The sequence below is a fragment of the Nycticebus coucang genome, chromosome 7 (assembly GCF_027406575.1).
Source record: "Nycticebus coucang isolate mNycCou1 chromosome 7, mNycCou1.pri, whole genome shotgun sequence".
Classification (NCBI taxonomy): Eukaryota; Metazoa; Chordata; class Mammalia; order Primates; family Lorisidae; genus Nycticebus; species Nycticebus coucang.
Window position 1 is genome coordinate 82186093 of NC_069786.1, and position 72089 is coordinate 82258181.

Consider the following 72089-nt stretch of genomic DNA (forward strand, 5'->3'; position numbering starts at 1 on the left):
CAGCTTATGTGGAACATGCTGACAATGAAGTGAGCCAGTTTAAGAAGGCTTTGTCCATCTGAATAATAATAAATTATGGTAAGACTTTTCTTAAGGGGAAAAAAAGTATATTTCACGATTTAAATTTCCAGTGTGATTAAGGAACACAATGGTTTATTTTACCATTCAGTTCTAGTCTAATGATGAATTGATAAATACTGAGAAGACAAACTTGACCATGCCTGCCAACCATGCTGAATCAGTAGAAATAAGATTTATCCACGAACAAGGTCTATATGGGAGGCTGACTTCTTTCTACTGTAAAAGGATTCAGCATACAGACAATTTGGATGTTTTTATGATGCATTTTATACTATTAAAATGTTCATAACTACCATAAGTACTATAGGCAACAAAGAATGGCTAAAAAAAAATGGTAGGGTAACAAACTGGTTATTTCATAGTATATTTAACAGCGTATTAGAGGAGATAAGAGATCAAGCCAGGACTTGGCCTTGTTAACCATCAACCTTGGCCTCTTAGGTAATCACATTATGTGAATGTTTTCTCAGATGCAAAGTGATAGGGAAAACAAGATAACATTTTATGATTGCTTTCATTTATTCAATAAGTATTTTTTAATGAGTTGTTTCTATCAGGAAGAACTTATGTGTTTCTAACACAAATTTTTAAAATAAATGCTATATATTCCTTTCTTGTGTGCAAAATTATGCTAATTATGTTCCTATTAGCATAGGAACACTGTGCTAATGTTCCTTATATTTGTGTTATTTGTAACCTCAAAAAAAGTGTATCTTTGATTTGTTTTAGTGTTTTTGATTCAAAGTAGCAATCTCACCAACATATATAAGAGCTCCTTTCTCTCCCCAACCATGTACCCTGTCAGCTTCTGTTGATTTGGGATTTCTAATATTGGTCATTCTCAGTGGAGTTAGGTGATATCTCACTGTGATTTATTTTTATTTTATTTTTATTGTTTGGGATTTATTGAGGGTACAAAGAAGTAGTTTACACTGATTGCATTTGTTAGATAAAGTCCCTCTTATAACTGTGTCCCACCCCCAAGAGGTGTACACCGTGACTCCCAAGGACCTTCTTCCTCCCTTCTCTTCACTTGCTCATTCGCACCCCCCAACCCTGTATTAGCTCATCTACTGCCTTCATATTAGAGTATATTGGATCCTTGCTTCTCTATTCCTGTGGTGCCTTACTAAGAAGAATGCGTTCCACCTCCATCCAGGTTAATAGAAAAGATAAAGTCTCTATCTTTTTTCGTGGCTGAATAGTAACATACCATAGTGTACATATACCATAGCTTGTTAATATTCTGTGTGTACATATACCATAGCTTGTTAATCCATTCCTGGGTTGATGGTCATTTAGACTGTTTCCATATTTTGGCAATTGTAAATTGAGCTGTGATAAACAGTCTAGTGCAAATGTCCTAATGATAAAATTACTTTTGTTCTTCTGGGTAGATGCCCAGTAATGGGATTGCAGTATCAAATGGGAGGTCTAATTTGAGTTCTTTTAGGATTCTCCATTTTATAAGTTTGCAGTCTCACCAGCAGTGTAAAAGTGTTCCCTTTGCTCTATATCCACACCAGTAACTGTAGCTTTGAGACTTTGTGATGTGGGACATTCTCACAGGGGTCAGGTGATATCTCAGGGTAGTTTTGATTTGCTTTCTCTGATGATCAGTATGATGAGCATTTTTTATATGTGTGTTAACCATCCATCTGCCTTCATTAGAAAAGGTTTTATTCATCTCTCTTGTGATACATGGGATTGTTGTGTCCATTTTTGTTGATTAATTTGAGTTCCCTGTAGATCCTAGATATCAAGATTTTGTCCGATTCATAATATGCAAATATTTTTTCCCATTCTGAAGGTTGCCTGTTTGCTTTGGTTGTTGTTTCCTTTTTTTTGTGGTTTTTGGCCGGGGCTGGGTTTGAACCCGCCACCTCCAGCATATGGGACAAGCGCCCTACTCCTTGAGTCACAGGCACCACCCTGGTTGTTGTTTCCTTAGCTGTACAGAAGCTTTTTGGTTTAATTAAGTCCCATTTGTTTATTTTTGTTGCTGTTGTAATTGCCTTAAAGTCTTCATAAAATCTTTTCTCAGGCTGATGTCTTCAAGTGTTTTCCCAACATTTTCTTCAAGAATTTTTTATTGTTTTATGCCTTAGATTTAAATCTTTTATTCATCTTGAATTAATTATTGTAAGTGGTGAGAGGTGCAGGTCCAGTTTCAGTCTTTTATATGTGGATATCCAGTTATCCCAACACCATTTAGTGAATACAAGTTCTTTCCCTCAGTGTGTGTTCTTGTTTGGTTTATCAAAGATCAGGTGGCTGTACATTGTTAGTTTCATCTCATGATTTTCTATTCCGTTACAAATGTCTGTCTCTATTGTGCCAATACTATGCTGTTCTGATGACTATGTCCTTGTTATATAGCTGAAAGTCTGGTAGGATGATACCCTCAGGATTGTTTTAATTACAAAGAATTGCCTTGTCTATATGTTTTTTTTTCTGGTTCCATAAAAATGGGGAATTATTTTTTCCAAATCTTGAAAGTATGATGATGGTATTTTAATGGGGATTTCATTGAATCTGTACATTGATTTGGGAAGCATAGACATTTTGACAATGTTAATTCTCCCCAGCAATGAGCATGGTATGTACTTGCATTTGTTAATACCTTCTTTTACGTCTTTTCTTAGGGTTTCAGAATTTTCTTTGTAACAGTCCTTCACCTTTTTTGTTAGGTATATTCCTACGTATTTCTTTTTTCCTTTCCTTCCTTCCTTTCTTTCCTTCTTTCATCCTCTCTTTTGTTTTTGTTTTTTTTTGAAGCTACCCTGAAGGGAATTGCGTTCTTAATTAGCTTCTCATATTGGTTGTTACTGGCATATAAATGGCTACTGATTTGTGGACATTTATTTCATATCCTTAGACATTACCATATTTTTTGATCACTTCCAGGAGTCTTGTGGTTGAGTCTTTGGGATTTTGTAAATATAAGATTATATCATAAACACAGGACTCTAGAAATGGACTGGACTCTGTATGCTTATGACACTGAACACACATGCGCACATACGACAAATTCATTCAAGTTTGAGCTGATTTCTTTTACCTCATAGGCAAAGAGCTTATCTCTTTTTAAAATTAAGATTTCATTTTTCTTTTATAATTATATGAAGGCTTTTATGCATAGTCAGCCATTAGAGAATGTATGATTATGTATGATTTTTGTCCCATCTATGCTATTTGTTAAGTGTTGTCCACAGGCTTTCAAGTTTTCTAAATTGGTTGGGGCATAATACAGCCCCCTCATGAATGTTGCCTGTGCTCATGTTTCCTTCCACCGAGGCATTCGTTCTAATGTTTGGTAAATAACCTTAACTGTGCATGTGTCCTAGGGTACAGTGTTTTGTACGTTTGAGCTTTTAATTTGTATGACTAATATTATGTAATAAATTTTATTCTACATTTTGCCTCAGTCTTAGGTTTTTCTGATGTTTCCTTTCCCTTTCTTTTCTCTTCACACAATGCCAGTATTTCACAAATTGTTTACAACAGAATAATGTTATTATGAATCTCTTTTAAAACATAACGGTTTTAAACTCTAAATACTATACAGTTCTTTAGTGTATAGTATATAGACTATATACTATATTATATACTATGGTCTACATACTATATTCCAGAAAACTCTACATACTATACACTTCTATCTTGAAGATTTAACTGCAACATTAAATTGTTAACATAATGAAGCATTCTTAAACTTTAATTTGCTCAGGAATGTCCATGTGTATATGAATGTGAAACTTTTTATTCTCATATTTACAAAGGTTCCACAGAATGCACTTCAGAAAACAGATCAGTAGGCACATATACAAATTCATTTGCCCTAAAAATTTCTTGAACTGTCTTACTTTGGTCTACATTGTATCTTACTTTGGAAATATTGCTTTGGTGAACTGTTTGTAATTTTTTTTTTTTTTTTTTTTTACCATTTCTTCATGATAGAAGGAAGAAGCCAACAACTTTTCTTTCTGAGGTAATCTTTATAAGTTGAAATGTATCTGAGGTAATCTTTAATAAGTTGAAATGTATCTCCTCCCTATGTTCTATTCTACTTGATATTTATCCAATTTTATCAGAATTACTTTTCTAATTAGAAATTCTGAAACCGGGGCGGTGCCTGTGGCTCAGTCGGTAAGGTGCCGGCCCCAAATACCGAGGGTGGCGGGTTCAAACCTGGCCCAGGCTAAACTGCAACTAAAAAATAGCCGGGCGTTATGGTGGGCGCCTGTAGTCCCAGCTATTCGGGAGGCTGAGGCAAGAGAATCGCTTAAGCCCAGGAGCTGGAGGTTGCTATGAGCTGTCTGATGCCATGGCACTCTACCAAGGGCAATAAAGTGAAACTCTGTCTCTAAAAAAAAAAAAAGAAATTCTGAAACCACAGATAAGCCTTCATAGTTTTGTGGTTAGATGAGGATCTCTTTATTTGAGGAATGGGTGTTTAAATACTAGTATTGCAAGATTTTTTTGGGGGGGGGTTTCTTTATAATCTTCAGAAGATACTCCTCCAAACTATTACCCTTTGGGATATCAGTTTGTGTTTATCTCTCTGATCTAGAGATATCCTATTTTAATTTGTAATTGGTATCCATAAATTTAACTAGCTCCAGTTACAAATTTTGCTCTAAATTAAACTCCTTTCATCTGACACAGTTGAAAAGGAATTCACACATTTGAGAGTTCAAATTCATTCATATTTATTCATCTTTAAAACATGCTTTTATTTCTCTTAAACATAAAAGTTGGTAATCATTAGTAAAAAAGATTCTAACCCCTCCTCAACAAAACAAAATAAAAAACCAAACAACTGAGTTATGATAACTTTAAAAAAAAGACAGCATATGCAATAGAAGAAAATTTTAAAAGAAACCAAAATAGATCAATAAACTTATATACTGTATTTATGAAAAAACTAAGATGAATGTTATTTAAAAGGAATATATTGCCATTTGGGAGGCTGAAGTGGGTGGGTTGCTTGAGCTCTGGAGTTGAAGACCAGCCTGAGCAAGAGTAAGACCCCCATCTCTACTAAAAACTAGCCCAGCATTGTAGCTGACACCTATAGTCCCAGCTAGTAGGGAGGCTGAGACAAGAGGATTGCTTGAGCCCAAGGGTTTGAGGTTGCTGTGAGTTATGACACTGTGGCATTCTACTGAAGGCAAGACAGTAAGAGCCTGTCTCTAAATAAATAAATAAATATTTTAAAAAGAAAAAAGAATGTATTTTTTAAAAAATTCTAAAAACTAGATATAACAGCCAAAAAAAGGAAATAATGCCAAACAGTAGAATGAGAGGCACAAAAAAAAAAAATTTTTTTTTTTTAAACACAAAGATAAGAAAATTATCAAATGAATCTTAACATTACTGGAAGAGAAAATTGGGAACAAACAGGGAAAATATTAAACAAATATAAAATGAAACTTCTTATAATTGAGACAAATTACAAGTCAAAGCAGCCCATCATGTGTTCAGAACAATAACTGGACAAAATTATCACCAACATGCAGCATTCTGAAATTTCTAATGAAAAACCAGAAAAGTTCAATAGCTTTCTGGATGTGGATAGGGATGGAACATACTCTCAATCTGGAGGAGTAAAAATCAGAGTAGATCAGAGATTTTTTTCTTTTTTTTTTTTATTAAATCATAGCTGTGTACATCGATATAATCATGGGGCATCATTCACTAGCTTCACAGACCGTTTACCAAGTTTCACGTATACCCTTGTAAAATGAACCGCTGGTGTAATCCCACCAATCTCCTTCCCTCTACCCACCTCCCCCCTCCCTCCCCTCCCTTTCCTCCTTCCCCCTATTCTTAGGTTGTAACTGGGTTATAGCTTTCATGTGAAAACCCTAAATTAGTTTCATAGTAGGGCTGAGTACATTGGGTACTTTTTCTTCCATTCTTGAGATACTTTACTAAGAAGAATATGTTCCAGCTCGACCCATGTAAACACGAAAGAGGTAAAGTCTCCATCTTTCTTTAACCCTGCATAATATTCCATGGTGTACATGTACCACAATTCATTAATCCATTCATGGATCGATGGGCACTTGGGCTTCTTCCATGACTTAGCAATTATGAATTGGGCTGCGATAAACATTCTGGTACAAATATCTTTGTTATGATGTGATTTTTGGTCTTCTGGGTATATGCCCAGTAGAGGGATTACAAGATTGAATGGCAGATCTATTTTTAGATCTCTAAGTGTTCTCCATATCTCTTTCCAAAAGGAATGTACTAATTTGCATTCCCACCAGCAATGCAAAAGTGTTCCCTTTTCTCCACATCTGCGCCAACATCTCTGGTCTTGGGATTTTGTGATATAGGCTAGTCTCACTGGAGTTAGATGGTATCTCAAAGTAGTTTTGATTTGCATTTCTGTGATGATTAAAGATGATGAGCATTTTTTCATATGTCTGAAGGCCGTGCGCCTGTCTTCTTCAGAGACGTTTCTCTTCAAGTCCCTTGCCCAGCCTGCAATGGGATCCCTTGTTCTATTCTTGCTAATGTGTTTGAGTTCTCTGTGGTTTCTGGTTACTAAACCTTTGTGGGAGACATAACCTGCAAATATCTTCTCCCATTCTGAGGGCTGTTTGCTTGCTTTACTTACTGTGTTCTTGGCTGTGCAGAAGCTTTTTAGTTTCATCAAGTCCCAGTAGTGTATTTTTGAAGCTGCTTCAATTGCCCGGGGGATGTTCCTCATAAAATACTCACCGAGACCGATTTCTTCAAGGGTTTTCCCTGCACTCTCCTCTAGTATCTTTATAGTTTCGTTTCTTAAGTTTAAATCGTTGATCCAGTGAGAGTCTATCTTAGTTAATGGTGAAAGGTGTGGGTCCAGTTTCAGTCTTCTACAGGTTGCCAGCCAGTTCACCCAGCACCATTTGTTAAATAGGGAATCTTTTCCCCACTGAATATTTTTAATTGTCTTGTCAAAGATTAAATAACGGTAAGTAGCTGGATTCATCTCTTGGTTCTCTTCCAGACATCTACTTCTTCGTTTTTGTGCCAATACCATGTTGTTTTTTTCACTATCGATTTGGAGTATAGTCTGAGGTCTGGTAGTGTTATTCCTCCTGCTTTGTTTTTATTTATGAGTAATGTCTTGGCTATTCAAGGTTTTTTCTGATTCCATACAAAATGAAGTATTGTTTTTTCAAGATCTTTAAAGTATGACAGTGGAGCTTTAATAGGGATTGCATTGAAATTATATGTTGCTTTGGGTAGTATGGAAATTTTAACAATGTTGATTCCTCCCAGCTATGAGCATGGTATGTTTTTCCATTTGTTAATATTTTCAGCTATTTCTTTTCTTAGAGTTTCATAGTTCTCTTTATAGAGATCTTTGATGTCCTTTGTTAGATAAATTCCCAAATATTTCATCTTCTTTGGCACTACTGTGAATGGGATAGAGTCCTTAACTGTTTTTTCAACTTGACTATTGTTGGTATATATAAAGGCTACCGATTTATGAATGTTGATTTTGTAACCTGAGATGCTGCTGTATTCCTTGATCACTTCTAAGAGTTTTGTAGTAGAGTCCCTAGTGTTTTCCAGATATACTATCATATCATCTGCGAAGAGTGAAAGTTTGATCTCTTCTGTTCCTATATGTATACCCTTGATCACCTTTTCTTCCCTAATTGTGGTGGCTAAAACTTCCATTACAATGTTAAAAAGCAATGGAGACAATGGGCAGCCTTGTCTGGTTCCTGATCTGAGTGGAAATGATTCCAAATTAACTCCATTCAATATGATATTGGCTGTGGGTTTGCTGTAGGTGTTCTCTATCCATTTAAGAAATGTCCCTTCTACACTGATTTTCTTAAGTGTTCTGATCATGAAGGGATGCTGAATATTATCAAAAGCTTTTTCTGCATTGATTGAGAGAATCATATGGTCTTTGTTTTTTAATTTGTTTATGTGCTGGATTACATTTATAGATTTACATATATTTAACCAGCCTCGAGACCCTGGGATAAAAACGACTTGGTCATGATGTATAATTTGTTTGATGTATTGCTGGATTCTGTTTGTTAGGATCTTGTTGAATATTTTTGCATCTATATTCATTAGTGATATCAGTCTATAATTTTCTTTTCTTGTTGGGTCTTTTCCCGGTTTGGGGATCAGGGTGATGTTTGCTTCATAGAATGTGTTAGGTAGTCTTCCTTCTTTTTCTACCTTTTGGAGCAGGTTGAGTAATATAGGTACTAATTCCTCTTTAAAAGTTTGGTAGAATTCTGACGTGAGACCATCTGGTCCCGGGCTTTTCTTTTCAGGAAGGTTTTGTATGGTTAATGCTATTTCTGAACTTGATAAGGGCCTGTTCAACATTTCCACTTGATTCTGGCTAAGTCTTGAAGGTGATGTGCATCAAAGTATCGGTTAATTTCCTTCAGATTTTCATATTTCTGAGAATAAAGTTTCTTGTAATACTCATTAAGTATTTTTTGGATTTCTGAGGAGTCTGTTGTTATTTCATCTTTGTTGTTGTCTGATTGATGAGAGTAGAGATTTTATTCTTTTTTTCCTGATTAGGTTGGCCAAAGGTTTATCTATTTTATTGACCCTTTCGAAAAACCAGCTTTTTGATTTATTGATCTGTTGTATAATTCTTTTGTTTTCAATTTCATTTAATTCTGCTCTAATTTTGGTTATTTCTTTTCTTCTACTGGGTTTGGGGTTGGAATGTTCTTCCTTTTCCAGTTGCTTGAGATATCCCATTAAATTGTTAACTTCCTCTCTTTCCGTTCTCCTAAGGAAGGCTTGCAGTGCTATAAATTTCCCTCTTAGAACTACCTTTGTGGTGTCCCAGAGGTTCTGATAGTTTGTGTCTTCATTGTCGTTTTGTTCCAAAAAATTGGCGATTTCTTTCTTAATCTCATCTCTGACCCAGCTATCATTCAGCATAAGGTTACTTAACTTCCATGTTTTTGTATGAGTGTGCAGATTCCTGTTGTTATTCAGCTCAAGTTTTATTCCATGATGGTCCGAGAAGATGCATGGAATAATTTCTATTCCTTTAAATTTATTGAGGTTAGACTTGTGACCTAATGTGATCGATTTTGGAGTAAGTTCCATGGGCTGATGAGAAGTATGTGTATTCAGTTTTGTTGGGATGAAATGTTCTGTAGATGTCTGCTAAATCCAAATGTTGGATGCTTAGTTTTAAATCTAAGATTTCTTTGCACAGCTTCTTGTTGGAGGATCGATCCAACACTGCCAAAGGAGTGTTGAAATCTCCAACTATTATGGAGCTGGGGGAAATCAAGTTGCTCATGTCTGTTAGAATTTCTCTCATAAATTGAGGTGCATTCTGGTTGGGTGCACAGATATTAATAATTGAGATCTCACCATATTGAGTATTACCCTTAACAAATATGAAGTGTCCTTTCTTGTCCTTCCTTACTTTTGTTGGTTTAAAGGCTATTGTATCTGCAAATAAAATTGCAACACCTGTTTTTTTCTGATTACCATTTGCCTGAAATATGGATGACCATCCTTTTACCCTGAGTCTGTATTTGTCTTTTAAGTTAAGATGTGACTCTTGTATCCAACAAATATCTGGTCTGAGTTTTTGTATCCAGTTAGCTAACCTATGCCTCCTTAGAGGACAGTTTAAGCCATTCACATTAATGGAGAATATTGATAAACCTGGTGAAGTTTCGGGTATCGAGTTTTTCAAAAGTCCAGAGGACATTTTTAATCCTTTCGCCAGTGTGGAAATTGGAGTTTGATCCGAAGTTTCTGATTGAGTTTAATTTTGTGGTATAGGATTGGGTTGTCATTATAGAGGATAGGTCTGAGAATATCCTGAAGAGCTGGTTTGGTTATGGGAAACTTCTTCAACATATGAATGTCATTAAAGTATTTAATTTCTCCATCGTAAATGAAACTCAGTTTAGCTGGATACAAGATCCAGGGTTGAAAGTTATTTTGCTTTAGGACATTAAAAGTCTGTGACCACCCTCTTCTGGCTTGAAAAGTTTCAGCAGAGAGATCTGCAGTCATTTTAATATTCTTCCCTTTGAAGGTAATGGTTTTCTTTCTTCTGGCAGCTTTGAGGATTTTCTCCTTCATATTAACTTTAGTGAAGTTAATTATAATATGCCTGGGGAATGTCTTATTGGGGTTGAGTCGTGCTGGGGTTCTGAAGCTGTCCGCTATCTGAATTTCAGAATCTCTAGGCATGTCTGAAAAATTCTCTTTCATAATTTCATGCAGAAGGGCCTCCGTGCCCAGCGAGGCCACTTCATCTGTTTCTGGAATGCCAACGATTCAGATATTTGCCTTCTTCAAATTATCCCAGAGCTCTCGAAGAGAATGATCCTTTTTTTCTCTCCATTTCTCTTCCTCTTTGAGAGTTTTGCAGCATTCAAAGGCTTTATCTTCAATGTCAGAAATCCTTTCTTCTGCTTGCTCCATTCTGTTGCTGAGGGATTCTACTGTATTTTTCATTTCCTGAGGGCTGCAAATTCTTGCTTCAGTGTGTCTAAGTCTTCGGTGGTTTTGTCTTTAAATTCGTTAAATTCTTGAGACAACTTTTGAATTTCTCCTCGAATTCCTAATTCCACTTTGTTAATCTTGTCTGCAATCCAAATTCTGACATCTCAGCCAGTTGTTTATGAATAGGATCTTCAATTACATCTGCCATATCTTTCCTTGGGTGGGTTGATCTATTCTGGTTATTCATGTTACCAGAGTTTTTCTGCTGATTCCGCCCCATGGTTGTTTTACTCCCTTTGATTTTTTTTTCCCTGGGGCTTTGTCAAGGGCCTGTACAGTGTTGTGGCCTGAGAAACTGGGGCCCTGTCTGGTGTGGTGGGGCTAAATGTTTCTGCCTTGTTTTCAGCTGGTTTCTGTTCCACCGTAGTGAAACAGATACTCTGGATTGAAGTCTCAGCTGTGGAGAAATATCAGCAATTAAGTCACCCCACTCCCCACTGGCAAACAATTGGAAAAGAAAAATCAAACCTTCCTACCACCGTGCACCCAGGGTACCACCTGATTTGTCCTCAGGCAACTGGTTCAGTTCAAAAGCTCCAAATCAATTGCCTCAGTCTGCACCTGTCTTGGGTGAGAGAGTTTAAGAGGTCTCTGGGAACTGGATCCCAGTGGTCTTGTGACTACTCTGGTGTGGCTTGCTCCAGTGCTGCGTGGAGTCAGGAGGAGCCACACAGCCAATAGATCAGTCTGGGAATGTTGATGCCTCCTTCCCCACCTTGCACCACTGTCACATCCAGTCACTGATAGCCCTGCAGTTGGCTGACCCAGTTGCCTGTAGTGAATCGGTACTCCAGGAGTTTGCACCTGCCTGAATCACAAGGAAGTCTGCTAGGCCGCTGCGCTCTGCCTCTCTCTAGCAGGAGGATGTGAGGCCTGACAACCTTGGGTGCTTGATGAAGGTTGGGGAGTTTTCACTCAGGTCCAGTCTCACCCCTGATTAATGTTACTGACAGAACAGAACAGAACAACTCTGCGGTTCCCCTGCGGAAGAGAAGCTGAATTGAGTTCCAAATCAGCTTGTCTTTGCTCTTGTATTGTCTATAGGCTGACGTTCCCCTGAGGGCCAGGTGTGTCTTAGGTTTAGTAAAGCGGACCTCTGGGTCAGCCCTGCCCTGGGAGTTTCCCCAGTTTGCATGTTGGAGTTGCCTCAGGCAAATCCTATACTCAGAGTCTCTGGTTGCCCAGGGAGCCAGGGGGTGGGCTTCAGAGTATTCGGTAGTGAGCCGTATTGCTAGCAAAAGAGGGCTGCTGTTCTATGGCTCGGGTAACCGCTGCTCCGGTGTAGCTCCCTTCCAGCCAACCTTCCTCTCTCCGCTCCCATACCCCAGAGTCTCCACTGACCGGCTGCAGCCAAGCACTGTCTACACCCCTTGAGCAATCACCCAAGAGTCTGAACCCCTGGGGGACAGGCCTCTGGACCTTGGAGCGAGAGCAGAGGGGAGCGTGGGGAGCGCTGGGAGCCTGGGGTTTCGAGCAGAGAACACACACAGCTTTACACAGTTTTATGCCTGGCCATATTGTCACCAAAAGACAGCTGTCGCACTGTGCCTCAGGGAACTGCCACTCTGGAGCAGTCCCCTCTCCGCTGTCCGGGACTGGCCTCCAGACCTCAGTGTGAGTGAAGGGGAGCGTTGGGAGCTCAGAATTCCAGGTAGAGACTATATACAGTTTATACAGTTTTATGCCTGGCAGGAGGATGCCGTGGCACCGGGGAGGTAGGTCCAGTTTTTAGAGGGTGTCTCCCATGGAGTGTAGTGGGAGGACCTTTGAACTCTGCTAGGTTATTTGTGGGGCACTCTGAGCCATTCTCATGGGGGAGGGCACTCCCGTCTGCTTGGTGATGGATTTTGTACCTTTTGTTTGTATCCTTGTGGTTGCAGCTCACCTCAGCGAGGTTGACATGTGTTCTTCAACCTTCTCTCTTAGTGAAGCTCAAATCCACCAGGTTACTTGCTGAATTTTTGTCCTTTAACTCTCCTATTGGACGGGAGCCTCTGTGGAAAGCTGGCTTCAGTCAGCCATCTTGTCTCCTCCCCCAGCATTAGGGATTTTAAAATCAGGTACAGAGTCTAGAAAATACACTTATTACAGGGATAATTTTCAAGTTGCTGAGGAGTGATTTTTTTCACTTCTACATTTTAATTCAATTATCAGTGAAATCACCAATTACTTCTGAGAAAGGATAAGATATTTTCAACTTAGAATAACAAATGGCCATACATGTCTCATTCCTTCTTCAGAAAGTCCATACAAATGTACCTTAGCAATAATAACATCAACACCGGCAACTGTCACCACCACCGGCACTGTCACCACCAACAACTAAGAGGCAGGGACAGAGAACAAAAGCCAGGAAATTGTTGAACCACCCTGTATCAGCATCAGAAGTGTCTGAATGTCATTCCCAAAAAGCTACTAAGTTTGGGGTACAAGGTAGCTATAGAACAGAAATGTCCAGGAAGAAAAGAAGTTATAAAGCAGGGACAGGCTTTTAAAAAATAGTGAGACTATATGGTTACCAAGATATACAAATAACAATCACTAATGGATGATAAACAATAACACTATGGAGATGTTTGTCATGATATTAATTAATACATTCACATTCTAGATAATGTTAATATCCAATTATTAACTCAATTTTTGATAAAACTATTGTTACAATTTGCTATTGTAGACTACTTTACTTCTCATTGAATGATATTATTGTATATTTGATATATAGAAAGCTATACATCTTTAAAGCATACAGTTGATGATTTTAGATGCAAGCAGACAATCATAAAGCAACTACTACAATCAATATAATAAAAATAACCATCACCTTCAAAAGGTTTCTTATGTCTCCTTTTTATGATAAGAACACTTATGAAATACAGTATTTTTAATTATAGACACTATGCTTCAAAACACATCTCTAGAATTTTTCCATTTTGAGTAACTGAAACTTTCTGCCCCTTGACCAACATCTCCCTGTTTTCCCCTTTTTCTAGCCCCCAAGAACCATTGTTTTACTCTCTCCTTCTATTCATTTGACTATTTTATATACTTCCTATAAGAATAATTAAACAGTATTTCTCATTCTGTGCTTGACTCATTTTACTAAGCATAATGTCCTTAGTAAAGGTACATCATGTTATCACAAATTGCATGAGTTCTTTTATTTATTCATTTTTATTTCAGATTAATATTAGGGTACAAATCATTAGGTTACATTGTATGCAGTTCTTTTATTTTTTTATGGGTAAGTACAAGGCCACTGTATGTAAATAGCATTTTTTACTTATCAGTTAATCTGTCAATGGACACTGAGGTTGCAGCTATGCCTTTGCTATTGGGAATAATGCTGCAATGAACATGGTAGAGTAGTCATCTCTTCAAAATACTGGTTTCATGTCTTTTAGATACATACCTAGAAGTGGGATCACTTGGTCACATAATAGTTCTATTTTTACTTTTTTAAGGAATCTCTGTGCTTTTTTCCTTAATATCTGCACCTTTTTGCATTTCTACCAACAGTGACTAAAGATTCCAATTTATTAATATCCTGAAAACACTTATCAAAATGATTTCTTCTTTCTTTTCTTTTTTCTTTCCTTTCTTCTCTTTCTTTCCTATGGTTTGCAAATTTTTCTCCCATTTGTAGGATGCCTTTTTCATTCTTCTTACTAGCTCTTTTTTTCTAGAGAAAGGTTTTTTTTTTAACTTGTTTGTTTCTATGTTTGTTTACATGGCTTGGTTGGTGAGACTCAAAACTAGAGCTAGAGTGCTGTCAAGTAACAAATATGTTTTGTCTAGGGACATTTTCCAGGATTCAGTAGGAATAAATCAGCCCAAGTCACTTTTAAACCCAGAAATATCAACACAGATGTCCATGTTTGAAAACATAAGGCTGAAGGAAAAGTGGATCTTCATAGGCTAGAATTATTTATCAGGACTAATTATTTTTCTATCCCATTTCCCAACAAGATGGAGCGGGCTTCCTTCTCCCTAAAACCAAGCAATACGGTGCTTGTTTAAGGGTATAAATCTTTAAGTCTAAAGCTAAGAAAATACTATTAAGCATGATATGAAGGTACAAATTGTAGAAAGAGGTTCAGAGGATATAAGTAGTTGCCTGATGTTATGAATTGAGAACTAAGGAGTAGGAATGGTGGGAAGCAGGTAAGTGCTCTAACTTCTAATTTGTATTTTTTAATACTATTTATCTGTATGTACATATTATTATTTAGACAAAATATGCATTATATATTAAATGAGTTGCATTCATGATATTATTAAAGAAATAACAAACTACTTATTAATGAAGCAGTAACTTAGAGGGTAGCACATTTCTGAGAACAATTTTTTAGATTATGATGACATAGGTGAACTTTATAAACCACAGTTTCTGTTCCTACGCTTTGTAGTTGCAGAAAATAGACCTTAAAATATCAATAAAAATTCTGACTGTGGAGGCCTGATTTTCACTCTGTTCATAATACAGAGACTAGTGACTACAGAAAATGATAATATAGCATCTATTTCAAAATAACTGTAAGAGAAAATTTTCAATGGTTAACCACAAAGGAGTGATTGATAGATAATTAAACAAATTTGATCATTATGTGATGTATACATTCATTGAACCATCACACTAAACTTGACAATTATTATTTATCAAAAATAAATAAAAAATTAATAAATAACTCAAAGATCCTGTTTCTTGTTGAAAATATGACAATACTATCAATCACTATTATCTGTCTTCACAAGTATAAACACACAGCAGCAGAGAGTAATCAACAGTCATATTTTAGGAAGACACCACAGGGAATACTCTGTGGGAACAGCTACAAGAAAAAAACCCCACAGAATTCAACTGTCAGTGTTAGTCACCAAGAAAGGAAAAGATGAACAAAATTCTCTTAAATTGCTATCTCGTCTTCTATCAAGCCAATTCAATGGATGAATCTTTTCCGCTATACTAAAATGTAGTTTCTGATTGTACTTTGACTTTTTTTTTATCATTGTAAACAATACCAATTTAAATTATATGATAGTGGCAAGGGAAGTAACTGATGTGTCGAAATGATGAAACACCAATCCTTGCCAAAAATGATAAAAGAGCACAAACTCAGTATCAGCTGAGAAAAGTACAAAAGTTCTTGGATTATAGTCTTTTTGTAGCAGAAAAAAATAGCACTGATGAAGTACAGGTTTTACTAAATACTTAAACTTTCTTCATAATAATTTAAAAAATATTTTACACAACCCAAAAATATAAAACTTGGAATTCTCATCATCACTTTAAAATAATATTTTTCTTATTTTATTTAAATTATAAGTTTTATTTTATTTAATTTTTTTACAAGTATATGTTATATTTCCACAGTTTTACATGAAGTTATTTGCTATTTACATTCAGTTCTGCATATTGCTTTAATCCAGTGGTTCTCAACCTTCCTAATGCCGGGACCCTTTAATACAGTTCCTCATGTTGTGGTGACCTCCACACATGAGGAGCGGTGTCCCGATTCTTCAGACCATCAGAAATATGTGTTTTCCCATGGTCTTAGGTGACCCCTGTGAAAGGGGAAAGGGTAGTTCAACCCCCAAAGAGGTCACGACTCACAGGTTGAGAACCACTGCTTTCATCACTTAAAAATAAATTGTGATGATTTTTCCATTTCAACATTTGGAGAGTTTACTTGTTCTGTTTACATCTGTGTATTATTCCACTGTGCATGTGCACTACCATTTATTTCATTATGGGCATATGGAGAATTTTAATATCTTTTCTTTTTCATTTTTTACTGTTGCAGATTCTTTGAAGGTACAAAAAACCAGGTTACACTGCTTGCCCTTGTTAGGTAAAATCCCTCTTATAATTGTGTCCCAGCCCCAAGAGGTGTGTCACACACGCCTTTCTTCTCTCCACTCCCTCATTCCTCCACCCCCCTGCTGTGTACTAGCCTCAATTGTCCTCATGTCAGAATTGAGTTCATAGGATTCTTGCTTCTCCATTCTTTTGATGCTTTACTAAGAAGAATGTATTTCAACTCCATCCAGGTTAATACAAAAGATGTAAGGTCTCCATCTTTTTAATGGCTGAATGATATTCCATGATATACATATACCAGGGCTTATTAATCCATTCCTGGATTGGTGAGCATTTAGGTTGTTTCCACAATTTGGCAATTATAAATTGAGCAGCAATAAATAGTCTAGGGTAAAGGTCCTTATAACATGATTTTTATTTTTGAGAGTATGCCCAGTATTGGGATTGCAGGATCAAATGAGAGTCTACTTTGAGTTATTTGAAGATTCTCCATACTTCTTTCCAAAAAGGTTTATTAGTTTGTAGTCCCATCAGCAGTGTAAAACTATTTGCTTCTCTCCACAGCCATGCCAGCATCTGGGGCTTTGAGATTTTGTGATGTGGGCCATTGTCACTGGCATTAGGTGTTATCTCAGGTTAGTTCTGATTTGCTTTCTCTGATAATTAGGTATGATGGGCATTTATTCTTATGCTTGTTAGCCATCCATCTGTCTTCTTCAGAGAAGGTTCTATTCATCTACTTGCCCATTGATAGAAGGGATTATTGACTTTTTTTATATTGCTTAATTTGAGCTCTCTGTAGATCCTAGTTATCAAGTTTTTGTCTGATTCATAATATGCAAATATCCTTTCTCATTGTGTAGGTTGTCTATTTGCTTTGGTTGTTGTCTCCTTAGATATACAGAAGCTTTGCAGCTTAAGTCCCATTTCTTCATTTGCATTGTTGTTGCAATTGCCACTGGCCTCTTGTTCATAAAATCGTTTCCTAGGCTAATACCTTCAAGTGTTTTCCCCACACTTTCTTAGAGTATTTCTATTGTTTCATGCCTTAGGTATAGACTTTACATCCATCTTGAATCAATTTTAGTGAGTGGAGAAAGGTGTAGGTCCAGTTTCAGTCTTTTACATGAGACTATCCAGTTCTCTCAGCACCATTTGTTGTGAGACTATCCAGTTCTCTCAGCACCATTTGTTGAATAGGAATTCTTTCCCCCAGTGCATGTTCTAGTTTGGTTTATCGAAGATTAGGTGGCTATAATATGTTAAAATCATGTTACCAAAGATCAGGTGCTTGTAAGATATTAGTTTCATCTCATGGTTTTCTATTCAGTTCCAGATGCCTATGTCTCTATTTTTGTGCCAATACCATGCTGTTTTGATAACTATGGTCTTGTAGTACAGCTGAAAGTCTGGTAGGCTGATGCCCCTGGCTTTGTTTTTATTACTAAGAATTGCCTTGGCTATACAGAGTTTTTTCTTGTTCCATACACAATGAAGAATTATTTTTTTCATATCTTGAAATTATGATGTTGGTATTTTAATGAGGATTGCATTGAATCTGTAGATTGATTTGGAAAGTATAGACATTTTGACAATGTTGATTCTTCCCAGCCATGAGCATGGTATAGTCTTCTGTTCGTTAGTATCTTCTGCTATTTCTTTTCTTAGAGTTTGGTAATTTTCTTTATAGAGGTCCTTTACCTCTTTTGTTAGGTATATTCCTAGGTATTTCATTTTCTTTGAAGTTACTGTGAAGGGAATTGTGTCCTTGACTAGTTCCTTATCTTGGCTGTGATTGACATACATGAAGGATACTGATATGTGGACGTTCATTTTATATCTGAGACATTACTGTATTTTTGATCCCTTCCAGGAGTTTTGTGGTTGATTCTTTGGGGTTCTCTTAGTATAAGACGATATTATCAGAAAAGAGGGAGTGTTTGACAGCCTCTGTCCTCACTTTGATGCCCATTATTACTTTCTCTTGCCTGATTGTATTGGCTAGAAATTCCAGCACTATGTTGAATAGCAATAGTGATAGAAGACAACCTTGTCTAGTTCCAGTTCTGTGTGGAAAAGCTTTAAGTTTTATACCATTCAGTATAAAATTAGCTGTGGGTTTGTCATAGATGGCTTTGATCAGCTTAAGAAATGTGCCACCTATGCCTATACTCTTCAGTGTTCTAATTAGAAAAGGATGCTGGATTTTATAAAATGCTTTTTCTGCATCTATTGAGAGGATCATATGGTCTTTATTTATTTATTTATTTTTTTGCTTCTAGTGATATGGTGAATTACATGGACTATGGACTTGGATATGTTAAACTAGCCTTGCATATCTGCATGAAAACTGCTTGATTGTGATATATGACTTTTTTCGTGAGAAGCTATAATCTTATGGCTAGAATTTTATTGAAAATTTTTGCATCTATATTCATTAGTGAAATTGGTCTGATATTCTCCTTTTTAGTTGGGTCTTTTTCTCATTTTGTTATCAGAGTGATGTTTTCTTCATAGAACATATTGGGGAAGATTCCTTCCTTTTCAATTTTTTGGAACAGTTTCTATAGAATGAGTATAAGCTTTTCTTTGAAGGTTTGAAAGAATTCTGATGTGAAGCCATATGGACCGGGGCATTTTTTTGTTGGGAATATTTTTCTTTTATCTTAGAATTTTTATATTCTTACATAATGGCTTTTATGAATACCTTAAATCTCTAAAGGAACTGACAATTGGACTTTCTACAAAAATACTATAAATTATGTTCATGGAAAAACAAACAGTTCTATCATTGACTATTTGATAGTTATTCAAACATCAAACCATCATCTAACAAAGTACATACAGGTCAAGCTGTAGGACTTTGGTCTAGTGTGTAGCACTGATAGATGCCACATTCATAAGTTTTGTGATGACAGTAAATAAACAAAATATGGTTTCACTTGTTAACTGTCTTTATCAGATACTTTCAATATTTCAAGCTAATATGGAATCATAAAATTAGTTTGTTACAGTGCAATTAAAATTAATATTTTAAAAAGTAAAAGGAATAAAAAATTACTATTTACCTCAGGTGGTATTCGGTGAATTCATACAGCCTGAAAATACAACAAATACATTATTTATTTAAATGTATGCTATGTTGTTCCTTTGGATATTTGTCATTTAGAGTAATTTTTAGTTTATATAAACTATTTTCTCTATATATAAATCTTTAAAATATTTATTTTCAAGATTGGATAACATATCTTAGTATCTATTTATATTAAGCAAATGTTAGTGAAAATATAATAAAACATTTTAATATAGATAACATTAACATATGGAAAATAAATGATAAATTTTCTGCCTACACTTAATGTAGAAAAACAAAATCTTGTAAAGGTATTAAACACTTGCCAATTTCATATATATATATATATATAAGCTTCCAGTGTTACTTTATAGTGTCAAATTTATCTGGTTGAAAAAAACTAAAGTTTTGTGACCATATTTTTATTTATAAAAAAGATACATTTGTTATTTGAAAAGCAATATATGAGAAATATGTAACGAGAGTTTCCAGTTTGGGATAAGATAAAGTAAGAGCAACCTTTTTTTCCCTACAGAACACATAAAACATTGACAGAATATGTAGCACAGCTATTTGAGGGCTCTTAAATATAAGCAGCAACAAGCAACACTCATATTGAGGTAGAACACCAGAAATTAAAGTAGCTCTAAACCAGAATTGAGTTTGCCTTTTTTGAATCTTTTAGTATCTCCTGGCCTGAACTTAACTTGAGAACCTCAGATGAGCCTGCAGGGCAAAAACAAAACAAAAGCAAATCAGCAAAAATTCCAGGGAAAATGGTTTGGTTCTAGTTAAACAAAGAAGTAGGGCAGGCAATTATTAAAGCTCATAGAGAGAAAGGAAATATATATATATATTTTTCTCTTTTCTCCCATACTAGAGCTTCAAGACAATCCTGTGGTGGTAATGGTGGTGGTGGTAGCAACGGCTGCAGTGATGGCCGCCTGCAGGAGCCAATGATGTAAGGAATGGGAACCTCTCCCTTTAGTCCCTCTGGAGTTCTAGATTCAGAGGTTGGGGACAAAGTTTGGTTTTGTCTTCTATTTCCCTCTGTCAACTATACTTATAGCTACATAGTTCTGTATTTGTATATATATTACCTATGCTTTTTGGGCCAAGACATAGCTCAACTGTAAAAGTACTTGCTTTCTGCCTGTAGGATACCAAAAGCCCAAGGGAACAGAAGGATAGATTGTGAAGAGGCAGAGTTTAGGAAACCAAACCATAAAATAGTTTGTTGACTACAGGGCTCATCTGTGGCTTATACATGTGAGGATCTAATCCTAATTACAAAGGCATTAAGAACAGAACTAACAGATTTGTGCCCAAGTTCTTTATTATACTGTGCTGAATACATGACATGGAATTATATGGCACTGGAATAGGTTTGAAAAATGATTTGTTATGAAAACCATAGACCAAAAAATGCAGGTTAAGCTTCGTAGCCTCAATGTAACAAGATGAATTTCAAAATAAAATATAAAGTTTGACATTCTTCACAGGATTTAAATAAGACTCAATGTCTCATGATGTAAATTCAAATTGTCAAAGATATAATCCACAATTACTTAGTGTATGATGAACCATGATAATATGAACTTGGCAGTGGAAAACAATCAAATGATGACAGAGATGGTGGAATTATCTGACAAATATATTAAAGCTACTGTTACAAAAATGTTCAAACAAGTAGTTTAAAATACTTTGAAATGATGTGAAAAAATAAAGTGTAGGAAGTACATAAGATATAAAGAACAAAATGATAACTTTAAAACCGAAAATTCCACTGAAAAAACTCAATAGCAGATTAGAAATGATAGATGAAAGAGTCAGTGGATTTGAAAATAGATCAATAGCTTTTATTCAATGTGAACATAGGTGGGGGTGGTGGTGAATAAATATTGAAGAAAAGTAACAGAGCCTCAGAGACCTGTTAGAAAACAACATACAAGGTCAAAAATTTAGAGTTCCCTAAGGACAGGAAAAAGAGTGTAATGCTGCAAAAATACTGGAATAAATAATAGATTGACAGTCCCAAGCTTGGCAAAATACTACACCTGCAGTTTTATGAAACTGAATGAACACTAAGCAGAACAAAGTCAAGGAAACCTATGTTCAGATACATCACAATCAAATTGCTATAAATGTAAATAAAAAATTTGAAAGCAGCCATAGAAAAGCAATTTATTACCTAAAGGGGAACAGCATGACGTGAACAATAAGGTTCTCTGCAAATCTTGAGGGCTGGAAAAAAAGGGCAGCATACTTTTATTTTGTTGTGTTTGTTTTTTGAATAGGGAAATAAAAGAGCTATCAATCTAGAATGCTGTATTGAGTAAAATTATCCCTTAGAATGGTAAAGATACTCTCAGATAAAAGAAAACAAAAATAATTTGTAGCCTGGAAAATATTCTAAAATAATAATAATAATTAATATTATTATTTTGGTTTTTTTTGCTGTTTTTGGCCGGAGGCCGGGTTCGAACCCACCACCTCTGGTATATGGGGCCAGTGCCCTACTCCTTTGTGCCACAGGTACTGCCTTAAAATAATTATTAAAGAAAATTCTTCGGACAGAAGAAAAATCATACTGGAAGGAAACTTGGAAGATCAAAAATAAATTAGGAGAACATAAACTGCAAACATGGGTAAATTTAAAAGATGCTACTGCTCTTTAGTTCTTTAAAATATTTTTGAAAGTTGAAAACAAAAATAAAACAGTACCTCATAGAGTTTTCAACATGTATAGATGCAAAATAAAGGGAACTATAGCATAACAGGAGGATAATAATGGGTGGAATATGGTGGAAAGATTGCTACACAATTCAATGGAAGTGATAAAAATATTAATTTTATGTAAACTGTGCAAACTGATGAATGTATTTTACAATTTCTAAAGGAAAAGATCTTCATTAGGGGAATGGATAAACAAATTGGGACACGTCCATCAATGGAATAGTAGCCGTCAATGCTTGCAGTAGTTGGATACACGTTGATATGTGCAACAACTCGGATGGATCTCGAAAAGATTCTTCTGAATAAAAATCATTCTCAGAATTGTGATTCTGTATAAGTAACATTCTTGGAAAAAAAAATCTGGTGAGGAGAACAAACCAGTAATTGCCATAAATCATATGAGGATGTGACTACAAAGACATAGCATGGTGGAATTTTGAGGGGTGATGAATGTTCTCTAATTAATATTATGTTCGGGTTATATGAAATTATACGTGTTAAAATTCAAAGAATTATATGAAAAAAACAAAAGTGCATTTTATCCTACTATAATTTCAAATACAAACCAAAAATAATGTTTTTTAAAGTATAGTTGGGATAATAGATAATTTTTTATATTTTAAGTTCTTCTTTCATTAATTAGTTAACAAAACATATATTATATAAAATATATTTAGAAAAAATAAGAAGAAGTTAACTGATGACTCCGTACTGAACCTCAGAGTCAAAGCATTCTATAATAAACATATTCTTATCTGAGAATGTGAATGTTACTTTTTTTGCATTATTATTATTATTGCTTAATATTTTGATGCAGCAATCATCTGATTTCTTTTCTGAATGTATTTATTGTGGTGCGTTCTTTATGAGGTTTCTGTTTCTAGTCCTTATCTTAAACATTGTTATTGTTATTAAATTTTAAGACTTTTTAATTCTGTGAAGGCAAATGTGGAAACCTAATAAACACATGTATATGTTAAAAACTAATATATATATATATATATATATATGGGGTGTGTGTGTGTTTGTGTTTCCAATCAGTCATGTCTTATGTAACTTCAACATAAAACTCAATCACATCCAAAGTCCTATTTCACTAAAAAATATTTTTAATTTTCCTTTAAATAGTTAAAATATTTAAATGTACAATTTCAAACCATTTTCATTATGGATCACATGTATTCTTCCTTGTCAGATTATCTCAATAATAACTAGAACTATGAAGAAGATGAAAACGTAATTTCTAATATCTCTAACTCTACACTAAAAAAATTCTATGCCCATTGACTGAATTCATTCAATTTCACGTACAAAATATTGCAGTTTATCTCTAAACAAATGGATCATATTAATGTATAATCTGATGTTATTACAGGAAACTTGAATTTTAATGAGCCCTGCTTGAGTTGAATGAGTCAAGACAGGCATAACACAATTGAGTCAATTAGCAAGAATTCTGTAATCAGTGTTAATTAAGAAAATGAGATGATGGTATATGGAGAATTTGGAGACATTTCCTAGATGAAACATGAATATAATGGGAAAAACCCTGGCATTTTAATGGTAGCACATTGCTCTACAGTGAAATGATAGATATTTTTGACACATGTAAATATTAATCTGTATATCCTTTATTATACATAACTGGAAATCCATTTAAAGCAGGTCTAAGAAAGAATGATAAATTGCTCTGCTTTCATCTTCCAGTAAATCATAACCATTAAAACTGATATTGCCAAATACGTAATAAAATAAATCTAGAACAGAGGTACATAATTACTGTGATTAGGTTTTGTTTTGTTTGTTTCATGTAATTTGCACATTATATGTAGGTTCTTTTCTGTCACTGTTACAGATAGCGTTTTTCTTGTGGAGAAACAATGCATTTAAGGGATTTATGTTTAGCAATAAAATGTGTACACATTTTCTATGTATTGGTTCCTTATAGCATCAACTGTTTTTCTTCTTATTATATAATACATACTTTCACTTTAGAAGTCACGGTGGAAAAACTGTATTGTGCCACATCTTAAATATTCTTTTAAATTACAGTTTAGTTATTCCATTATCCTATGCCATTTAATATTATTTTATTAAAGATTCTGTAACATTATATAATTTTATGACATAAAGATGAACACTGAATATGAATTTTCTTTGATAGTAAAGTCTTTTAAGCAAAAAAATCATTTTTTTATAAATAAAACTCATGCCAGACCTGAGTGTAACAATTCATATTAATTTATATAAAACAAAGATGTAAGAGATTAAAATGTCAGTATCATGATACCTTAAATGACTTAACAATTAAATATATAAAGCAAAAATATACAGACCAGAATAATAAATTTACTTTAAAGAGAGAATGAACTTCTATTACATATATTTTGTATCTGCCAAATGTCAAACCTTTTCTTGAGTAATTGTTCCTGATCTGATTTCATTTTTACATGTAATTTAGAGATCATCAATCAAAGGTACTAAAAATCTATTAAGATATTCTTCTGCTTATTATTTGAAATCATATTTACTTTCTCATATATTATAAATATTATGAATGAAATGTTTAACATATTATGAACATCTGCTACATTAATTTGCAAAGATATACTGCTATTATCTTTGTCATATAAAACTGAAATGTTTTATTTTCTCAGATCTTTTAATACGGTGATAATTTTTTCTGTTCATTTATTTATTCATTAAGTGAAAATTGTAGTACATGCAATATTAAAATAATTATTTTTACAAAAATTAATCTGATAATCTAAGTGTTTCTTTAGCATACATTTTTCTAAGCTATTCTTAGAATTTTTTGCCAGATTATTAATTTTATATGAATTTTGGTAGAATTATAATTTGTTTACACTGAAAGCTTAAAATGGGACATTTGTCCAGCATACCTGTATCTAAACACCGTATGTATAGCATAAATATGTACAAATATTATGTATTTTTAATGATTAAGTATAAATAGAGATTTTCATTTTGTTTTTGGGTTCTTTTTTTTTTTCTTTTTACTTTTCCTATCCATGCCTATCTCATATGCACTACCTACTTCTCTCTCTTTGCCCTTAACCTGCAGCTTGTTTACCCTTCACTCTGTAAAGTAAGATTTTTATATATTAAATGAGACAAGTGAGATATGTCTGGGTAGTAACTGTAGTGGCTGCTGTTTCCCTCCTCCAGTGAAAACCCTGCCAGAATCTTTACCTTAATTGTTCCTGAGGGTGATGGTGACATATCTGAAGGAAAGCCTAACAAGATACTGAGAACCTTCTATGTCTGTGGCCCCTAGGGAATCCTCACGTTTCCACACTAGCTCACACTTGATTGGCAATTCGCTAGCATTGTCTAGCTGATCTTCCATCTGTCTTACATGACATTGAGTAGCATATGCTTCTGGTAAGCACATGTTTGGGTAGTGTTTCTCACTGCAAGTACCTGTCTTTAATTAGCTGTTTAAAATACGACCTCAGATCACTGATGGGCTGAAGAAACATCATTAATAGGCTGTTTGACATGTTTTCTAATATATGTGTAAGAGCAATGTTCTTTCTGAATCTCCACATTTTTGAGCTGAAGTAAAATATATATGATATGGGAGTTCTATTTCCTAATGTAATCATTTCCAACTGGACATCAATCTTACTTTAAAATGTTTTGAAGTAATAGAAAAGTTGTAAAAAATTGCTTAATAGCCTATACAAATATTTAGTTTAGATGCAAAGTTACCCCTTTCTAATCTTCATATGCAACAATTTAGCCCAATTTCAAATTTATTGCCCTTAGTATTTTGCATAACAAATTGTAATTCCTCATTTATAAGGAAAAAAACATAACATACTTTTGTAGTTAAAATGAATAATGTAACATTTAGGCTAAGGTTATTTATTTTTAATTTTACTAATATATTTCTAAATTTAAAATAAAATCCTAGGACTTAAAAAATACTATTTTCACGATTTTAAATGTGCCAAAAGAACTAAATTGATATGTAAATTCTAAGACAGATTTGTTTTATTCTGAGATACTAATTTATTATTTAATTATTGTACTTAATTTAACATTGAGAAGCAAAGGAATTTAGTATAAAGGTCATGATGTGTTTAATCAAATATTTAATAATTTTTACTAGTAAAACTAATGGCCACCATGCCAGTGTTTCTTCCTTTGAAAAAGTGTTTATGAAAGTAAAAAAATTAACATGTGAAAAATAATGGGCAGATTCTAAAGCCCAAGTGTTCAAATATTTCTATCTCTATCTCTGTATATACTTAGGCTAATATCTAGCATGAAGTAGCTGCCCAAACTTGAACAAGTTTTTAAGATATCCTTTACTTTAACTCACTTATCTATTAAATAAATGTAACGATAGTGATACAGGCTGTGCCCCAGCCAGATCACAGAGCTGAAGGGAGAGCCTGTCTTCTCTGCCCTGTTAGTGTTGGTGCGGCAAAGGTGACCAGAGGATCCAACGAGTTGGAGGGTTGGTGGCTGGGGCGCAGGAGGCTACAGTAGCCAGATGGGTAGATAACTGCTGGGGAGACACCAGCACCTTAGTGTCTCCCCCACCTTGCACTTGTGGCTGCACAGGAAATCCCCCATTTCCCAGGCCTGGTCAATATCATGTAAGTTTCCTAGGTCTGGGAAGGAAAGGGATTGTATTCATTCCTTTGTTGGGGTATATATACCCCTAAATAAAAGACCTAGAAAGGAGATTTTTTTATGGTTTAAGTTTTCCCTCTGCCAGGAAAAACTTTTTTGTTTCTGTACTCTTTTCTGTAAAATAAAACCTGTCTTACCACTGATCTGTGGCACAAGGTTTCTGAATCCCTGAGACCAAGGACCTACTGAAGAATAAATTCCAGTATCAATAGTATCCACTTTACAGGTTTGTGAGAAAATTAAATACTTTAATTCATAACAACCAGTTAAACACCTTCATTAATACACCTACTGTATTATTTTATTAGTTACGTTTTCTCAACTCTTTAGAACATTTAATATTCTATATGATGTTATTCAGCATCAAGAGCAAAGATTATAAATCAGTGTGACATGTAAAACATGTGCTAGTCACTTTATAAATCTTATCTTCTGTTTTCACAACCCTAACAGGCCTAGGTTGGAAATAAGCAGTGATTGGATGCTGGATGCGAGCATAAATTAACATGAATCCAACACATTCTTTTAAACTACCTGGTGGTGAAGGGAGAAATGATTGATGCTGAATATCATTTTTATTTCTTTCCTTTTCCTTTTCTTTCTCAAGTAACTCTATCCCAGGCTTCTATTAGCCAGGACATCCTACCACAGATGTAGTTTCACCCTATTACGTTTTAATAGTTTATGACTATAATCTTCTTTTCCCCCTACAATTAAATAGGCAGTATTTACAAAAAAACAAAAACAAAAATTACTTATTTGTGTTAGGTATAGTAGCTCAGGCCTGTAATCCCAGGATTGTGGGAAGATGAAGTAGAAGAATTGCTGAAGGCCAGGAGTTTAAGACCAGCATGGGCAATATAGTGATGATGCAGGGCAAGGTGGCACCATGACTTGTCACCTTAGCCCTGGAGATGTTGATGCTCCTGCAGAGGGAGGAACCAGCTTGCTGAAAGGGCAGGACACCTTGCGGGGAGATACTGGCATCTTGCCATCTCCTCCACTGTGCAGTTCTGGCTGGTCAGTTTCATGGATGGCTCCTTGCTATCTCCCCTACCTGCAATTCTGACTGGTGGATCCTGTCAGTTTCCAAGGCCTGAGAGTTCATTGGACAGCTGGCTGTAACTGACAGGACTCACACCCTAGCAGAACAACCCCTGTCACAATAACCCCCTAAGCAGAGAGCCCAAGGCAGACCTCGAAGAAGGAGCAGGAGAGCTTGTTCCTCTCCTGGGTTCTCTCTGCCAGGAGGTTTTGTTTTTGTAGTTGTTGTAATTTTTGTTTCTGTAAATAAATCCTGACTTACCACTGATCCTGTGGTCCATTGATTCAAATCACTGAGACCAAGAACCTGAAATTCCAGTATCATATTTGGCGAGCCAGCCAGAAGAAAAGACAAAATTCTGGTAACATATTTGGTGGCCCGTATGGGGATGGAAAGAAAATATCTGTGGTAAGCAATGGGACTGCTTACCTCTAACCTGTTTTTCTATGTAGCTATCCTACTGGAGATTAATAAATTCAATGCCCTCCAGCCTGTCAAGGTGCAAAGTGTAGATGCTGACCTCCAGGTCACGGGCAAGAGGCTGCTGGAGAGCAAACTTTCTAATTCTCCTTAGCTTCAGAAAGGAGGCAAAGGGACTGTTGGAAGAATGTTGAACCTATTCTCTGTTTATTCCTTTTCCCTGGTTGAGAGCTGAGTAAGGAGGTAGCACCTAGAGGCCCTGGGGTCCCCAGCAATGGTTCTGACCTCAGGACTGGGGAGGGCCTTCGAAAACTTGTGCTCTCCCAGCTTGTACTATCTTCTCTTCTCTTCTATGGTCCCAAATTTTTTCTATTCATTTCTGTAGACCTCTTCTCATTCTCTCTCTCTCCTTGATAGTATATATGCTTTGTTTGAATGTAGGTAAGAATAGTTTATATATTTAATGTTGTAAGGGTATTCTGATATTTTTTGAAGTGTGTATTAAATGTTTTAAGGGGGCTTTGAATGTTGTATGTGGGTTGAGAGTTTTTACTGTTCGTTAGTGTTTTTATGTCCCTAAAAACACAAGAGCTGACCTTGTTAAAGAGAAGTCAGCCCCAAACAAGGGGCGACATGACTCCCCTCCACAGTGTGTCTGGGCAACCAGAGGCCTATGAAGGGAAGCACAGGATGACTCCCCAAGGTGGGACTGGCCCTGAACCTTGGCTCAGTCCTTTGAAAATAAAGAAGATCAATGAGGATGAGGCTGGGTATTTGATTTCTGGTGTGGAGAAATTTAAGATAATTCTAGGTTTTTCTAGGACCTCGGCTAAGTCCAACTAATTGTAATACAAAAAGTTTCACAGGGTCTCTCAATTCAACCCTAATTTATTGTTGCTTTGCTAACCTTTGGGAAAGAAAGGAAGTGAGACAAGCATAGCGTTTAACACCAAGCCTGCTCATGCTGGAAAGCCTACTTTCCTTTTGTTACCGGGAGTTTAGAAAAAGTTTGTGCAGATTCTATAGAGTTAAATGTGCAAACATTGAACAGCCATTTTCTCCAGGATGGGGCTCATCCCCACTTTGACTGATATTCTGAGGCTAGTGGGCTGATGGGGCAAAAGGGGCAGGATATATGTATCGGGTGGGACCAGGGTCCCTGATACCTGATTTCTCCGAACTGTGCTGCCAGCATGTTATAAGCATAGGAGCACCAGTGGGCATTAAGCGCTACACTGGTAAGAGTGGGTAATTCCAGACAAGTACAGGGGCTGAGGAAGCCACACTCCTCAGGGATTCTTCCCCAAACATTGGAAGGATGCTTCCTTTTGTTGGGTTGGAAGGCTTCTTGGGTTGGTCAGAGGATGCTCTGATGACTCAGGAATACAGGGTGGGATTGATTAAAACGCTGGACTTTTGTTCTTTCTCATAGATGGGTAACATATTCTCTCGTCAAGAGAACACCCCACTGGGCTGTATTCTGGAGCAGTGGGACATGTTTGATCCCCAGATGCTGAAACAAGAATGTATGGTTTTCTTCTGCACCCAGGCCTGGCCTCAGTATCAACTCTCCACTGGTGAACAATGGCCCCCAGAGGATACTCTTAATTATGACACCATTTTTCAGCTAGATGCTTTCTGTAAACAGGGAGAAAAGTGGTCTGAGGTGCCCTATGTGCAAGTGTTCTTTTCCCTCAGGGACAACCCCAACTGTGTAAGACCTGTCAAATAGTTTCTGTTCTCTTAGCTCTAGTAACTTCCCCAAATGATCAGGGATTCTCAAGGGAGATACCATCACTCCCTAGTTCAAACCCTCAATCTACTTCTCCCTTACCTTCCTGCACATGTTCAGAAAACCCCAGGAGGGAGACTATCTCAAGAGTTTTTTCTGGTCCTACTGCAACCCCCAAAAGGCAACCATATCCTTCTTTGTGTCCCTTGGTTGAGACTGTGGGTGGTGAAAGGGAAAGTGCATGAGTATACACTCCATTTTCTCTCACAGATTAAAGCAAATTAATGTTGATTTAGGAAAATTTTCTGATGACCCTGATAAGTACATAGATATTCTCCAAGGGTTGGGACAACCTCTCTTAGAGAGATATAATGTTACTATTAGATCAAACTTTAACATTTAATGAAAAAAAATGAAGCTCTGGATGAAGCTAGGAAATGGGGTGATTTGTGGTTCATGTCCAATACTGATGGCAGTATATCTCCTGGAGAAAGGGACAGATACCTCACCGAAAGACAGGCAGTTCCCCTTCAGGATTTTGAATAGGACCCTGAGAAGGAAGGTGACTGGTGGCGTAAACATTTTCTGACATGTATCCTAGAAGGTTTGCGTAGGTCCAAGAAAAAGCCTGTGAATTATGCCAAGTTGTCTACTATTTGCCAGGAGCAAAATGAGAGTCCCTCATTGAGAGGGACTTGAGAGGCTTAGGGAGGCAATGAGAAAACACGCCCAATTAACACCCAACTCCATAGAAGGTCAAATTGTTTTTTTTTTATTTTTTTATTTTTTTATTGTTGGGGATTCATTGAGGGTACAATAAGCCAGTTACACTGATTGCAATTGTTAGGTAAAGTCCCTCTTGCAATCATGTCTTGCCCCCATAAAGTGTGAAGGTCAAATTGTTTTAAAAGACAAATGTATCACTCAAGCAGCTCCAGATATAAAGAAAACTCTGGAAATTGGCTCTAGGCCCAGATCATAACCTGGAGAATCTTCTTAAAACAGCCACTATGGTCTTTTATAACTGAGATCAGGAGAAAGAGGAAGGAAAAGAGAGAAGGTATCAAAAAAGAATGAGAGCTCTAGTAATAGCACTCCAACAAACGAGCACCTTTCAGGGGCAGAGGGAAGCTGGAGAAGCTAAGAACAAGTGCTTCCAATGTGGTCAGACTGGCAACTTTAGGAAGGACTGCCTGGGAACAGTGATCCTATCAACACCTGAACTGGACTAAGAGTGCCTGGGGCAAATTCTCATGGCTCTATCTTGTGTCATCACCCCTTAAGAGCCCTGAGTTTGCCTCACAGTGGAAGACCAGGGAACAGAATGTCTTTTGGATACTAGAGCAACCTTTTCCGTACTTCTCTCTAACCTTGATCTTTTATCTCCCAAATCTGTAACTATACCAGTTATCAGAATTTTCACTCAGCCTTTAAGATGCAATCAGGATAACTGACTGTTTCCTCATACCTTCCTAATTGTGTCTGCAAGTCCTACTCAACTTTTGGGGAGGAACATACTAACTAAAACAGGAACAACCATTTGTATCCATTAGTACCCCACTACATTTTTACATTCAACACTAAAGGAGCTTTTCTCTCCTGGGGATCTAGTCATGATCAAAACTCTTCCCTCTAATTCACCTTCCTAACCCCAACTTGGGAAAGTCCCTTTTCTGTTATCTTATCTTCCTCTACAGCTGTTAAAGTTATGGGAGTGAATTCCTGGATACATCATTCACAAGTAAAATCCTGGAACCCACCACCTTCTACGGAAGCAGATTATGATGAAAGCCAGCCACAGTCCACCTACACTTGTGAGCCAAAGGAAAGTTTGAAGTTATTATTTAGAAAACAACAAGAAAATGTTAATATGGTTTTCTTTTAGCGTTGCTGTATTAGTGCCTCTAACCAGACACTGTCCTACCTTTGCCTTTTAATATACTAATCAGATTCATATTTTCCAGACATCTCATCCAGCCACAATAAAGATGGTTCCAATCCAAGACCTGATTCTGATTCTATCGTGGACCCCTTAATAACTCTCCCTCCAGGGAAACCCTATCTGTCCCCTTCTATCATCCCCCGAGTCAGCAGGAAGCAGTTAGATTGAGTCTTCACCCTTTTCCCTAACAGCAGTTAGAGTTTCCACTCAGACAGGGAGAATTGATGCAGGACAAGGTGGCACCATGACCTTCCACCTTATCCCTGGAGGTGTTGATATTCCTACAGAGGGGGGAACCAGCTTGCTGGAAGGGCAGGACACCTGTGGGGGAGATGCTGGCGCCTTGCTGTCTCTTCCATGTGCACTTCCGGATGGTTAGTTTCATGAATGGGCCTTGCTGTCTCCCCCATGTGTACTTCTGTCTGGTGGATTTCATGTCAGTTTCCAAGGCCTGAGAGTTCATTGGACAGCTGGCTGTAACTGACAAGACCCACACCCTAGCAGAACAACCTCCTGCCACTATATAAACCCCTGAGCAGAGAGCCCAAAGACAGACCTCCAAGAAGGAGCAGAAGAGCTTGTTCCCCTTCTGGGTTCTCTCTGCCAGGAGGTTTTGTTTTTGTAGTTGTTGTAATTTTTGTTTCTGTAAATAAATCCTGACTTGCCACTGATCCTGTGGTCTGTCGATTCATTCTTCAAATCACAGAGACTAAGAACCTGAAACTCCAGTATAAGTGAGACCCTTATCTCGATCAAATTTTTGAAAAGAATTAACCAGGGCTGGTGATGCGCAGCGGTATTTCTAGCTACATGGAAGGCAGGGTGGAGGTCACTCAATCCTAGAGGTTGCAAGCTACAGTGAGCTAGTGATACTGGAATTTCATCTTCAGTAGGTTCTTGGTTTCAGTGATTTGAAGAATGAATCCACAGACCACAGATCAGTGTTAAGACAGGATTTATTTTAAAGTAAAAAATGCAAAGACACCAAAGCTCTTGACAGACAGATAGAACCCAAGTTGGGAGAAGAAAGATTTCTTTGTCTCTCTCAGTTCTTTGTCTAGGAATATATGCATTTGCTTGGGTCTCTTGTCGTTACATTAGGCCAGGACTTGGTAAGGAATGGATACAGTCCCTTCTGCTGGGGCAAGGTAAATGAAGGCATTAATGAATAGATAGATTCCCTTTCATTTCCAGGTCTAGGAAACTTAAATGAAATTGTCCAGGCCTAGAAAATGGGGGTTTCCCTGTTTAGCTGCAGGTGCAAGGGGACGGAGACACTAAGGCATTGGTGTCTCCCCAGCAGTTGTTGGCTCCCTCTGGCTGCTGGAGCCTCCTGTGGGGCACCCCCTGCCTACCCTCCAACACACTGGTTCCTCTGCTGGCTGCAGCACCAATACTACCAAGGTGGAGGCAGCAGGTCCTCCCGTTAGCTGGGGCACCACCTGTACTGTTGATGCAGGACAAGGTGGTGCCATGACCTGCCACCTTAGGCAGGTGTTGATGCTGTGGCCACAGGAGGAACCAGCTTGCTGGAAGGGCCAGACACTTCCATCAGGGAAGACACTGGGCATTGCTGTCTCTCCCCCACTTCTGGCTGGTCAATTTCACGGATGGGGCCTTGCTGTCTCCTCCCCCTGCATTTCTGACTGGTGAATTTCATGTAAGTTTCCAAGGCCTGAGAGTTCATTTCACAGCTGGCTGTAACTGATGAAGACCCAAGCTAAAGTCAACATATTGTTCTGGCAGAAAAATCCCCTGCCACTATATAAACCCCTGAGCTGAGAGCCCGAAGAGGGAGTTGGAGAGCTTGTTCCCCTCCTGGCTTCTCTTTGCCAGGAACTTTGGTTTCCGTAAGTTTTTGTATTTGTTTCTGTGAATAAATCCTGTCTTATCACTGATCTGTGGTCCTTTAATTCATTCTTTGCATCTCTGCGACCAAGAACCTGAAACACCAGTATCAGATTTGGCAAGCCAGCCAGAATAGAAGACGAAGCTCCAGTATCATTGTGTCACTAGGACAGCCTGGGTAAAAAAGAGAGCTGTCATCGCTGTATAATTAATTCCTTGAATAATCTATATTTCCTTATGAAATACGTAAGTAAGCAACTATAAGAATCAATAAAAATATGCAAATAATTGTTTTGGCCCATGTCACTTTGTTTACGTATATAATACCAGATCGTTCTTCTACATTGTCATTTTATATATGTATTTGTTAATTCAAAACATTAATTGAGCAGTCACAATAAGTAGAAATTGAGGTACACATTAATGATTATTGGGAGAAAGTGATAAAAGAGAAAAGGAATGGTGTAACATGGATTGTAATTTTTTAGAATTCGGCGAATGGAAATTTTTTTTCAGTTTTTTCTTCTTCTTTTCTTTCAGATTCATATGAGGATACAAATGTTTAGGTTACATTATTTTTTTTATTAAATCATAGCTGTGTACATTAATGCAATTGTGGGGTACAATGTGCTGGTTTTATATACAATTTGAAGTATTTTCATCAAACTGGTTAACATAGCTATCACCACACCTTTTTAGTTATTGTGTTAAGACATTCGTATTCTACATTTAGTAAATTTCACATGTACTTGTATTTGTTAGATAACGTTCAAGTTGTAGTTGTGCCCTTCACTGAGAGGGTGTTCCGTAAGGACTTGTGCTCATTAGATGAGAGGTTAACAAACCCCCACCTCCTCTCTTGTCTCTTTCTCCTCCCCCACCTTTCCTCTCACTCGAATTTGATTTTGTCTTTTTACTCTCATGTAGGGGTGTAGTTATTTATCTATTGTGTTCATATTAGTATTAGTATTGTATCCATTCTTGTGATCCTTTACTAAGAAGAATGTCCTTCAATTCCATCCACATGAATACAAAAGATGTAAAGTCTCCAACTTTTTATGGCTAAATAATATTCCATGGTATACATCTAGGAGAATTTATTAATCCATTTGTTAGTTGATAGGGACTGGCATTGATTTCATGTCTTTTTTACATTGGAAAAATATATTAAAAAATATCAAGCTCACAAGAACATAAATATTGATATTAAATCAAATTTTATTCAATATTTTAAAATATAACAAATTAATTATCAATACATTTGGAGATTCTATTTTTTCCATACCTAGACCCAAGATTTAGATAAAGTTTTCTATATTACTTTCAATATTGAAATGTCATTATATATTAATTACATATCCTCCTAAAGCTTGGTTGACCTTTATATTTTTGAGGACTGTCTTGATTGATATCCAACCTTTGTTGATCTGCTGGCATGGGTATCTAAACACTTGGTTTCCAAAGCTACTACCCTGGTTCTCTGAGATCATATAGACTCAGTACTAGCCTCTTCTTTCTCCAACTTGGGCCCAATTTCAGTATGATGAAATTTGTTTATTTATTTACTTACATATTTATTTTAACTATGAATTTAAACTTAAACACTACGTTTATTATACCTGTGTATTTGTATTGGTTTGAAAGTGGTAAGAAAGATTCTATTGATCATAATTCTCCATTATTGCTTGAAAATGGACATAATATTCAAATAGTTACTGTGACACTGTCAGGAGATACTGAATACAAATGCAGAATCTTTAAAAATGGTAGTGATGAAAATCAGAATTATCTACATATATTTTCCTTTCCAAATAAATCAATTTTATGAATATGAGATAGTACTATTATATTAGAAGGAGCATCTTTACAGGGGAAATCATAGGTATTCTTAGGGAAAAGTATTGACTCAAACTCTGGAAGTGAAAAGAATTTGTCTTTCTTCTATATGTATGTATTACACATCAAATTAGAATCTTAAATTAGTCTTTAACATTTACATAGTAGAAAATATTAATTTTCAATAAGGCATATTGAAAATCTTTAAAAGCAGTAGAGCCTCAAATATTGTGCTTAATGTTATACTCAATGACAAAAATTTTATAGGAAAAGATCCAACAAGAAAAGAAAATTATACACCAATATCACTAATGAATATAGATGCAAATATATTCAATAAAATTCTAACAAACAGAATCCAGCAATACATCAAACAAATTATACATCATGACCAAGTTGGTTTTATCCCAGGGTCTCAAGGCTGGTTCAATATACGTAAATCTATAAGTATAATTCAGTACATAAACAAATTAAAAAACAAAGACCATATGATTCTCTCAATTGATGCAGAAAAAGCTTTTGATAATATCCAGCATCCCTTCATGATCAGAACACTTAAGAAAATTGGTATAGAAGGACATCTCTTAAACTGATAGAGGCCATCTACAGTAAACCCACAGCCAATATCATATTGAATGGAGTTTAATTAAAATCATTTCTACTCAGATCAGGAACCAGAAAAGGCTGCCCATTGTCTCCACTACTCTTTAAGATTGTAATGGAAGTTTTAGCCACCGCAATTAGGGAAGAAAAGGCGATCAAGGGTATCCATATAGGGTCAGAAGAGATCAAACTTTCACTCTTTGCAGATGATATGATTGTATATCTGGAAAACACCAGGGATTCTACTACAAAACTCTTAGAAGTGGTCAAGGAATACAGCAGCATCTCAGGTTACAAAATCAACATTCATAAATCGGTAGCCTTTATATATACCAAAAATAGCCAACTTGAAAAAACAGTTAAGGACTCTATCCCATTCACAGTAGTGCCAAAGAAGATGAAATATTTGGGAGTTTATCTAACAAAGGAGGTGAAAGATCTCTATAAAGAGAACTATGCAACTCTAAGAAAAGAAATAGCTGAAAATGTTAACAAACGGAAAAACATACCATGCTCATGGCTGGGAAGAATCAACATTGTTAAAATGTTCATATTACCCAAAGTGATATATAATTTTAACGCAATCCCTATTAAAGTTCCACTGTCATACTTTAAAGATCTTGAAAAAACAATACTCGTTTTATATGGAAACAGAAAAAACCTTGAATAGCCAAGACATTACTCAGAAATAAAAACAAAGCAGGAGGAATCACGCTACCAGACCTCAGACTATACTACAAATCTATAGTGATCAAAACAGCATGGTACTGGCACAAAAACAGAGAAGTAGATGTCTGGAACAGAATAGAGAACCAAGAGATGAATCCAGCTACTTACCGTTATTTAATCTTTGACAAGACAATTAAAAACTTTCAATGGGGAAAAGATTCCCTATTTAACAAATGGTGTTGGGTGAACTGGCTGGCAACCTGCAGAAGACTGAAACTGGACCCACACCTTTCACCATTAACTAAGATAGACTCTCACTGGATTAAAGATTTAAACTTAAGATACGAAACTATAAAAATATTAGAAGAGAGTGCAGGAAAAACCCTTAAAGAAATCGGTCTGGGTGAGTATTTTATGAGGAGGACCACCCTCCCCCAGGCAATTGAAGCAGCTTCAAAAATACACTACTGGGACTTGATCAAACTAAAAACTTCTGCACAGCCAAGAACATAGTAAGTAAAGCAAGCAAACAGCTCTCAGAATGGGAGATGATATTTGCAGGTTATGTCTCCGACAAAGGTTTAATAACCAGGATTTATAGAGAACTCAAACGTATAAGCAAGAAAAGAACAAGTGATCCCATTGCACGCTGGGCAAGGGACTTGAAGAGAAACTTCTCTGAAGAAGACAGGCACACGGCCTACAGACATATGAAAAAATGCTCATCATCTTTAATCATCAGAGAAATGCAAATCAAAACTACTTTGAGATATCATCTAACTCCTATAAGATTAGCCTGAATCACAAAATCCCAAGACCAGAGATGTTGGTGTGAATGTGGAGAAAATGAAACACTGTACACTGCTGGTGGGAATGCAAATTAACACATTCCTTTTGGAAAGATGTTTGGAAAACACTTAGAGATCTAAAAATAGATCTGCCATTCAATCCTATAATTCTTCTACTAGGCTTATACCCAGAAGACCAAAAATCACATCATATGGAAGATATTTGTACCAGAATGTTCATTGCAGCCCTATTTATAATTGCTAAGTCATGGAAAAAGCCCAAGTGCCCATGCATCCACGAATGGATTAATAAATTGTGGTATATGTACACCATGGAATATTATGCAGCCTTAGAAAAAGATGGAAACTTTACCTCTTTCATGTTTACATGGATAGAGCTAGAACATATTCTTCTTAGTAAAGTATCTCAAGAATGGAAGAAAAATATCCAATGTACTCAGCCCTACTATGTAACTAATTTATGGCTTTCAAGTGAAAGCTATAACCCAGTTACAACCTAAGAATAGGGGAAGGGGGGAAAGGGAGGGGAGGGAGGGGGGAGGTGAGCAGAGGGAGGGCGATTGGTGGGATTACAAGGGTATTTTTACAAGGGTATATGTGAAATTTAGTAAATGTAGAATGTAAATGTCTTAGTACAATAACTAAGAAAATGCCAGGAAGGCTATGTTAACCAGTGTGATGAAAATGTGTCAAACCGTCTATGAAACCAGGGTATGGTGCCCCATAATCACATTAATGTATACAGCTATGATTTAATAAAAAAAAAAGACATACATTTTAGTATTTTTATCAAAATATGTTCAAAAAATGGTAAAACACTCATGACATAGTTATATCTTTTAGAAAATGCTGACTATATAAAACAATTTTAATTTTATAACTCCAGAAACATTCTCTGCATAATATTATTGATTCACAAAGGTTACATAGCTATATTTTGTACTAGAAATAAGATAAATTTCTATCTGAGATTCCATATTTTTAAACATATTAAGTTCATATATTTTATGTGCACACTTTAATTATGAAACCAAATTATGCATTCATCATGAAATATCTGTTAACAAGAACAAGAATAAAGTGTACAATCCATTGTTCATGTCATTGAGTAATCTTTTATCTTCATAATATGAACATGTTTTTATTTGCAATGCATGAAAACAATTTTGTCTTGCCTTTTCCTTGTTACTATATAATTTTCATACTTATACTTTATACATCTTTTATATTCATTTTATTTCCTTAACAAAAATGCAAAAAAATAAAATTATTAGCTGAAAATTTATCACTATTTTTTGTCTAGGTATAGCTTCAATGGCTGAAATACTTTTCTAAAAATCCTTTATCAACTTACACTTTTACCAGCACTATAAAAGCGAAAAAGTTTTTGTTGTAGATTAACTATAATTTTACTTCGTAGTTCTTTAATTAATGGCAAGTTTTCATGAAGCATTTTGTAATACTTGATCCTTGGCTATAGATGTGCTCATCACCCAAATAGTATTCACAGTACTAATTAGGTTGTTTTATTGCCCTTCTGTCCTCCACTCTCCCCCCAGTTGCTTTCCACTGAGTTTTACTTCCCTTTATGCCCTTGTGTGCTCATCGGTTGTTTTCAGATTAATAGTAAGAACACATGACACACCTTTTGGGAGAGGGACACAATTATAAAAGGGAATTTAAGTAACAAATGCACACCTAATTCTTTGTAGCCTCGATGAATATCAAACAATAAAAAAAAAGGAAGACATGTGGTTTGGTTTATGTAACCTAAAACATGTGTATCCCCTTAATATTTTGAAATAAACAATGCAAAAAAAAAAAAAGTATGTCGGAACAATCTTTTTCTTCCTCCCTCTGTCTCTTTTCTGTACCCTACTATCTTCCTTAGAAACACAATGTGCTCCCAACTCATGTGATTATATGAGAAAGTCATTTTCTCTTGGTTACTTCGTATTCTTCAAATATGAATTTCACCTATGATCTGGGTACTTGCCATGTAATAAATAGTATGGTTATAAGATTTACATGTCAGTCAAAATGTACTAATTAAATATCAAATCCTCAATATTTTAAAAGCAGTTTTCATATATGTCAAGTGAGAATTTGCTTGAATAGCTGTTACTCACAATTTTCTCCTATGGCACTGTGAAGATACCAAAATACAATATCATTCATATATAATAGAAATATAAATACACACACAATTTTAATGAAAGTTAACTTTGTAGCTAATTGCTTTCTCTTCCTCGCAGCCTTTTGATTAGTATTAAATATCATGACATCACAATTTTATTTTATACTCTCATGTTATCATAAATTTTAAAATAATAAACAGAGAAATGTAATTTTGATAAAGAAAAAAAGAAGATACAAACAAAAACAAGGCCCATGTATCAATACAAATTGTGCTTCTTCATTGTGTACACTGTATGGCAATTTTATTTTTTGTACAAAATTGCTGCTAGGTGTTTACTAATTATTAGCATGAAAAGTGGTTATAATTTTTCAGGTTTATAATTAGTTAAGGTTAGTGAATCAGAGCAAGGACTGGGCCATCAGCTGTCTTAGATTATGAATGCCAGATATTACTTGCTCTCTTCCAGTCAAGGCAATTCATTAGTAATGCTGTTTGAGAGCAGCTGTACCCTTTGAGATGTGATTTATTCAGATTCCCTCAATATTCCTGCAGACGCATGGCGAGATAAGTGATTTGATGAGGCTATGTATTTACTGTCAAATGTCATTACATTTTGAATGTGCAGTAGCAATGATAGGAAGTTTGTGTTTTAAAAGCGGAAGAATTAAGTTAAAGAATAAAATCCCCAAAAATCCAAATGTACAAAATTGTATCTTCTATAGGTATATATTTTTGAGAGACATAATAGAAATTATCAAATCTCTTCTTTATTATTCCTATTCATTAATTTTAAAGAGTGGATACATTGTTTAAAGTGTAAATATAGAAGATACAATTGTTACAAATATAAATTGTCAAATTTATCCATTGAAAATAACTACAGTTGTCCTACATAAGCTGCAATGATGAAATTTATAAATATTTTTTAAAGATACATAAAAGAGGAATTTACCTTGAAATGGGCCATTTATCCTGACAACTTGATTTTAAATTATTTTCTTGAAGTGTGTGATATTGGATAAACAAATCAAATGGCTGCTTACAGTGTTTTCCGATATGAATTTATCCTAGATATAAGGTCATTGAAGAAAAATATTGCCAGAAAACCCATGTGTATGTATATATATAGATAGATAGGTAGATATGTGTGTGTGTATATGTGTGTATATTATATATATATTAAGTGTGGGGACTTTAGGAAAAGTATTACAGTGATTTTCCAAAATGTTTGCCTTTGTAACCATTTTTATCAATCTAGATTTTTAATAATTGTATATAGCTTCTTGTAATGTATACATATTTTCATATGAATACATATATTTAAATATACTATATATTCACACATTATAATATGCATATTCGTTATATTAAAAGTGTACATAAATATGAGTGCATGTGTGTATATATATTAGATGGAACTTATTTAATTTAAGGTAGTTTTTGAGTTCCTATTCTGCTTCTTTTCTTTCTGCTTCTTCCTTTCACGAGTCCTAATTGCGTCTCTAATGTCTAAGTCTCTGGTGACATTTTTCTTTTAAAGTTTATTTTTTTTTTATTGTGATAAGAGCATTTAACATAAACTTTATGCTATTAACAAATTCTCAGTAGACAACCCTTACTGTTGATTAAGAGTACAATGTTGTATAGCAGAATTTTTTAAACCATGGATCTAGCCCAGTGCACACATAGGAGAAGCAGAAATTGTCATAGAAGGCAAAGATATGTGGTGTATGAAGCAGCCAATGATGCTTAAGTCGAGGTCTTCTGCCTAAAGCACATAGGCTTCTTCAAAGAGAAAAGCAATGTCCCAATGATCTTTTTTTTTTTTTTTTTTAATGTAGAGACAGAGTCTCACTGTACCGCCCTCGGGTAGAGTGCTGTGGCGTCACACGGCTCACAGCAACCTCTAACTCTTGGGCTTACGCGATTCTCTTGCCTCAGCCTCCCGAGCAGCTGGGACTACTCCCAATGATCTTTTAAAGCATATAACCTGAGGATGTAACTGAAAAATATAGCAGTTCTATATAGAATAGTTAGAAAAGCATATTTCATTGTTACTAAGTGTATGCACAAATGGTTTCCTAGTAAAATTCAGATTTTTTTTCTTTCCTCAACAAATACCCCACTGAGAGTTTCAAATAATCTGGGGAAATAAGCCAAATGACAGTGGCTGAGGGATAGAGAAAGTAGAAGAGGGAAGAGAGAAAAAAAAAATGAAGGCTAAGGCTGGGATTTAGAGGTTGATAAAGCCAACAGGCGCCTGTGGCTCAGTGAGTAGGGTGCCAGCCCCATATGCCGAGGGTGACGGGTTCAAACCCAGCCCCAGTCAAACTGCAACAAAAAAATAGCTGGGCGTTGTGGCGGGCGCCTGTAGTCCCAGCTGCTCGGGAGGCTGAGGCAAAAGAATCACGTAAGCCCAAGAGTTAGAGGTTGCTGTGAGCCATGTGACGTCATGGCACTCTACCAGAGGGCGGTACAGTGAAACTCTGTCTCTACATTAAAAACAAACAAACAAAAAAAAACTCAGAAGACTGAAATCTAATGCAAACTTCTAAACATGTTAATTATAGACCTTTCTATGCTCAAAGTGCAGAGCCAAGAAACTTTAATGCAATACTGTCCTCAATGTGTACTTTCTATAGGAGGAAACAAACATAAATATTTATAATATAGTAAAGTGAGAACCTATATGTTGATAAGAGATTCACAAAATGTAATTTATTTGGTCTGAGCTTACAGAGTAGGAATATTTGGACTAGGCAATGAAGAAGGAATAAAATTCAATGAAGAGAATTAGGATGAGGGGAAAGTGAAATTGTCCAGGAAAATGTATATGCCTACTCAATTAAATGTCTATCTTTTTAAAACTAATGGTCATAATAATAGCTAACATTTGAACCCTTAATATGTGCCTGTGTCAGGCACATATACAACTTACATTTATAATAAGTTTTGAAGCACTGTCAAAATATTTTGTATTGGATAACTCATACGAATTTTATTAGCTAATTTAACTTTTCAAAGCTATGAATTTTCTGTGGTATTGCACCATGTGCTAGACAAAGAACCTGACAACCAGGGTAGGTAAATAATTTCCTCAGGATGCACAGCATTAAACAAATGGTGGAACCAGTGATCACATTCACTTGAAGTTACTTCAGAGCTAACATTTTAAATAGAACATTATTCTGCTTCCTTTAGGAGAATAGATAAAACTATGACTGTTATTGAACATATATATTAATAGATTCCCCATGGTAAATAGAGGGAAAAAAATGAAACCTAGAATGAGGATCCTTACTCAGTCACCAAAGCTTAGTTATTCACAACTACAAGTTCAAGGTTGTGGCTCAGTGCCTGGCAGCACAGTGGTTATGGAGCCAGCCACATACACCAATGGTGGTGGGTTCAAATCCAGCCTGGGCCGGCTAGAACAACAATGACAACTGCAAAAAAAAAAAAAAAAAAGAAAGCCAGGGGTTGCTCCTGTGGCTCAAAGGAGTGGGGTGTCGGCCCCATGTGCCGGAGGTAACAGGTTCAAGCCCCAGCCAAGAACTTCAAAAAAAAAAAAAAAAAAAGAAAGAAAGAAAGAAAGAAAATAGCCAGGTGTTGTGTTGGGCGCCTATAGTCCCAGCTACTGGAAGGCTGAGGCAAGAGTTTAAGGTTGCTGTGAGCTGTGAGCCATGGCCCTCTACTGAAGGCGACATAGTGAGATTCTTTCTCAAAAAAAAAAAGAAGTCCAAGGTTGCCAACTAAACTTTATAAGAAGAACTAGATTGATTTTTATATTGCTAAAGAAATTTTGTGTTGCTTAAATAAACCCCATTTGGTAATTATACTTTAAGAATGTTGCTGTGTTGATTTTTCTTATGTTTTGTTTGAAATTTCCTTTTTTTCTCCATTTATGAAAGAGATTTACTTGGAATTTCCCTGTCTTGTCATGTCTTTGTTAAGTTTGTTATTAAGTTAATTCTGGCCATAGGTGATAAATTTAAAGTGTTTCTCTCTTTTTCTGTTCTCTGATAATTTGTATAAGATTTATCTTTCATTTACAGAAAACTAATCCATGGAGGCTTCTGAGTCTGGAGGCTACTCTTTTGAGCAGGTTTAAACAGATTCTCTTTTTAAAATAGATACAGCATTACTCATTAGAGTAGAGCATTGCTCATTTAATATCTTAGATTTAACTCTTTTAACTCATACTTTCACTATGTATTATAGAATCACACCCAATTTGCTATAATTTCTTCTTTCTTTCCATGTCTTTCTGGGTATTTCTACCACTTTATCTTCTAGCTCAGTAATCATTACTCAGTAAGCTATTTTATTTATTTTTTTAGTTTAACATTATTTTATTAATTTGTAACTTGTATTCTGAAAAATGATAAAATTAGTTGGAATTAAAACAATACTACTTTCTGGACATAATAAAACACTATTAGATGTACACCTTCGAAGTTCTAAAGACATAATGACCCCAAAGTACATGGCTAAGAAAACCAAATTTTTGTTTGTTTTTGTTTTCATTACTCACTCTGTTGCCCTAGATAGAGTGCTATGACATCATAGCTCACAGCTCAAACTCATGGTTCAAGCAATCCTCATGCCTCAGCATCCCAAGCAGCTAGGACTACAAGCACCTGCCACAATGCCCAGCTAGTCTTTTCTATTTTTAGTAGAGATGGGGTCTTGCAATTGCTCAGGCTGTTCCAATCTCCTGAGCTGAGGCTATCCACTTGCCTCAGCCTCCCAGAGTGCAAGGTTTGTAGGCATGAGACTTCATGCCCGGCTTAGAAAACCTAATTATTAAACACACATACATGTAGAGACATAAAAGTTATCAAGTTTTATGCATTGAGTAGTCCAAGATGAAAATAATTCATCTTAAAAGGAAAATTTAATAAACCCTATATAAAATAAGGTTTGCTAGCAAATCAGTGAAATTATATAAAGATTATATATTCCTACAGCATTAACAAAAAAACTCAGCTCTTCAGACTTATTTATATTTAAAGACTGTTATTTGAGTATTCTCAGTGGACTCTCAACTAAATAAGCAAAAAATAAATGTTACATAAATATGTGTATCTTCTGGATATAGTTTGTTTGTTTGTTTGTCTTTCACTGTGAGAACTGAGAACCTAATAGTGACATGGGCAAATAAATCATGGTGTAATTTGGCCTCTTTCTGCAATTGAGTATTTTCTTCTGAGGTAGAGAAATCATACTTAGAAATGATCACAGTAAAAATATATTCCACGATTTTGAGGGTAGGAAAAACAGAATCGTATGACAAACCTCTATGGTTAATACTTATAAAGTATTACCTAGAATAAAAACTGGTAATGATAAGCAGAATAAGCTAAGTTAAAGGAAATTTTTTAATTTCAAATAAGCCTACATAAACACATTAAGGTAGGTTAAACATGAAAGTCTAAGTTACTTATAATTTTACACTAAAAAAATCTTACCTCAAATACTAAACAGCTTTTTTTTAAATTTTAAATATTTCAGGTACAGTTCATCTTGTAGTTGTGTCCCACATCTAAATGGTGTGTCATACACTGCTATATCGTATTTATTAAGGGGAAGCACACCAGTCACCCTCTAACCCCCTCCATCCTCCCCCAAATTGAATTGAATTTTACTCCTATGTGAGTATGTATTAGATTGTCTACTGGTTTCATATTACTATTTAGTGCATTGGAAATTTGCTTCTTCATTCTTGTGATACTTGACTAAGAAGAATGTACTTCAACACCATCCAGGTTAATAAAAAAAGATGTAAAATCACCATCTGAAATTTTAGGATTTTGTGATAGGGGCTAATATTACTAGGTTTAAGTAATATCTCAGGGTGGCTTAAATGTGCATTTCTCTGATGTTTAGGGACAATGAGCATTTTTTCATGTTTGTTAGCCATTCATCTCTCTTCCTCAGAAAGGCTCTGCTTATGTCTCTTGCCGGGTGATAGGTGGTTGTTTGCTCTTTTTTTGGTTGATTAAGTTGAGTTCCCTATAGATCCTAATTATCAAGCCTTTATCAGATTTATAATGTGCCAACATTTTTTTCAATTCTGAATATTGTCTTTTTAATTTACTTGTGTCCTTAGCTGTGCAGAAACTTATCAGCTTATGTCCCATTTATTTTTCCTTTTTGTAGTTGTGATCAATCCTGAAGTCTTCCTTATAAAATCTTTCCCCAGGCTGACATCCTCAAGAGTTTTTCCCCACACCTTTCTTCTAGGATTTTTCTCTCTTTTTTTGAGACAGTCTTACTATGTCACCCTCGGTAGAGTGCTGTGGTGTCACAGTTCACAGCCACCTCAAACTCTTGGGCTTAAGCGATTCTCTTGCCTCAGTCTCCCAAGTGGCTGGGACTACAGGTGCCTGCCACAACCCCTGCTATTTTTTTTTGTTGCAGTTGTCATTATTGTTTAGCAGGCCTGGGCAGGATTTGACTCACCAGCCTCAGCGTATGCCGCCAGCATCCTAACTACTGAGCTATGGGTGCAGAGCCTCTTCTAGGATATTTATCATTTAATGTCTTAGATTTAACTCTTTTATCCATCTTGAGTCAATTTTTGTAAGTGGTGAAAGGTATGGGTCCAGTTTCAATCATTAACATGTCGCTATCTAGTTCTCCCAGTACCATTTGCTGAATATAGATTATTTTCTCTACCATATGCTTTTGTTTGGTTTATCAAAGACCAAATGACTACAAGAGACTGGTTTCATATTTTGGTTTTCTATTCTGTTCCATATGTTCATACCTCTATTTTTGTGCCATTGCCATGCTGTTTGTTCATAGTGGACTTATAATATAGCTTAAAGTCTAGTAGGGTGATGCCTCCACCTTGGCTTTTATTACTAAAAATTTCATTGTCTACATGGTGTTTTTCTGTCTCCATACAAAACAAAGAACTATTATTTCCAGTTCTTCAGAGTATGATGATGTTATTTTAACGGGGATTGCATTAAATCTGTAGATTGTCCCTGTAGGTCAATTGACACTTACTCCTGCCTGCTTACAGAATTTTCTCTTTCATCTTGACTTTGGACAGGTTCATTACAATGTGTCTTGGAGAGTCTCTATTTGTGATGAGACTACCCAGGGTTTAATATTCTTCAAAAAGGAGTGTTTCAGAATCTTTAGTTGTGATATTCTCCAGTAGGGCTTCCATTCCTTTGGAACATTCTTCCCCCTCAGGAATACCTGTAATTTATATGTTCAAACTCTTCTTGAAGCCCCATAATTATATGAGCCAATATTTTGCTGTTCCTCTCTTCTTTTCTGCCTCTTTAACTACCTGGTTTAACTCCAGAGATTTATCCTATAACTCTGAGATTAGAGGTGAGATTCTTTCTTTCTTTTCCACCGTCTAATATGTTATTGATATTTTCTGGTGCATCCTTAAATATCCTGCTTGCCTCCTTCAATTGTTTATGCTCCCCCATATCCTTCCTATATTCTTCATATCTTCCTTCCATTTTTGGGTTCTATTTTTTCACTTACTCATCAAGTTCTTTTATTGCCTTTACCTTCGTGTTCCAAATTCTCTTTCTGTCATTTCCATTAATTCTTCATAGGTGGAATCATCTGCCATAGCTACCTCATGATCTCTTGGAGAGGTTGCTCTGTTTTGTTTTTCATGTTGCCAGAATTTCTATCGGCTGCTCCTCATGTGTGTTTTCTTCTTGTTCACTTCCTTCACCTACTTTTTCATTCTCATTACCTCCTTTGCTTTAAATTATCTTGTCTCTGAGCTTAGGTATTAATGTAACCTTTTGGTATAAGGCCAAAAGGAAGAGAAGGGTAAAGGATAAGATAGGATAAAGAAAAGAAAAGGATAAAGAGAAGAATAAAATAAGGGTGAGCGAAAGAAAAGAATTTAAGAAAAAGGGAGAAGGACTTATAGAGAGAAAGAAACTGGCAGGAGAAATGGTGGTAATCAGCTGTGTGCTATGACCACATCCATAAATCTAAGCCTTTGGCAGGCCTGGCTGGGTGGGTCCCTTGAAATCAGGAGCTTCTTATCACTCTGGGCAAAAGCAAGACTCTACTTTTGCCAAATATAGAAGGAAAAGAAAAGAAAAAAAGTCAGTAATGTGTCACAGTGCAGAGCTACCAATAACACCACCAAAGGACAAACCTAGAGACAGCCTAGACAATGAGCTCATGACTTCCTTGAGCCAGACCAATGCCATGAACCCCCAGCCAGCCAGACGAATGCTGTGAGTCCTTAGAACTCGAAAAAAAAAAGGAAAAGTAATAACAATAAATAAAGATGGCAAAAAAAATTAAAAATACAATTCGAAAATATAAAGAAAAGGAGGATATTGTTCTCTGTATGAGAAATATACATGTGAAAAATGAGAAAAGTAGAAAAATCTTTACCAAAAGTGAGAAAAAAGAGAGAAGTAATAAAGGAGCTAGGAAAAATAGGGGGCTGAAAAACTGTAACCAAAAGGAGGAGCTGTAGCTATTGAAAAAAGTAAAAATGAAAAACTAAAAATATAACCAGACCCAAAAAACCAAACCAAACAACAACAAAAGACAGAAAAATCTAAGAAAAAAATCGTGAAATGGAGTTAAAAAATGGAAGAAATATATATGTGTGTATATATAGTAATATATTGCCTGGACACCAGGTGACAGTATGATGTTAGGAGATGAAATAGAAGCCAGAAGCCACTTTCTAATTGCAGAGGAAATTGAGTCCTGTCTTCCTGACTTATTTGCCCTCAATCAGGGCCTTTTCACTTTGTCAGCATTCAGTCCCCTCATGATTGATGTCCTAATGCTCTCTCCAGCTTCCTTAGGAAGCACATGAAATAGTGACCCTTGACAATAATGTGGCCTTCCGAGGGATGCAGGGTCCACTTAGCTCACCCCAAAGATGGTTCCTTGAGCTCAGTGAGCAGGTCAGAGTCAGCCTGCATTAGGATCCTGTGAACTGTTCCTCCAGCACAGCCTTCCCACACTGGCACTGCCCAGTTAGCAGCCAACCTGATGGGAAATCCACCCCACCTGCTATTCAATCTCAGCCACTGAACATTGTTCAAAATCTCCTCCCTCATTTAAGCTGCTCATTGGAGCTATTTAGTCCAAAATCAATAAAAGATAGCAGCTTTTTCCTGTCCTCAGACTGCATGAGGTTTGGCATCTGGCCCCTCCTCATCAGCTCCTGGAGACCACCACTCCTTAACTGTGCCCTCAGAGTAATGTCCCTGTGTAAGTTCCTCCAGCCAGAGGTGGCTAAAGGTCTAGTTCCCCTGTTTCATGGGGAGTGACTAGTAAGGAGCTGTTTCTAATCAGCCATCTTGTTCTGCCTCCTTTTATTTTACACTTCTTTTCATTTTATTTTCCATTTCTCTAATTAAATATTCCTTTTTTTTTAATTTTTTTATTAAATCATAACTGTATACAATGATATGATTATGGGGCATCATACGCTCACTTCATAAACCATTTGACACATTTTTATCACAGTGGTTAACATAGCCTTTCCGGCGTTATCTCAGTTACTGTGCCAAAACATTTACATTCTACATTTACCAAGTTTCCTTTTTTAAATTTATTAACACAATGATGTCATTAACATTTTGTTATTCATTTTGTTATTCTAAGTCACCTCTAGCAATTGAATAATTATTGATTAGTTCCCATTTTCCTCCATGGCTTTGGATTATGTATTATTACGGATTAGTGGACAATGTATATTAAAATATGGAGGCTCTGAATGAAGATACAATTCTCTTCTGCCTAGCAGTTAAGAACAAATGTCAATTCCTTGCTTTAGTCAGATATTGAGTAGGTTCTATAGTTTTGGGGAACTTGTAAAACGTGTTTGACATCTGGTTTTCCATGTTTCTACATCTCTTGGCTTTATGTTTTAGAAAGCAGCCATTTCCCAGAGTGGAAAATGCAACTGAGAAAGTCTAGTACATCTCCATTAGGTTCCTTCTTTCTGTGATCTTGGCTTCTTAAAGTCTGGCTGCCTTTCTTGCCCTCTAATGCCTTTAATGACTCTTTTTGGTTTTTAAATTTATTTCCTGTTTTTTAAACCCAGCATAAATTATGCTAGTTCCAAAAACAAATCACACATAAACCTAATTATCCTATCAAATCCTTTGATATTTTTGTATTATTTTAATATGTTTGTTAATCAAAATGTTTTAGAATAACAGTACATGTTATTTTTAAGTAATGTTACACTTAAGCGTTCTACTTATTACATTTTAAATCATTCATATTGAATTTTAGGATTATAAAGTCATTTGTCAGTCATTGTGTTATCAACCTTTTGGAAATCAGTTAAGTAAAGTAAGAATCTTAGATAAAAAACCATTTGAGATAATTTATGCTAAAATAATTATATGTAGTCAGGTACCAAATAATGATGTTTTGGTTAAGGACAGACCACGTATGTGACAGCATTCCCATAAAATTATATTAGAACGGAAAAGTTCCTATTGCCTAGTGACACTGTAGCCAGAATAATATCATAGTACAGTTACTTAATTTTTTCCTAAACTTAGTGCAGCCTGTGTACAGTGTTTGCATAATATTGTAATGTGTATAATAGTGCACACTCATATTCTAAGTCTTCCTTTTCATTTATCTCTTACTCACTGACTAACCCAGAACAACTTCTAGTACTGCAATTTCCATTCATAGTAAATACCCTATACAAGTGCATCATTATTTATGTTTTAAATAGTATTTTTACTGTATCTTTTCTATTTTAGATATGTTCAGATAACAATATTTACCAATATGTTACAATTGCCTATATTATTCAGTATAATAACATTCTGTATAGATTTGTAGCCTATGAGTGTTAGGCTACATTATAAAGCTTAAGTGTCTAGTGCACTATGACAACTAGGTTTCTGTACGTACAGTCTATGATGTTTGCACAATAATGAAATCACCTAATGATGCATTTTTCAGCATGTATTCACATCATTAAGCAATGCATAACTGAATATGCACTGAGTCTCAAAGGAGAGGGCATAATATAAATTAATTAAAATGAGTAATGTATATAACATTATTGCCTTATGCTACTTCTGCATTACTGGAATAGGCCATTATGTGGTAATCACATTACTCTTCAAAAAGATCAACTCTTTTCTTCTAATTAAATTTGAGAGATAACAGGAACATATTCAGAGCAAGTAAAACAAAGTCCTCTTTTTTTTGAGTTAATATTAAAGAATTTATATAAAGGCTGGGACAGGAAAACAGGAATAATCACTATTCATGTGAATTTTAATGATAGATCTTTCCCACTATTATTTGTAGCAGCTTACAAGCCACCAGTGAGGTAACACTTGGGCATAGCTTGGTCAAACAGGGCCCCAAATTAGTCTCCACAACAAGGGGCAAATCTCATCAACTCTATTTTGTTTTTTTTTAGACACAAATGACTTTATTTTTCTTTTTGGGTAGCACATTTATTGCACCACAGACTGGGCAAAAGTTAGCTTGTTATATGATTTTTAAAGTTTGCAATATCCAATTTCAAAATTGTCTATTAAGAAAAAAGAAAAAGAAAGAAAATTCTAATCCAGCAGGTCAGATGAGAATAAACTGCTTTTTTAAATCTAATTTAGGAGCTTCATTAAATACAAGGTGACGTTACACCTGCCATGTTAATCAACATAGGAAATAATATGGTAATAAGAAGGCCCCCACTTGAGATCAAATAAATAATTATTCAATCCAAACATCCCTTTAATATTGGTTCATATCCCCCCCAATTGTGCAAAATTTAGGCAGAACTCCAATGCCTCCAAATCTTTCAGAACCAGTAGGCTTTGTGGATGTCAGCCCTTAAGAATCACATCATCAGCCGGGTGTGGTGGCTCATGCCTATAATTGTAGCACTCTGGGAGGCCTAGGCAGGGGGGTTGCCTGAGCTCACATGTGTGTGCTAGGCCTGAGCCAGAGCAAGACCTTGTCTCTAAAAATAGCCAGGCATTGTGGTTGATGTCTGTAGTCCCAGCTACTTTGGAGGCTGAGGCAAGAGAATCACTTGAGTCCAAGGGTTTGCTGCTGTGAGCTATGATGCCACGGCACTCTCCCAGGAGGGGAAAAAAGTGAGATTCTGTCCCCCCACAACCCCCAAAATCGCAACATTACTTATTTATTTATCAACCTTTTTTTGGTTTCTAAATAGTTTGGATTATTTATTATTATTATTTAAAAATATTACAGGGACACAAATGTTTTTGGTTACATGAATCACTTATGTCATGCTTGAATGCAGGTTAAAGTGTGCCCATAGTCCAGATAGTGTTCATTGTACCTATTATGTGGGTTTTGGATCATCCCCGCCCCCTCCTCCCCCTACTCGATTTCCTCTGAGTTTTACTTCCCTCTGTGCACATATGATTCATTAGTTAGATTCAGTTTAATAGTGAGTACATGTGGTGTTGGTATGTTACCATTCTTTAGATACTTCTCTTAGGGTATGCTCTCCAGTTCCATTCTCATTGTGGCGAAAGGCCACATGCATCCTTCTTCATTGCTGAGTAGTATTCCACAGTATTTGTAATGTCAATACATTTTTGGTCAATACATTAACAAATCAATGAGTACTTGGGTTGATTCCACATCTTTGCAATTGTGAATTTTGTTGAAATAAACATTTGCACGTTCAAGTGGGTTTCATCCCAGAGATCAAAGAATGGTTCAACATATGAAATGAATGTGATTCACCACATAAACAGAAGCAGAAACAAATACAATACGATTACTTCAAAAGATGCAAAAAGGCATTTAAAAATTCAGCAGTCAAAGGGGTAGGGTGCCGGCCCCATAGGTGGGAGGTGTCGGGTTCAAACCCAGCCCTGGCCAAAAAAAAAAAAAAAAATTCAGCAGCCTTTCATACTAAAAATCTTTAACAAATCAGGAATAGAGAAAACATATCTCAAAATTTAAAAATCCACATATGACAGTCCCACAGCAAACATCATACTGAGTATGGAAAACCTGAAAATATTCACACTAAAAACTGGAACAAGGCAAGGGCACCCACTGTTACCACTTCTATTCGACCCTGGGAGTGCTAGTGACAGCAATTTCACAAGAGGAGAAAAGAAAATGGTATCCAATATGGAGAAAGAGGAGATGGAACTATTGCTTTCTGCCAATGATATCATATTATATGTACAAAACCCTCAAAGACACACCAAGAGAATCCTGGAATTGGTAAATATATTCAGCAAAGTCTCAGGTTACAAAATCAGTGTACACAAGTCAGTAGCATTTCTACACACCAATAACAGTCAGGCTGAGGGACAAATCAAAGACTCAATACTACAAGACTCAATAGCCACAAAGAAAATAAAATGCCTAGTAATTTATTTAATCAAGGAGGTGAAAGATCTCTATGACTAGAAATACAAAACACTGGATCAGTGGAATCAACCTTGTTAAAATGTCCATTCCAACCGAAGTGAGTTACAAATTCAGAGCTACAATTCTCATCAAAATACCAAGGTCATGCTTCACAGATCTAGGAAAATATTCTATGCTCTGTTCACCACCAGAAAATAGGTAAGAAAACGGAACAAATCTGGATGCATAACATTACCAGACTTCAAACTTTTCTACGAGGCTACAGTAACCAAAAAAGTATGGTAATGGCACAAAAATAGAGACATAGACCAATAGAAGAGGACAGAGAACTGAGATATACAGCCATCTACACATAGCCAATGGATCTTTCACAAAGCAGACAGCAACGTACCCCAAGAAATTGAAGCCTTATTCAAAAAATGGTGCTGGGAGAATTGGATAGTCACATGCAAAAGAATAAAACAGGATCTATATCTCTCACCATTCAAGATGGATAAAAGACTTAAAGTATGAAAGAATAAGAATGCTACATGAAAATGTTGGGAAAGCTCTTTTAGATATTAGCCTAGGCAAATAATTTATGAAGAAGACCCAGTGGCAATCATACCAAAACCCAAAATAAATAAATGGGAATTGATTAAATTAAAAGGCTTCTGCATGCTAAAGAAATATTCTATAAAGTAAAAAGACAACTTAAAAAAATAGGAGAAAATATGCAAGCTATACATCCAGTGAAAGTTTAATAAACAGAATCTACAAAGAACTCAAACTAGTCAGCAAGGAAAAAACAACCAGCCTAGGTGCAGTGGCTCATGCCATAATCCTAGCATCTGGAAGTCTGAAGTGGGAAGATCACTTGTGGTCAGGAGTTTAAGATGAGCCTAAGCACAATGAGAACTTGACTCTACCAAAAATACAAAAATTAGCCAGGCGTGGTCACACACACCATAGTCCCAGCTACTCAGGAGACTGAGGCAGGAGGATTGCTTGAGCTCAGCAGTTTCAAGTTGTTGAGAGCTAAACTAAGGCCAGGGCACTCTAGTTCAAGTGACAGAGTGAGACTGTCTCAAAAAAGAAAAAAAAAAAAAAAGCTAAAGATTAAAAAGTGAATAAAAGACATGAACAGAAACTTTCCAAAGGAAGATAGACAAATGGCCAATGTAGATATGGAAAAAATGGTTAATACCACTATCAGCAAAATGCAAATAAAAACCATAGATATCTCCTTATCCTAGGTATAATGTCTTTTATGAAAAATTCCAAAAACAGTAGATGGTGGTGTGGATGGAGAGATACAGAAATGCTTATACACTGTTAGTGTGACTTAAAATTAGTACAGCTTTAATGGAAAAGAGTATCTACTCAAAGAACTAAAAAAGATTTACATTTGATCCAGCAATCTGATTGTTGGGTATTTACCAAAAGGAAAAGAAGTCATTTTATCAAACCCTCTTAACCTTCAATAATTGATAGCATTTTTTGGTGTTTTCTATGTCTAAGTATTGTTTTACAAGCTCTTTGTGGGGTTGTTAATTTAATATAACATCAGTAAGGGTTAAGTGATATATCCATTACATGTGTTTCAGAGGTAGAGTCACCTAAGCATATAGAGCTTAAACAACCTGTTAAAGAGCTTAAAAATCCCACAAGCAGCAAATTTAAAGGTCAAAATTTCATCCCTGGATCTATCAGAAAATAGTCACTTAATCATCCTTTAATGTTGCCTTTTTCAGGGACATAAAGTAGGGAGTGAACAGGCAAATATTAATGATAATACAGAAGGGTATAATAAGAAGGGAAACATCAACATTAATGTTAGAAACTGTGTTTAACTGAGAATAAACTGGGTACTCCATAGTGAGAAAAGTTAATGCATCGAATGTTGTATCATTAATGAGAAAATTAACTTGTGATTGTATCTATTTATTACTTATATCTTTGTCTAGTATCTGTATTTAAGATAATGATTTTTTTTCTAGTTAGTTCAATATGTAGATAATATGTATTAATTGCTTTTATGAGTTTTTGGAACATAATAAATACTCAGTAAATAATTATTACCATTCCCTAGGTTATTTTTAATAGTCTACAACAAAATAATAACAACAACACTAACAAAACTGTGTTTCTCTGTTATTCTATGCCAGATGTGGGATATGAGAAGTCTTGTCTCTCTCTTGAGACCAGACGTTTAAGGTTGTAATGAGCTATGATGATGCCAAGAATAGCCTGTTTTGAAGGTCTGCTCTTTGCACTCACTATGAAACTGATAACATTTATTCCTCCTCTAAATTATATCTGGCTTTCCTGGTTTCTTTGAGCCATTCCTTCTAAATTAAAAGACCAGAAGTCCCAACTTGCCAAGATTATTGAAAATGTTCATTCTTTACATTTTAGGACTAAAAGGAACACAAAATGCTGCAGTTTAATTTAGTACCAAAATTGGGACAGGGTGCTACCTCTTACAAAGACTTTCTCATTCAGGGAGTTTCCATGCTGTATCACCAACATGGCACATAGGTCCTCTATACCTTCTCATTAAGCACAGATGCCTATTGTGTCTGAGGCCAGATTAGAACATCCCATTTCCTGACTGTACTAGGCATTTTCTTCTGTCAAAATTTGAGAAAATATTCAAGCCTCCACATTTATACTGCTAGAGAGGCCTAGCACCTTATATATTATTAGAGTTGTCCCATTCACATGAAAGAAAAATACTAGGCCCAAGAAAAATTGCTGCACATGTCTTTAGAGGCATTTTAAGTGGCAGAAAACACAGGGCAGAAAATCATGGCCTCTACCTCAAATCTGTGTCTGCTCTTATGTACTCAAGATATGTAGTCTAAAAAGTTTTTTCTTTTTCTAATTTCTTTTCTTACAATTTTCTATAGTCTATCTAAAATGTTTGTGCTAATATGATAATATTTATGAATAGCCAGTATATCTGAACATTGTTCTAAATCCTTCACATCTATTAAGTCTCAAAATAATACATCATTATTATTATATTGTCTGTATTTTACAAATTAGGAAATGCAGCTATTGAGAATTTAATTTACACATGTGCATGTGTTTGTATAAATAAACGGAGAGCCAGAAAGAGAGAGCTCAAAAAGAGATTAAGAGACTAAAACATAACCATGTTTGTGATGTAGTAAGGTTATAAAGGATTTTTCAACTAAAATGACAGTTCAATATTGTCAACGCCAATTTGCATTACAAAATACCAAAACTATCTCTTTTGTTTAAGGAACCACTACGTGAAAGTAGAAAGAACATATCTGAGTATTCCAGCAGTTCAATGTTCAATTGTCTCCACTGTGATAATTTAATAAATAAAACTAAAGGGAAAAAATGGCGGTCTGATATCTTTTGGGTTTATAGCACAGAAGTAATTCTGCACAGAATGAATTAGATCTGGAAAAATGTTATTTTAAGAAATCATTGATTAATGAATTTTACACTGAGTTAATTGGTTTCTTGGGCTTTTCTCCTAAGATGATTAATCAGTTGGCTGCTTATATCAGGTATTTTAGAACAGAGTGTTCTCTTATTGAGTATCACTCTTTTTGCAAAAGCAGAAATGGTGGACACTTGGCAAACAGTTTAAATTTACCTCTATTCTTGTCCCAAAATTGTCTTTGGTTGCTAAATTAAAAAAATAAATAAATACTTTGATGTTGTTGTTCCACAAAGGTAATTGTCATGTCCTTGGACTATCAATTTAGTGTTGAGTAGAGCCAAATTCACATTCAAATTACATATTGGTAAGAAATTCATATCTAATTTGTAATGCCTGTCATTAAAAACATTTTATAATACAAATTTTCTTAAGTCAAGATTTCCAAAAAAACAGGAAATCACTTGCTAAATATTATTTGAAATATAAAATACATAGAAATAAGGAGATAGTTAAAGTATAATGTATATTTTCAAAAATTTTATTTGCAGAAATATATTAAAATTTATGATTTTTCAGTAGAAACATTTGATTACATTTGATGTTTACTAGAGATAATGATGATTAAGACCACATATTTCTACAAGAGAGACAATAAAGTTTTTTAAGAAAGAAATCTGTGTTAATTAGTACATTAATAGAATAACTAAACAGTATATTTGAAGAATTTATTGTAAGCCACAGATGATATGATTTTTAGTACATAACTAGGAAGGTACCATTAAATGATAACTTGTATTCTAATAAGCTGTCCATGCTAATTATGTGATTTTCCTTATTTATTGAATCTAATACAAACCAAAAAAGGATTATATAACATTCCTATATAATCCTTATAGGAATAATTTATCATGTACTATATATTCAAATATATTATAAAACACTACATAAAATCTGAATACATAATTGAGGCATTTGTTGTCATTATAGCAGGTTGATCATAGAAGTATGTGATATTATGTACGCTGAGAAGTTATTATGTGTACTAATTCATATTTTATGCCAGCAATTGAATGGTAATGCACATTAGTGTATTACAGGTCCGAAAAGCTTATTTGCTTCAGATACAAAGACAAATTATGCCTATTTTCCAGATAATTATGCTTTATAGTTTTTCTAGGGGCTATTAATACTGTACTTTAAGTAGACACTGAAATGCTTAAACAATAGTTTTCCTGAATTACATAACATTGTAATAGAAGGAATTAAATGAATTTATATAATTATTCTAGGTAGCTAATTTCTAGTCTTGAATAATATCAGATAATTTATTCATTTATAAATTATACAGATATTATTAAAAATAGTCATTGTGCTATCATAATTCTACTATCATATCATAATTCTGCATATATGTGAATATTTCAAGAAAATATTAGCATAAAGACTCCACTGGAAAACAAATGATAATATACTGTCATTAAGTAGAGATTCTAGGACTGAAAATTTTGAGTGATAGAAAATACATTAATATAGTTTATCAACAAAAATTCTTAAAATACAATAAAGCATTGAAAAAAAGTCCACAGAGCATTTTAAATTATTTTTCATCAATTTTTAGCAATATAAGCATACTAATCAGTGTGTAAATCTTTTAAAACAATTCATCTCCTCATATCATTTGCTTAGGAAAAAAAGGAATTACTCCTTACTCAGTATGCTCAATGAGGTTAGGGTTGCAGGTACAGTGATGACATGTGAGACATCAGCTCAACAACATCAATTTTTACAGTCCCATTAAAGCAAAAATAAATAAATAAATAAATAAAATAGAACAAAGAAAGGAATATTGTCACATCTTTTACTCTAGCTATTTGAGAATTTCTGGAATCATTTTAAGCAATTGAGTGAAAATAAGCAAATGCATAAAATTGTCATTACTTATGAATAATATGAATATTTGAAAATTTCTAGAAAAACACAAAGAAAGTATAATTTAAAAACAAAATAAATTGACAAATTAAAAATACATGTTAAACACCAAGAGTTTTCCCAAAACATGATCACCAAAAGATCCAAATAAAGAGAAAATCAGAAAATCTTTTCTTTGAATTTATTTTTTTATTTTATTGAATAGATTCTAAAGGTACATTATATTTGTATATACATACTTGTACATTATATTTGATATACATATACATGGTGAAATAATTACTACATTCAAACTGATTAATATATCTGTTCCCTCACATAGTTACTATTTTTTTCCCATGATAACACCTGAAATTTATTCCTTTAGCAAAATTTCAGTACATTATACAGTATTTATTAACTTTGGTCATCAGGCTGTACATCAGATGTCTACAGTAATTAGTAATTTATCATATATAACTTAAACTTTGTACACTTTGATCTATATCTCCTGCATCTTTATGACCACTTTTGTGCTCTCTAATTCTTTGTATTAGATTTTTTTGGACTCTACATATAAGTGAGATCATACACTATTTTACTTTCTGTACCTCGTTTACAACACTAAATGAATTGATACAGCCATTACAGAAAATAGTATAGAAGTTCCTGAAAAAATTAAAAATGAAACTACCATATGATTCAGAAATCCTCTGAACATGTACAGAAAGGAAATTAAATCAGCAATGTCCCTCAAAGAGATGGTTGCACTCCCATATTCATTACAGAATTATCTACAATGACCAATACCTAAGACAACCTATGTTCATCAATTGATGAACAGATAAAGAAATTGTGACATATATTCACAGGTAATGAAATATGTACATGTGTGAACAGCACTCACTCACATATTGGTACATTATTCAGCTATCAAAATAAGGAAATTCTAGAAAATGATGAACTAGAGACATCTTTCTGGGTACTCAAGGTGAGACAGGGGAAAGTGGCCTTCAGCCACTTCTGGTTGGTGGAATCTGCAAAGAAATGTCTCTCCAGGAGCACTGTGAAGAGTAGGACACTTCAGGAGACAATGGAGAGGTCTGGAGGTGAGGAAAACTAATGTGGAAAGCAAATGCTTTGTATGGGATAGGCTGGCCATCTGTCTCATGGAGGGCTAGGCACAGGTAAATGTTGTCCTGCATTATTTTGACTTTGGACTGGGCTGCTTGCTGGAGCAGGTAGTAGACTTGAAAAGCATCCAGCAATCAGGAAAAAGCTCTTGAGCTAAATTACATAGTTAATGAGGCAGAAAAGAAGAGAAACAAAGCAGAATATTGATTCAGAGAATCATGGGATTTCAGGAAGAGTTCAAACATGTGAATTATAGGTATTCCTGAGGGGAAAGAAAATTGTTCCAAAACAATGGGAGCCCTACTAGAGGATACCATAAATGAAAATTCCCCAAATTTCACTAAAGATTCTGAAACACTCCTTTTAGAGATATATAAAGCTCCAGGTAGTCTCAACACAAATACAGAATCCCCAAGATGCATTGAAGGTGCCCAAAGTCAAGATGAAATAGAAAATTCTGCAAGCATCCAGGAATAAGCATAAATTGACCTACAGGGGCAGATCCATGAGGGTGACAGTGGACTTTTCAGCTAAAAATTTCCAAGCCAGAAGAAAATAATTAGCTACCTTTAAGATTCTAAAAAAATAAAAAACAGAAAACAAAAATACAGTTTTCAGCCCAAAATTTCATATTCTGCTAAACTAGGCTTCAAAATTGATGAAGAAATCAAATCTTTTGTGGAAATACAAGCACTGAGGACATTCACCACAACAAGACCACCTCTACAGAAAATATTTATACCTATTTTCAACACTGACCACCACAACAGACCACAAGCAAACTAAACACCCAGAAACTAAAGGAAAAAACCAGCATCCACAATGGCACAAAGGACAAAATAAAGCAACAGACTTTCACAAAACAATATGAATAGAACTCAGCCACACTTATCAATTCTCTCAATAAATGTTAATGACCTGAATTCTCCACTGCAGAGGCATAGGTTGGCTGATTGGATGAAAAAGCACAAGCTGTGCATATGCTATCTCCAGGAAACACACCTAGCATTGAAGGACAAATTAAGATTCAGTGTAAAGGGTTGCAAAGCACTATTTTAGACAAATGGATATCAGAAAAAAAGGAGGGATTGCAATCCTATTTTCAGATACAAATGGATTTAAAGCAAATTAGCTTAAGAAAGACAAAGATGGTCACTTCATTCTGGTCAAGGGAATAATACAACAAAAGGACATTTCAACTCTAATTATTTATGCATCCAACTTAAATGCTCTCAGATTTATGAAAAGAACCTTAATTGGTCTGTGCAACAAGATATCCCATGACACCATAATTGCTGGAAATTTTAACACCCCTCTGGCAGAAATGGATGGACCCTCAAAACAGAAACTAAAAAAGATACATGGGACTTAAGTGTGACCCTAGAACAAATTGCCTTAATAGACATATACAGAACATAGCACCCCAAAGTTAATGAATATAAATTCTTCTTGTCAGTTCATGAAACATACTCCAAAATATATCATCTCCTAGGACACAATCAAACCTCAACAAAATTAAAATAATTGAAATTATACCTTGTATCTTCTCAGACCATGAGGCAGATAAGCCAGAGATAAACTCCAACAAAAACTTTCATCCTCACACAAAGACATGGAAACTAAAAAACTTTATCCTGAATGAAAGTTGGGTCAAGGAAGGGATAAAGGAGAAAATTGCTAAATTCCTGGAACAACGATGAAGCTACAAGATACCAAAACCTGTGGGATACTGCAAAATCAGTCTTAAGAGAAAAATTGATTGCATTAGATGCCTAAAACTAAAAAAAAGAAAGAGAGCACATCAATAATCTACTGAATCATCTTAAGGAAATAAGAATGAAAGAACAATCCAATCCCAAACCTAGCAGAATAAAAGAAATAACCAAATTTATATCAGAAATAAATGAAATTGAAACCAAATGAGTCATTCAGAATGTTAATGAAACAAAAGTTTAGGTCTTCAAAAAGATAAATAAAATTAAAACACTTTGGCATGAATAACTAGAAAAACAAAAGAAAACTCTCTAATAACTTCAATAAGAAATGAAAAGGGGGAAATAACCACAGATAACACTGAGATTTAAGAGATTATTTCTGACTACTACAAAAAACTCTATGCCCAGAAATTTGACAGTGTGGAAGAAATAGACCAATACCTGAAATCCACCTAGACTTAATCAGGAAGACGTAAAAGTATTAAACAGAACAATATCAAGCACTGAGATTGATGAAAAAATAAAGTCTTCCAAAATAAAAAGCCCTTGACCTGTGAAAAAATAACTTCACACCAGAATTCTATCAAACCTTGTACCTATGCTGCAGAACTCATTCCAAAACATTGAGAAGGAAGGAATCTATCCTCACATGTTCCATGATGCAAACATTAACCTGATACCAAAACCAGGAAAGACCTAGCTAAAAAAGGAGAACTACAGACTGATGAATATCTATGCAAAAATACTCAATAAAATCTTAGCCAATGAATTAAAGCTACATATTTAAAAAAGTATACATGACTATGAAATAGGCTTCATCCAAGGGATGCAAGGCAGTTTAAACATACACAAGTCCATAAATATAATTCACCATATTAATAGAAGCAAAAACAAAGACTAGATGAGCCTTACAATAGATGCAGAAAAAGCACTTGATAAAATTCAGCATTCTTTTCTTAAAAAAACACTTAAGAATGTAAGTATAAGGTGTCATATTTCTTAAAATGATGGGAGCCATCTACAACAAACCCACAGCTAATATCATACTGAATGAAGTAAAACTTATAGCTTTTTCACTAATAACAGGAGCCAGACAAGGATATCCTCTATAACCACCACCATTCAACACATTGCTGGAAGTTCTAGCTAATGTAATTAGGCAAGGGAAGGATATAAAAGGCCTCCAAATTGGGCAGAGGTGGTCCAACTGTAGCTCATTGCCAAAAATATGATCGTATACTTAGAAAATCTGAGAGACTCAATCAAAAGATATTTATAAGGGATCAAGAAATACAGTAACATTTCATGGTATGACATCAACGTCCATAAATCAGTAGTAGTCTTTGAATAAGCCAATAACATCCAAGCCAAGAAGCTAACCAAAGATTCAATTCACTTCACAGTAGCTTCAAAAAAAAAAAAAAAAAAGAAAGAAATACTTAGAAATAGACCTAACAAAAAGAAGGGAAGGACCTCTACAAAGAGAATTATGAAACACTAAGAAAAGAAATAACAGAAAACATCAACAAATTGAAGAATATACCATGCTCTTGCCTGGGAAGAATCAACATTGTTAATATGTCTACACTACTCAAAGCAATCTACAGATTCAATGCAATCCCCATTAAAATATCAACATCAAATTTTAAAGAACTGGAAAAAATAGTACTTTATTTTGTATGGAACTAAAAAGCCCTGTATAACCAAGGCAATTTTTAGAAAAAAAATAATAAATTACTGGAAGCATTACTCTACTAGACTTTAGCTTACAGTACAAATCCACATGATCAAAACATCAGGGTATTGTCACAAAAATAGAGAAATAGACAAATGGAACCAAATAGAAAACCAAGAGATGAAACCAATTTCTTGTATCAATCTGATCTTTGACAAACCAAATAAAAGTATACACTGGGGAAGAGAATCCCTATTCAATACGTGGTGCTGGGAGAACTGGATAAGCACATGTAAAAGACAGAAATTAGACCTGTACCTTTCACTACTTACAAAGATTGACTCATGTGGATAAAATTTAAATCTAAGCCATGAAATGATAAAAATCCTTGAAGAAAGTATGGGGGAAACTCTTGAGGATGTCAGCCAGGGAAAGATTTTATGAAGAAGACTTTAGCACAAATCTCAACACCAACAAAATAAACAAATGAGACTTAATCAAAATGAAAAGCTTAAAATAGCCGGGCGTTGTGGCGGGCGCCTGTAATCCCAGCTACTTGGGAGACTGAGGCAAGAGAATCGCTTAAGCCCAGGAGTTGGAGGTTGCTGTGAGCTGTGTGAGGCCACGGCACTCTACTGAGGGCCATAAAGTGAGACTCTGTCTCTACAAAAAAAAAAAAATGAAAAGCTTCTCCACAGTTAAGGTCAGAACAATTAAAGGAAATAGACAGTTTTAAGAATGGGAAAAGTTATTTGTAAGGTATGAATCTGAGAAGGCTTGTTAGCTAGGATCTATAGAGAAGTCAAATTAATCAACAAAATGAAAGAGCAAATAATCCCATCTATCACTGGACAGGAGACGTGAACAAAACCTTTCTGAGGAAGACAGACAAATGGCTAACAAACATTAAAAAAAATTACTCATTGTCCCTAATCATCAGAGAAATATAAATCAAAACCACCCTGAGATATTACTTAACCCTAGTGAGAATAGCCCATGTCACAAAGTCCCAGAGTTGCAGATGGTGGCAGGGATGTGGAGAGAGGGGAATTCTTTCACACTGTAAGTGGAACTGCAAACTCATACAGCCTCTTTGGAAATGAAGTATAGAGAGTCCTCAAAGAACTCAAAGTAGACTTTTCCATTTGACCCTGCAATCCCACTACTAAGAATTTACCCAGAATAAAAAAAAAAAAAATCATTTTATCATAAAGACACGTGCACTAAAGTGTTTATTGCAGCTAAATTTACAATTGTCCAAAAGTGGAAACAACCTAAATGTATACCAAGGAATACTATTCAACCATAAGAAAAGATGGTGACTTTACATCTTTTGTATTGACTTGGATGGAGTTGAAACACATTCTTCTTAGGAAAGCATCATAAGAATAGAAAAGCCAGTATCCAATATACTCAATTTTATTATGAAGCCAGTAGATGATCTAGCACACACCTACAAAGGAGAAAAACTTAATTCTATTCAAGTTGGGTAACAGGGAATGAGGGGAGAGAAAAGGGGAGATTGTTGCGTTCCCTCCTAAAAGGCACAATGTAGGGGTGTATGGCACACCTTTTAGGTGCAGGACACGACTACAAGTGGACTTTAACTGACAAATTCAAAAATTGTGACCAGGTTGTTTGTACTCTCACAATAACATGAAATAAAAAATAAATAAATAAACAAAAAATAAAATAAAATAATGTAAAATAAAATAAAATCTCAGTTTTGAAAAAAATAATGAAATTCTGCCATTTGCAATAACATAGATAAACATGAAAACGTTATGATCTTTATATTTAATGAAAAAAATTGAATGAGTATAAAACATGCCATTTTTGAATGGGAAATCTCAATAGCACAATAAATTTACCATTTTTTTGTACAATTTATACATAAGTAAAATACAACCTCAAAATAATGAAAAAATTTATTAGTTTGAAGATCATCTAGTAAGCAAAAAATAAGTAAATGTCAATTAAAACAGAATTAATCCTAAAATTATAAAACTAGTGGAAGAAAATATACCAAAATACTTTTGTCATCTTATGGGACAGACATCCTCAAAATTTTAAAAACGTGGAAACTATAAACAAAGGAATAAATAGTTCTGACAATATTGTTGACTTTTTTGTTAATATGCACAAAATATATAGACATGTTATGTTACCTTTAAAAGGAAAACGTAATTTCACACATCTTGGAATTTTATTGCCAATATAATTCTATCAGTATTTTTAAGCCTATATTACAAATATGTGTGTGTGCATACTCACGTCTCTGTATTTTATATGCACACATTTTAAAAATGAGTGAGGACATATGAAGATAATTAAAATTAGTCAGCATATAAAATGCCTATTTGCTCTTCATTTATTTTTCATGGTAAGTAATAACTTCCCTTTTTGAAGTCTCTTAATATCATCTAGTTTCATTGAACAATAAAGTTCTTGCATATCCTTAGAGGACAGATAATTTACAATGATAATGACATTTAATAAAATCCTTCAAATCATATTGAGCATGTAATTCTATAATTCTCTATTTATACAATTTTAGAGATGTGGAGCTCAAGAATTTTTGCTGTTCCATATTTTGAAAATTATTCCAAAGATTCTATGTGTCAAGTCATTTTTTAAAACCTTTAATGCTGTCTGCAATTCCAGTAGAGTTATTTTGAGTTGCTCAAGCTCAGCATTAATGTACTCTCTCTCTCTTTTAGACAACACGTGTTTGTGTTTTAAATACCACAGGGGGAAAAAAAATTATGAAAACTAGAACGAACTAATATATACAGAAATGCATTGTTAATTTTATCTATAAACAGACCACTCCATCTGTTCAAACATAATGCTCCAAACCAAGGAATATGTTCCAAACCAAAGAGCATGATATTTGACAGATGTTGAGGTCTGTAAGCCTGTCTGGAGCATGGAATACTATAGAATTTGTAGCACGGTCCAATTTTCCACACTAAATGAAATCTAATCGAAATTTCTCCCCAATAAAAATCAAAATGAGCACCGATTTTACCAATTGCTATGCACCATAGACCAGTTCATTTTATGTGTTTTCTTTCTCATATACAAGAAACCAATATCTACTTTCTGAATTAATTTTCAACTTTCATGGCTGTTCTCCTACATAAATAAGTTCAAATGTCAAATATATTTCATATATAATAAAAGGGACCAGTGAATCAAAGTTAGGACTCTTTAGCATAAAAATATCATCTGTGCGGGTGGTGCCTGTGGCTCAGTCAGTAAGGCGCCGGCCCCATATACCGAGGGTGGCGGGTTCAAACCCAGCCCCGGCCAAACTGCAACAAAAAAAATAGCCGGGCGTTGTGGCGGGTGCCTGTAGTCCCAGCTACTCGGGAGGCTGAGGCAAGAGAATCGCGTAAGCCCAGGAGTTGGAGGTTGCTGTGAGCTGTGTGAGGCCACCGCACTCTACCGAGGGCCATAAAGTGAGACTCTGTCTCTACAAAAAAAAAAAAAAAAAAAAAAAAAAAAAAAATATCATCTGTGCATTTCTTTTAGAATGATTAATTATTTAAATATTTGTAGCAGCCCGTATACCCTATGGCTAGGAGGAGTGAGAGTTATAAGAAATACCTATATAGCTCAATAATGGAACACCTTGGTGGAAAGGGCATGGAGAGGGATTTAACTCTCCTAACAAGCATGAGAGCTCACGAGATAAGAGCAGTGGTGAATTGCCAGTCTCTACACTTGTGGTGTTGAGAGGCATGAGATCTACACATATGGTGTTGAGAGCCTTATATTAGGCTGGAGGAGGAGGCAGTTGGGAGCACATGCATTCTATCTCAGACCCCCTTCCTCTGACTCTGTTTCCTCTCCTGCCTGCAGAAACGCCAGCACAGCGTCTCTCTGCTGAAGATTACCAAGCTCTGCTAAAGACTAAGATCTATCTTTCTAAGAAGACTGCTTTACTCTCTCTAAGACACTGTTACGGACCGCCCTGTCGGTGGCCTTCAGTCCGAGGGAGTGCAGGGAGAAGGAACGAGGAAAGTTGAGAGGTCGGCGCAGGAAAGACAGTCTGGCACACCACGGGTGAAGTATGTAGCTGTGAATTTATTGGGTATACATGTTGGTATTTATACATTTTTACAGAGCTTACATAATGCAATCTTTTTGCTTACGTGTGCGGGTTATCTTTGTGTTTACAAGTGTGATTTATCATGTATTGTTATGTTTTAACGTTCCGCTTCCGGAGGGTGGCGGTTATTAGTCAACTCTGCCCGCTTCCTCCTATCTCAGTTTCTTATTATCTTTTTAGAACAGCTTGACATCTTCTTTACGTTAATGCTTGACTAATTCTACATTTACTATTTGATCTTATTGTTATTGATAATTATAATTTTGATTTAGAGTAAATTCCTTGACAAGTATTATTTTTCCTATTGATTTTTATTATGTGTGACAATTGGTGAAACAAGATGTTCTGAACAGGACTTTATGGTGGGTGGATGTGTTTCAGTGACTTTGTAACTTATGTAGATAATTTGTATTTCATGTCCTTGGGCTTATCGTCTTAGCTCACTGGTGGGAAAACATCTTTATGTGCTCATTGTTGGTGCCACTGAGTCTAGCAGCTTACAAGGTTGTGCTCTATCTGGATTAGTAGTGCATTGTGCTCATTCTTAGGAAAGCACATATTGACAATTTATCAGAACAAACAGACTTCTGGTACAGGATGACAAACACATGAGTAGACGCCACAATCTTTAAACTTAAGCGGGTAACTGAGTATGCTAGGCAACATTTCTGATGCTGTGCATACTGGGGGCGCTGGGGGCAAAGCTCCGGGGAGCACAAACCACCTTCCCGTCGTTCTGTAACGCGGACAGCACTGCCTCACTACGGCTATATGCCGTGGGTGCGGCATTTCCCCCTTTTTTGTTTTTAAATTGCAGTTCAAAGACTTCTTGGCGTATAGAGATAATAGAGGAAAACAGATACTGTATGAGACATGGTAACAACAACACAACACAAAATGACAAATAACTAATAATGGTTATGAGCACAATATACTGGATTCAGTTAAGAGGATTGAGTGTTTTAAACCCATTAGTTAAAGATTGGGCTAATGTATTAAGAGAAGTTACTGGCAAGTGAGCTTGACTTAGGGTTGTAATATCTTGTTGTAAGCCGTGTAAATCATGTGTTATATCATTGTCTCTCCAAACACCTTGTAAATGTGCTTGCACTTTACTCCATGATTTAGACATGTTGTATGGTAAAGGTGTAATGTAAATAGCCTGAAATGTTGAGTGACACTTTGTTTGTAGTTTTTGCTGTATGTACTTAATGTTCTGATTTAAAGTTAAGACTACCTTTTTTAACACATTTAATTTAGTTTTAAGCTTATTATCCATATTAGCTTGTGTTATTAATGTTAAAGTTATATTATTGCTAAGAGTATTGACATAGTATGTTGTATGTATTTGTTGCATTAAAGCTGTAGTAGTTACAGCAAAAGTAGTGATTATAGAAATTAAAGCTGCAATGCCTAAAATTAAAGCTGTTACAAATTTCTTAGGTCTAATTAATTCATTAAGTGTTTTTAACACTTGTAATGTTGTATTATCATACTATGGATTGCTTTGTAGATTTACAGGTAACATCACATAAGAAGGTTTTTTTATAATTAACATAACATTTACTTGTTTATCATGTTGAATATTAAAGGACGCAATACAATTAGTTATTTTTACAAGTTAAAAGATTTTAAAGGAAATACATAGTTAACTGGATCACATGTAAATTCTTTCATAAATTCTCTTTTATGAGTTTCATTTAACCTGCACAGACCATCTACAAACATTCTAAACTTTCGTAAATTTTTGCCCTGCCTTTTACTTTCTTACATAACTATTCTGTTTCAGGACAAAATTTATCACACAAGATTTTTTCTTTACACAATGTCATTCTCCTTTCTGTTTAATTTCTCTTACTCTCAAAAACTCACTTTCCACTAAACAGGATCCTGGTTTACTATGAAGTCACTTATTCACTCAGCTAAACTGATAATTAGAAGGTTTAAAAGGCAAGAATTTTATCCGTTGACAAAGATTCAGTTTGTAAAAATATTTTTCTTATTTATACAAATTACTAGTGGCAAAGGGCCAATAATAAAGGTTCTAAATCTCACCCTTGGGATTTTGTCAGTGCTGCTGTTTGGGGGCTGTAACACTTGGGAGGCAGGCCCGCCCCACGAAGGGCAGGGGGGCCCCCAGCTTCCTTCTTTGCTGGGCTTTTTCAGCTGTCTTGGAGCCAGTGGAAATGCGCCCGGTGGTTTTGTTTGCTATCGGCGAGTGTACTTTCATTTTCTTCAAGCGGCGGGTGAGATCTTGTAGTAGCTGCTGGCGCCTCCTTCTGCGTTGTCTTTTCTGAATCTGAATTAACTATTTCTGGAATAACTTCAAAGTTTTTAGTATAATTTGAACTTCTACTAATTATAATTCTAACCGTTCCAGGTAAAAGTTGCCTTTTCATTGCAGTGGGGATTAAAGTAACACCGTCCCATTTGGATAATAAGATATTCTTTTCATTTGTTAAATTTAAACCTGCACTTCCAGGAGTGCCTCGTGAAAGGTCATGAATAGTAAATTCAGGGGCTTGAGGATTCAATGTAGATAAAGGCTGTGTGTTACAAGCTACAGCCTGCTCTCCCTTGGGGCCTGGGCTGGGAGAATGCCCCTTATCTAGTTTTTTGATCTCTGTACGTCCTGATCCTCAGGATCAGTGTCTCCCTTGTCATTTAAGGGGATTCCATTCTTATGAAATTTTGATTTACATTCATTTCTCTAATGTCGCCCCTTCTTACAACGAGGGCATAAGCCGGGCGGTTCCCCCCTCGGCTTATTGGCATGGGACTGTTTACAGTCCTTCTGCATGTGACCTGGCTTGCCACAATTGTAGCAAGTGTCAGCAGGAGTTCTCGGCCCCTTACCTCCCTTATTGAAGGTATTTTTAATATAGGTGCTGAATTTCTGTCCTTGCATTGCTGCAGTATAGGCCATACCCTGGACTATAGCTGGTGAGGCATCTATGCATGCTTCTAACTGTTTGAGCAACAGTGATGTGCCCTCAGACGGGGGGAGCATTCTGTTAATGGCTTCTTCCAGCCTTGAAATAAAGTCTTGGTACGGCTCCTCCGTACCTTGCTTAATAAGAAAATGTATAAGCTCCTCCAACCGTTTGAGGGACACATTGAACCTGTTCTTTGCCAACAAACGCTGCAACATAGTACTCAAGATTTTTTCTTCCTTAGTTAATGCGTGCCCCATGGTACCTGCTGATTGCTCACACTTAACCGGTCAGCCTTTACCGGCGGGACTGCAGTTCCCTGGTGAGAGCCGCCCTCAACCTTGAAAAAGAAAGAAAGAGAGAGAAGATTACCTGTCCTTCAGGTCCCTGTTCGGGCGCCACCTGTTACGGACCGCCCTGTCGGTGGCCTTCAGTCCGAGGGAGTGCAGGGAGAAGGAACGAGGAAAGTTGAGAGGTCGGCGCAGGAAAGACAGTCTGGCACACCACGGGTGAAGTATGTAGCTGTGAATTTATTGGGTATACATGTTGGTATTTATACATTTTTACAGAGCTTACATAATGCAATCTTTTTGCTTACGTGTGCGGGTTATCTTTGCGTTTACAAGTGTGATTTATCATGTATTGTTATGTTTTAACGTTCCGCTTCCGGAGGGTGGCGGTTATTAGTCAACTCTGCCCGCTTCCTCCTATTTCAGTTTCTTATTATCTTTTTAGAACAGCTTGACATCTTCTTTACGTTAATGCTTGACTAATTCTACATTTACTATTTGATCTTATTGTTATTGATAATTATAATTTTGATTTAGAGTAAATTCCTTGACAAGTATTATTTTTCCTATTGATTTTTATTATGTGTGACAATTGGTGAAACAAGATGTTCTGAACAGGACTTTATGGTGGGTGGATGTGTTTCAGTGACTTTGTAACTTATGTAGATAATTTGTATTTCATGTCCTTGGGCTTATCGTCTTAGCTCACTGGTGGGAAAACATCTTTATGTGCTCATTGTTGGTGCCACTGAGTCTAGCAACTCACAAGGTTGTGCTCTATCTGGATTAGTAGTACATTGTGCTCATTCTTAGGAAAGCACATATTGACAATTTATCAGAACAAACAGACTTCTGGTACAGGATGACAAACACATGAGTAGACGCCACAATCTTTAAACTTAAGCGGGTAACTGAGTATGCTAGGCAACATTTCTGATGCTGTGCATACTGGGGGCGCTGGGGGCAAAGCTCCGGGGAGCACAAACCACCTTCCCGTCGTTCTGTAACACGGACAGCACTGCCTCACTATGGCTATATGCCGTGGGTGCGGCAGACACACTCTCTCTCTTCAGCTAAAGTAGATAGCCCTCAGGCACCTAAGAGAAATGGTTCCTGAGCAAGGTAATTAGCAGTCCATGTCCGGAACTTAGTTAAGCTGGCCTGAGACCTGGCCAGTCCTGGGCCCTGACAAGTGGTGTCAGAAGTGAGGTGTGACAAATATTCTGTCATATTCTATAAGATTTGAAAAAGCCTATGATAGGTTTTAACAAATCATCTCTTTATTGAATCAAACAACAAAATGAGATATTTGATTATCTTCCCTAAAAGAGGTAGTTAGTGTCAGGCTGAATAAGATTTTTTGCTCTTGTCTGGGGCTTGTTTCTAAAATCCAGCATTCTAATGTATAATGAAGGACATGGGAGATTGCTTTATTAGTTTTAAAATTTGAGTACAATTAAATTAGACAAAAACTTTGCTGAAAATATCATATGGGTTACTATGAACTGAAAACACCATTTTAATTTCTATAAATTAATTTTAGGCTTATCAAATAGAGCATGAGGACACACTATGAGAAGCGCATAGATA